Genomic DNA, 62192 nt, shown 5'->3' with positions numbered 1-62192 from the left:
AGGTGAGGGGAGACTGGGGGGAACTGGGAGGGAACTGGGGGGGACTGGGGGATACTGGGATGGACTGGGGGGACTGGGAGGGACTGTGGGGGAACTGGGAAGGGACTGGGAGGGAACTGGGAGAGGCTGGGAGAGACTAGGAGGGAACTGGAGGGCACTGGGGGGGACTGGGAGGGAACTGGGAGGGACTGGGGGGGGACTGGGATGGACTGGGGGGGACTGGGGGGGACTGGGAGGGAATTGGGGAGGGGGACTGGGAAGGAACTGGGAGGGAATTGGGACGGACTGGGATGGAACTGGGGGGCACTGGGAGGGAACTGGGATGGAATTAGGGGGAACTGGGAGGGACTGGGGGGGGGACTGGGGGACACTGGGAGTGACTGGGAGAACTGGGATGGGAGCACTGGGAGCTCCTGGGATCGCTGGTGCTGGTCATACTGGGAGCAATGGGTTATACTGGGAGGGCTGGGACATACTGGGAGCACTGGGTCATACTGGGCTATACTGGGCTATACTGGGTCGTACTGGGTTATACTGGGTTATACTGGGTCATACTGGGCCATACTGGGAGGTTCCGGATCTTTCCCGCCCCATTTTGGGAAGTTTTGGCGTCCCCCCCCCCTCCCCCCACCCCCCCCCCCTTTTGCATTTTGGTCTCTCCCAAGAAGTTCCTCCCCTTCGCCCAAAGGTTTTGGGATCTCCCATTGAAGTTTTGGGGTCCCCCCGTGGGATTTCGGGATCGGGGATTTTTTGGGATCCTCCCTGGAATTTTTGGGATCCCTCTGGAATTTTTTGGGGTCTCTGGGGTGGAAATTTGGGGCTGAATCTGGAATTTTTTGGGGTCTCTGAGGTGGAAATTCGGGCTCCAAGCTGAATTTTTTCTCCCATTCCCAGATTTTTTCGGGCTCCCCCTTGGGAATTTCGGGATCCCGGAATTTTTGGGATCCTCCCTGGAATTTCGGGATCCCTCTGGAATTTTTTGGGGTCTCTGAGGTGGAAATTTGGGGCCAAAGCTGAATTTTTTTCTCCCAATTCCCGGATTTTTTTTGGGGTCCGCCTTCGGGATTTTGGAATCCCAGAATTTTTTGGGATCCTCCCCTGGAATTTTTGGGATCCCTCTGGAATTTTTTGGGGTCTCTGAGGTGGAAATTTGGGGCCAAATCTGCATTTTTTTCTCCCATTCCCGGATTTTTTTTTTGGGGTCCCCCTTTGGACTTTCGGGCTCAGGGATTTTTTTGGGATCCCTCTGGAATTTTTGGGGATCCCTCTGGAATTTTTTGGGGTCTCCGGGGTGGAAATTTGGGGCCGAATCTGGAATTTTCGGGGTCCCTGGGGTGAATTTTGGGCTCCCTGGGGTGCAAATTCGGGCTCCAATCTTCATTTTTTCCCTCTTTCCCGCAGGATTTTCCACCCATTCCCGGATTTTTTCGGGCTCCCCCTTGGGAATTTCGGGACCGGGGATTTTTGGGGATCCCCCCCCTGGAATTTTTGGGGCTCCCTGTGGAATTTTGGCGGGCTCCATGACCGTGCACAACCTGTACATCTTCGACCGCGGCGGCTGCTGCCTCTTCTACAGCGAATGGCACCGGCGGCGCCCGGCGGGCATGGCCCAGCAGGAGGTGCGGGGCAGCGCCGGCAATGCCGGCAATTCCGGGGATTTCGGGAATTTCGGGAATTCTGGGGGTGCTGGGGAATTCCGGGAAGCCGCGAATTTGGGGAATTTCGGGATTTTTGGGGGTTTTTTTGAATTTTTGGGGCTTTTTTTGGCGATTTTTGGGGCTTTTTTGGGAATATTTTGGGAATATTTTGGGGGTCTTTTGGGAACTTCAGGAAATTTTCGGGAATTTTGGGGATTTTTGGGGGATTTTCAGGAATTTTGGGGATTTTTTTGGCGATTTTTGGCGCATTTTTAGGAATTTTTTGGGAATATTTTGGGAATATTTTCAGGGTCTTTTGGGAACTTCAGGAAATTTTCGGGAATTTTGGGGATTTTTTGGGGATTTTCAGGAATTTTGGGGATTTTTTGGCGATTTTTAGGGATTTTTGGGGCTTTTTTAGGAATTTTTGGGGAATATTTTGGAGTTTTGGGGGGTCTCTTGGGAACTTCGGGAGATTTGGGGGATTTTGGGGATTTTCGGGAATTTTGGGTATTTTTGGGGGATTTTTGGGGATTTTTTGGGGATTTTTGGGGCTTTTTTGGGATTTTTCTGGGACTATTTTGGATTTTTGGGGTCTTTTGGGAACTTTGGGAGAATTTTGGGGAATTTTTGGGAATTTTCGGGGAGTTTTTGGGAATTTGTTGGAATTTTTTGGAATTTGTGGGGATCTTTGGGAATTCCAGGGATTTCGAGGATTTCGGGAATTCCGGGGCTCTGGGGGTGCTGGGGAATTCCGGGAAGCCGCGAATTTGGGGAATTTCGGGGATTTTTTGGGGATTTTCAGGGAGTTTTTGGGGGTTTTTTGAATTTTTGGGGCTTTTTTTGGCGATTTTTAGGGCTTTTTTGGGAATATTTTGGGAATATTTTGGGGGACTTTTGGGAACTTCAGGAAATTTTCGGGAATTTTGGGGATTTTTTGGGGAATTTTTTGGAATTTTGGGGGATTTTCAGGAATTTTGGGGATTTTTGGGGAATTTTCAGGGTTTTTTGAGGAATTTTTTGGAATTTGCGGGGATTTTCAGGAATTTTGGGGATTTTTGGGGAATTTTCAGGGATTTTTGAGGAATTTTTTGGAATTTGCGGGGATTTTCAGGAATTTTGGGGATTTTTTGGCGATTTTTAGGGATTTTTGGGGCTTTTTTGGGAATATTTTGGGAATATTTTCAGGGTCTTTTGGGAACTTCAGGAGATTTTCAGGAATTTTGGGGATTTGGGGGAATTTTTGGGGATTTTTTGGGAATTTTTTGGAATTTGGGGGGATTTTCAGGAATTTTGGGGATTTTTTGGCGATTTTTAGGGATTTTTGGGGCTTTTTTAGGAATTTTTTGGGAACATTTTGGAGTTTTGGGGATATTTTGGGAACTTCGGGAGATTTTCGGGAATTTTGGGGATTTGGGGGAATTTTGGGGGATTTTTGGGAATTTTTGGGGATTTTCAGGAATTTTGGGGATTTTTTTGGCGATTTTTGGCACTTTTTAACGAATTTTTTGGGAATATTTTGGGAATATTTTGGGGGTCTTTTGGGAACTTCAGGAAATTTTCGGGAATTTTGGGGATTTGGGGGAATTTTCGGGGATTTTTGAGGGATTTTTGGGGATTTTTTTGAAATTTTTGGGGGATTTTTGGGGTTTTTGGGGAATATTTTGGGAATATTTTGGAGTTTTTGGGGGCTCTTTTGGGAACTTTTGGAGAATTTGGGGGATTTGGGGGGATTTTGGGGAATTTTGGAGAATTTTCAGCAGTTTTCGGGGAGTTTTTGGGAATTTTTTGGAATTTGTGAGGAGTTTGGGAATTTTTGGGAATTCCGGGGATTTCGGGGCTCTGGGGGCGCTGGGGAATTCTGGGAAGCCGCGAATTTGGGCAGTTTTGGGGAATTTTGGGGAATTTCGGGGAATTTTGGGGAGGTTTTGGGTTTTTTTTGAATTTTTGGGGCTTTTTTTGGCGATTTTTGGGGCTTTTTTGGGAATATTTTGGGGCTTTTTTGGGAATATTTTGGGAATATTTCGGGGGGTCTTTTGGGAACTTCAGGAAATTTTCGGGAATTTTGGGGATTTGGGGGAATTTTCGGGGATTTTTGAGGGATTTTTGGGGATTTTTTTGAAATTTTTGGGGGATTTTTGGGGTTTTTGGGGAATATTTTGGGAATATTTTGGAGTTTTTGGGGGGGCTTTTGGGAACTTTGGGAGAATTTGGGGGATTTGGGGGGATTTTCGGGAATTTTGGAGAATTTTCAGCAGTTTTTGGGGAGTTTTTGGGAATTTTTTGGAATTTGTGAGGAGTTTGGGAATTTTTGGGAATTCCGGGGATTTCGGGGCTCTGGGGGTGCTGGGGAATTCCGGGAAGCCGCGAATTTGGGCAGTTTTGGGGAATTTTGGGGAATTTTGGGGAATTTTGGGGAGGTTTTGGGGTTTTTTTTTAATTTTTGGGGCTTTTTTTGGCGATTTTTCGGGATTTTTCGGGCTTTTTTAGGAATTTTTGGGAATATTTTGGAGTTTTTGGGGGGGTCTTTTGGGAACTTTGGGATGTTTTGGGGAATTTTTTGGGCTTTTCGGGGATTTTCAGGGATTTTGGGGATTTGGGGGAATTTTTTGGGAACTTTTTGAGAATTTATTTGGAATTTGTGGGGATTTTCGGGAATTTTTGGGAGTTCCGGGGATTTTGGGGATTTCGGGATCTGGGAGTGCTGGGGAATTCCGGGAAGCCGGGAATTTGGGCAGTTTTGGGGAATTTTGGGGAATTTCGGGAATTTTTGGGAATTTTTTGGTGATTTGGGGGATTTTTGGGGATTTTTTTGAAATTTTTGGGGGATTTTTGGGGTTTTTGAGGAATTTTTTGGGCATATTTTGGAGTTTTTGGGGGTCTTTTGGGAACTTTGGGAGATTTGGGGGAATTTTCGGGGTTTTTCGGGGATTTTTTGGGAATTTTTTTGGAATTTGTGGGGATTTTGGGGAATTTTTGGGAATTTCGGGGGTTTTGGGGAATTTTTGGGGGATTTTCAGGGATTTTTGGGGGGTCTGGGGAGGGATTTGGGGGGGTTTCGAGGGGGATTTTTGGGGGGAATTTGTGAATTTTGGGGGGATTTGGGGGTTGGGATCCTGCAGGGGGAGGTTGGGATTTGGGAATTTTGGGAATTCGGGGATTTTTTGGGGGGGAATTTGGGGGGGTCTGGGAGGGTTCGGGGATCCCTCAGTGGGAGATTTGGGGAAACTGGGGGGGGGTGGGGATTCCTAAAAAATCCCCAAATCCCCCCCAAAATTCCCAAATTTCCCCACATTTCCCCCCAAATCCCCTAAAATTCCCCTAAAATCCCCCTGAAATCCCAAAAAATTCCCCAAAACCCCCCCGAAATTCACAAAAAACCCAAATCCCCCCCAAAATCCCCAAAAATTCCCCAAATCCCCTCCAGCCCCCCCCCGCCCCAATCCCCCCCAAATTCCCGAAAATCTGCCTGAAGTCCCCTAAAATTCCCCAAATCCCCCCAAAATCCCCAAAATGCCCCAAATTCCCCCCAAATCCCCGAAAATTCCCCCAAATTCCCAAATCCCCGCCAGAATTCCCAAAAATCCCCCCAGATCCCTTAAAACTCCCCCCAAATTTCCCCAAAATTGCCTAAAATTCCCCTAAAATCCCCCAAAATCCCCCAAATTTCCCCCAAATTCCCCCAAATCCCCTGAAACCCCCCCCAATTCCCAAATTCCCACCAGAATTCCCTAAAATCCCCCCAAAATCCCCCCAAATCCCCTAAAATTCTCCCCAAATCCCAAAAAACTCCCTCAAATCCCCCCAAATTCCCAAAAATTCCCTCAAATTCCCCCCAAATCCCCCAAAATCCTCTAAAACTCCCCCAAACCCTCCAAAATTGCCTAAAATTTCCCTAAAATCCCCCCAAAATCCCCTAAAATTCCCTAAAATCCCCCCAAATCCCCCCAAAATCCCCTAAAATTCCTCAAAATCCCCCCAAAATTTCCCCAAATTCCCCCAAATCCCCTGAAACCCTCCAAATTCCCAAATTCCCACCAGAATTCCCTAAAATCCCCCCAAATTCCCCCCAAAATCCCCCAGAATTCCCAAAAATTCCCTCAAATCCCCCCCAAATTCCCAAAACTCCCCCCAAATCCCCCAAAATCCCCTAAAATTCCCCCAAATTCCCCCAAAATTGCCTAAAATTCCCCTAAAAATCCCCCAAAATCCTCTAAAATCCCCCCAAATTCCCAAAAATCCCCTGAAATTCCCCCCAAAATCCCCCAGAATTCCCCCGAACCCCCTAAAATTCCCCCCAAATTCCTAAAAATTCCTAAAAGTTCCCCAAATTCCCCTAAAATTCTCCCCAAATCTCCGAAAAATTCCCCCAAATCCCACCCAAAATCCCCAAAAATCCCCCCAAATCCCCAAAAATCCCCCCAAATCCCCTCAAAAATCCCCAAAATCCCCCAAATCCCCCCAAATCCCCCCAAAATTCCCCAAATCCCCCCAAATTCCCGCTTTCCGGCAGGAGTTCAAGCTGATGTTCGCTCCTTCGTGGCCAAGATGAGTCCCACGGACATGTATCCCAAATTCCGGCCGGGAACCCCAAAAATCCCCAAAAAATCCCCAAATTCCGGCCGGGAACCCCAAAAATCCCCCAAAAAATCCCCAAATTCCGGCCGGGAACCCCAAAAATCCCCCAAAAAATCCCAAATTCCGGCCGGGAACCCCAAAAATCCCCAAATTCCCCCAAAAAATCCCCAGATTCCGGCCGGGAACCCCAAAAATCCCCAAAAAATCCCAAATTCCGGCCGGGAACCCCAAAAATCCCCAAATTCCCCCAAAAAATCCCCAAATTCCGGCTGGGAACCCCAAAAATCCCCAAATTCCGGCCGGGAACCCCAAAAAATCCCCAAATTCCCCCAAAAAATCCCCAAATTCCGGCTGGGAACCCCAAAAATCCCCAAATTCCGGCCGGGAACCCCAAAAATCCCCAAATTCCCCCAAAAAATCCCCAAATTCCCCCAAAAAATCCCCAAATTCCGGCCGGGAACCCCAAAAATCCCCAAATTCCCCCCAAAAATCCCCAAATTCCGGCCGGGAACCCCAAAAATCCCCAAATTCCCCCAAAAAATCCCCAAATTCCGGCCGGGAACCCCAAAAATCCCCAAATTCCGGCCGGGAACCCCAAAAATCCCCAAATTCCCCCAAAAAATCCCCAAATTCCCCCAAAAAATCCCCAAATTCCGGCCGGGAACCCCAAAAATCCCCCCAAAAATCCCCAAATTCCGGCCGGGAACCCCAAAAATCCCCAAAAAATCCCCAAATTCCGGCTGGGAACCCCAAAAATCCCCAAATTCCCCCAAAAAATCCCCAAATTCCGGCTGGGAACCCCAAAAATCCCCAAATTCCCCCCAAAAATCCCCAAATTCCGGCCGGGAACCCCAAAAATCCCCCAAAAAATCCCCAAATTCCGGCCGGGAACCCCAAAAATCCCCAAATTCCCCCCAAAAATCCCCAAATTCCAGCCGGGAACCCCAAAAATCCCCAAAAAATCCCAAATTCCGGCCGGGAACCCCAAAAAATCCCCAAATTCCCCCAAAAAATCCCCAAATTCCGGCCGGGAACCCCAAAAATCCCCAAATTCCGGCCGGGAACCCCAAAAATCCCCAAATTCCCCCAAAAAATCCCCAAATTCCCCCAAAAAATCCCCAAATTCCGGCCGGGAACCCCAAAAATCCCCAAATTCCCCCCAAAAATCCCCAAATTCCGGCCGGGAACCCCAAAAATCCCCAAATTCCCCCAAAAAATCCCCAAATTCCGGCCGGGAACCCCAAAAATCCCCCAAAAAATCCCCAAATTCCGGCCGGGAACCCCAAAAATCCCCAAATTCCCCCCAAAAATCCCCAAATTCCGGCCGGGAACCCCAAAAATCCCCAAATTCCCCCAAAAAATCCCCAAATTCCGGCCGGGAACCCCAAAAATCCCCAAATTCCCCCAAAAAATCCCCAAATTCCCCCAAAAAATCCCCAAATTCCGGCCGGGAACCCCAAAAATCCCCAAATTCCCCCCAAAAATCCCCAAATTCCGGCCGGGAACCCCAAAAATCCCCAAATTCCCCCAAAAAATCCCCAAATTCCGGCCGGGAACCCCAAAAATCCCCAAATTCCCCCAAAAAATCCCCAAATTCCGGCCGGGAACCCCAAAAATCCCCAAATTCCGGCCGGGAACCCCAAAAATCCCCAAATTCCCCCAAAAAATCCCCAAATTCCCCCAAAAAATCCCCAAATTCCGGCCGGGAACCCCAAAAATCCCCAAATTCCCCCCAAAAATCCCCAAATTCCGGCTGGGAACCCCAAAAATGCCCAAAAAATCCCCAAATTCCGGCCGGGAACCCCAAAAATCCCCAAATTCCGGCCGGGAACCCCAAAAATCCCCAAATTCCCCCAAAAAATCCCCAAATTCCCCCAAAAAATCCCCAAATTCCGGCCGGGAACCCCAAAAATCCCCAAATTCCCCCCAAAAATCCCCAAATTCCGGCCGGGAACCCCAAAAATCCCCAAATTCCCCCAAAAAATCCCCAAATTCCGGCCGGGAACCCCAAAAATCCCCAAATTCCCCCCAAAAATCCCCAAATTCCAGCCGGGAACCCCAAAAATCCCCAAATTCCCCCCAAAAATCCCCAAATTCCAGCCGGGAACCCCAAAAAATCCCCGGGAATCCCCCAAAAAATCCCCAAATTCCGGCCGGGAATCCCAAAAAATCCCCGGGAATCCCCCCAAAAATCCCCAAATTCCGGCCGGGAACCCCAAAAAATCCCCAAATTCCCCCCAAAAATCCCCAAATTCCGGCTGGGAACCCCAAAAATCCCCGGGAATCCCCCAAAAAATCCCCAGGAATCCCCCCAAAAATCCCCAAATTCCGGCCGGGAACCCCAAAATCCCCGGGAACCCCCAAAAAATCCCCAAATTCCGGCCGGGAACCCCAAAAAATCCCCGGGAATCCCCAAAAAATCCCCAAATTCCGGCCGGGAATCCCCAAAATCCCCGGGAATCCCCAAAAAATCCCCAAATTCCGGCCTGGGAACCCCAAAAATCCCCAAATTCCCCCAAAAATCCCCAAATTCCCCCCCAAAATCCCCAAATTCCGGCTGGGAACCCCAAAAATCCCCGGGAATCCCCAAAAAAATCCCCGAATTCCGGCCGGGAATCCCCAAAAACCACCAGGAATCCCCAAATTCCGCCAGGAATCTAAAAAAATCCGTGGGAATCCCCAAAAAAATCCTGGGAATCCCAAAAAACCACCCAGGAATCCCCAGAAAATCCCTGGGAATCCCCAAATTCCAGCCGGGAATCCCAAAAAATCCCCGGGAATCCCCAAAAAATTGCGGGAATCCCCGAAATTCCCAGGAATCCCCAAATTCCAGCCGGGAATCCCCAAAAAAATCCCTGGGAATCCCCAAAAAATCCCCAGGAATCCCCAAATTCCGTCTGGGAATCCCAAAAAGTCCCCGGGAATCCCCAAAAAATTCCTGGGATTCCCAAAAAAACCCCGGGAATCTCCAAAAAAAATCTCTGGGAACCCCAAAATATCCCTGGGAATCCCCAAAATATCCCTGGGAATCCCCAAATTCCGGCCGGGAATCCCCAAAAAAACCCCGGGAATCCCCAAAACATTCCGGGAGATCCCAAAAATTGGGAGGAGAGGGGACCCTGGGGAAGGATTTTTTGGGGGAATTCGGGGGATTTGGGGCGGGTTTGGGGCAAATCCCGAGGGTTTGGGGACCCCCGGGAATTTGGGAATTTTGGGAATTTGGGATCCTGGAGAACCAAGAGAGACTCGGGGGGGATTTTGGGGGGAATTTGGGCAGATTTGGGATGAATTTTGGGGGGATTTGGGGGAATTTTGGGGGGAATTTTTAGGGAATTTCAGGTCTGGGGGGATCCCGAGGGTTTGGGGACCGCGGGAAATTTGGGAATTTGGGGGAATTCCGGGAATTTGGGATCCTGGAGAACCAAGAGAGACTCGGGGGGCATTTGGGGATGGATTTTGGGGGAATTTTGGGTGGATTTGGGGTTGGGGAGAATCCCGAGGGTTTGGGGACCCCCTGGAAATTTGGGAATTCGGGGAATTTGGGATCCTGGAGAACCAAGAGAGACTCGGGGGGGGGGGTTGGGGGGAATTTGGGCAGATTTGGGATGAATTTTGGGGGAATTTTTAGGGAATTTGGGGTCTGGGAGAATCCCGAGAGTTTGGGGATCCCCTGGAATTTGGGAATTTTGGGAATTTGGGATCCTGGAGAACCAAGAGAGACTCGGAGGTGTTTTGGGGATGAATTTTGGGGGAAATTTGGGCGGATTTGGGGTTGGGGAGAATCCCGAGGGTTTGGGGACCGCGGGAAATTTGGGAAATTCCGGGAATTCGTGATCCTGGAGAGCCCCAAATCATCAAAAGAGATTTAGGGATGGATTTTTGGGGGATTTGGGATGAATTTTGGGGGATTTTGGGTGGAATTTTTAGGGAATTTCAGGTCTGGGAGAATCCCGAGGGTTTGGGGACCCCCTGGAATTTGGGAATTCCGGGAATTTGGGATCCTGGAGAGCCCCAAATCATCGATAGAGAGATTTAGGGATGGATTTTGGGGAGATTTGGATGAATTTGGGGGGGAATTTGGGCGGATTTGGGGTTGGGGAGAATCCCGAGGGTTTGGGGACCCCCTGGAAATTTGGGAATTCGGGGAATTTGGGATCCTGAAGAACCAAGAGAGACTCGGGGCTGTTCTGGGGATGAATTTTGGGGGAAATTTGGGCGGATTTGGGGTTGGGGAGAATCCCGAGCGTTTGGGGACCCCGGGAAATTTGGGAATTCGGGGAATTTGGGATCCTGGAGAACCAAGAGAGACTCGGGGCTGTTCTGGGGATGAATTTTGGGGGAAATTTGGGCGGATTTGGGGTTGGGGAGAATCCCGAGCGTTTGGGGACCCCGGGAAATTTGGGAATTCGGGGAATTTGGGATCCTGGAGAACCAAGAGAGACTCGGGGCTGTTCTGGGGATGAATTTCGGGGCGGATTTGGGAGCGGAATTTCGGGCTCCGGGAGAATCCCGAAGGTTCGGGGCGGCTCCCGCGGGTCCGGGGTGGGGGGGATTTGGGGGATTTGGGGGATTTGGGGGATTTGGGGGATTCCGGGAATGCCGGGAATTGTCCTTAGCGCGCGCGCGCGGGCGGGACGGGTTCGTGGCGTTCCACACCAGCAAGTACCGCCTGCACTACCTGGAGACGCCCTCGGGGCTGCGCCTGGTGCTCAACACCGACCTGGGCGTGCCCAGCGCCCGCGAGGCGCTGCAGCACATCTACAGCAACGTGAGGCACCCCAAAAACCCCCCAAATCCCCGCCCCGAAACCCCCCAAATCCCCGCCCCAAAATCCACAAATCCCAGCCTCAAAATCCACAAATCCCCGCCCCGAAACCCCCAAAATCCCCGCCCCGAAACCCCCCAAAATCCCCGCCTCAAAATCCACAAATCCCAGCCTCAAAACCCCCAAAATCCCAGCCTCAAAATCCACAAATCCCGGCCCCAAATCCCCGCCCCAAAATCCACAAATCCCAGCCTCAAAATCCACAAATCCCCGCCCCGAAACCCCCAAATCCCCGCCCCAAATCCCCGCCCCAAAACCCCCCAAATCCCCGACCCAAAATCCACAAATCCCGGCCCCAAAACCCCCCAAATCCCCGCCCCAAAATCCCCAAATCCCCGCCCCAAAACCCCCCAAATCCCCGCCCCAAAACCCCCCAAATCCCCGCCCCAAAATCCCCAAATCCCCGCCCCAAAATCCACAAATCCCGGCCCCAAAACCCCCCAAATCCCCGCCTCAAAATCCACAAATCCCCGCCCCAAAACCCCCAAATCCCCGCCCCAAAACCCCCCAAATCCCCGCCCCAAAACCCCCCAAATCCCAGCCTCAAAATCCACAAATCCCCGCCCCAAAATCCCCAAATCCCCGCCCCAAAATCCCCAAATCCCCGCCCCAAAATCCACAAATCCCGGCTCCAAATCCCCGCCCCAAACCCCCAAATCCCCGCCCCAAAATCCCCAAATCCCGGCTCCAAATCCCCGCCCCAAAGCCCCAAAATCCCTGCCCCAAAATCCCCAAATCCCCGCCCCAAAATCCCCAAGTCCCCGCCCCAAAACCCCCAAATCCCCGCCCCAAAATCCCCGCCCCAAACCCCAAAAGCTCCCCGGAAAAATCCCCCAAACCCCGGCCCCAAAACCCCCAAATCCCCGCCCCAAAATCCCCAAATCCCCGCCCCAAAATCCCCGCCCCAAACCCCAAAAGCTGCCCGGAAAAATCCCCCAAATCCCGGCCCCAAAACCCCCAAATCCCCGCCCCAAAATCCCCGCCCCAAGGCCCCCAAATCCCCGCCCCAAAGCCCCAAATCCCCGCCCCAAAATCCCCCAAATCCCGGCCCAAAATCCACAAATCCCGGCTCCAAATCCCCGCCCCAAAGCCCCAAATCCCAGCCCCCAAATCCACAAATCCCCGCCCCAAAATCCACAAATCCCGGCCCCAAAACCCCCAAAATCCCCGCCTCAAAATCCACAAATCCCAGCCTCAAAATCCACAAATCCCCGCCCCCAAACCCCCCAAATCCCCGCCCCAAAACCCCCCAAATCCCCGCCCCAAAACCCCCCAAATCCCAGCCTCAAAATCCACAAATCCCAGCCCCAAAATCCCCCAAATCCCCGCCCCAAATCCCCGCCCCAAAACCCCCCAAATCCCCGCCCCAAAACCCCCCAAATCCCCGCCCCAAAACCCCCCAAATCCCAGCCTCAAAATCCACAAATCCCCGCCCCAAAACCCCCCAAATCCCCGCCCCAAAATCCCCCAAATCCCCGCCCCAAAATCCCCCAAATCCCGGCCCAAAATCCCCAAATCCCGGCCCAAATCCCCGCCCCAAAACCCCCCAAATCCCCGCCCCAAAACCCCCCAAATCCCAGCCTCAAAATCCACAAATCCCGGCCCCAAAACCCCCCAAATCCCCGCCTCAAAATCCACAAATCCCCGCCCCGAAACCCCCCAAATCCCCGCCCCAAAATCCACAATTCCCCGCCCCAAAATCCACAAATCCCAGCCTCAAAATCCACAAATCCCAGCCCCGAAACCCCCCAAATCCCCGCCCCAAAATCCACAAATCCCCGCCCCGAAACCCCCCAAATCCCCGCCCCAAAATCCACAAATCCCGGCCCCAAAACCCCCCAAATCCCCGCCCCAAAATCCCCAAATCCCCGCCCCAAAACCCCCCAAATCCCCGCCCCAAAACCCCCCAAATCCCCGCCCCAAAATCCCCAAATCCCCGCCCCAAAATCCACAAATCCCGGCCCCAAAACCCCCCAAATCCCCGCCTCAAAATCCACAAATCCCCGCCCCAAAATCCCCAAATCCCCGCCCCAAAATCCCCAAATCCCCGCCCCAAAATCCACAAATCCCGGCTCCAAATCCCCGCCCCAAACCCCCAAATCCCCGCCCCAAAATCCCCAAATCCCGGCTCCAAATCCCCGCCCCAAAGCCCCAAAATCCCTGCCCCAAAATCCCCAAATCCCCGCCCCAAAACCCCCAAATCCCCGCCCCAAAATCCCCGCCCCAAACCCCAAAAGCTGCCCGGAAAAATCCCCCAAACCCCGGCCCCAAAACCCCCCAAATCCCCGCCCCAAAATCCCCAAATCCCCGCCCCAAAATCCCCGCCCCAAACCCCAAAAGCTGCCCGGAAAAATCCCCCAAATCCCGGCCCCAAAACCCCCAAATCCCCGCCCCAAAATCCCCGCCCCAAGGCCCCCAAATCCCCGCCCCAAAGCCCCAAATCCCCGCCCCAAAATCCCCCAAATCCCGGCCCAAAATCCACAAATCCCGGCTCCAAATCCCCGCCCCAAAGCCCCAAATCCCAGCCCCCAAATCCACAAATCCCCGCCCCAAAATCCACAAATCCCGGCCCCAAAACCCCCAAAATCCCCGCCTCAAAATCCACAAATCCCAGCCTCAAAATCCACAAATCCCCGCCCCCAAACCCCCCAAATCCCCGCCCCAAAACCCCCCAAATCCCCGCCCCAAAACCCCCCAAATCCCAGCCTCAAAATCCACAAATCCCAGCCCCAAAATCCCCCAAATCCCCGCCCCAAATCCCCGCCCCAAAACCCCCCAAATCCCCGCCCCAAAACCCCCCAAATCCCCGCCCCAAAACCCCCCAAATCCCAGCCTCAAAATCCACAAATCCCCGCCCCAAAACCCCCCAAATCCCCGCCCCAAAATCCCCCAAATCCCCGCCCCAAAATCCCCCAAATCCCGGCCCAAATCCCCGCCCCAAAACCCCCCAAATCCCCGCCCCAAAACCCCCCAAATCCCAGCCTCAAAATCCACAAATCCCGGCCCCAAAACCCCCCAAATCCCCGCCTCAAAATCCACAAATCCCCGCCCCGAAACCCCCCAAATCCCCGCCCCAAAATCCACAATTCCCCGCCCCAAAATCCACAAATCCCAGCCTCAAAATCCACAAATCCCAGCCCCGAAACCCCCCAAATCCCCGCCCCAAAATCCACAAATCCCCGCCCCGAAACCCCCCAAATCCCCGCCCCAAAATCCACAAATCCCGGCCCCAAAACCCCCCAAATCCCCGCCCCAAAATCCCCAAATCCCCGCCCCAAAACCCCCCAAATCCCCGCCCCAAAACCCCCCAAATCCCCGCCCCAAAATCCCCAAATCCCCGCCCCAAAATCCACAAATCCCGGCCCCAAAACCCCCCAAATCCCCGCCTCAAAATCCACAAATCCCCGCCCCAAAATCCCCAAATCCCCGCCCCAAAATCCCCAAATCCCCGCCCCAAAATCCACAAATCCCGGCTCCAAATCCCCGCCCCAAACCCCCAAATCCCCGCCCCAAAATCCCCAAATCCCGGCTCCAAATCCCCGCCCCAAAGCCCCAAAATCCCTGCCCCAAAATCCCCAAATCCCCGCCCCAAAACCCCCAAATCCCCGCCCCAAAATCCCCGCCCCAAACCCCAAAAGCTGCCCGGAAAAATCCCCCAAACCCCGGCCCCAAAACCCCCCAAATCCCCGCCCCAAAATCCCCAAATCCCCGCCCCAAAATCCCCGCCCCAAACCCCAAAAGCTGCCCGGAAAAATCCCCCAAATCCCGGCCCCAAAACCCCCAAATCCCCGCCCCAAAATCCCCGCCCCAAGGCCCCCAAATCCCCGCCCCAAAGCCCCAAATCCCCGCCCCAAAATCCCCCAAATCCCGGCCCAAAATCCACAAATCCCGGCTCCAAATCCCCGCCCCAAAGCCCCAAATCCCAGCCCCCAAATCCACAAATCCCCGCCCCAAAATCCACAAATCCCGGCCCCAAAACCCCCAAAATCCCCGCCTCAAAATCCACAAATCCCAGCCTCAAAATCCACAAATCCCCGCCCCCAAACCCCCCAAATCCCGGCCCCAAAACCCCCCAAATCCCCGCCCCAAAACCCCCCAAATCCCAGCCTCAAAACCCCCAAATCCCGGCTCCAAATCCCCGCCCCAAAACCCCCCAAATCCCGGCCCCAAAATCCCCGCCCCAAAATCCCCAAATCCCCGCCCCAAAATCCCCAAATCCCCGCCCCAAAACCCCCCAAATCCCCGCCTCAAAATCCACAAATCCCGGCCCCAAAACCCCCCAAATCCCCGCCCCAAAATCCCCAAATCCCCGCCCCAAAACCCCCAAATCCCGGCTCCAAATCCCCGCCCCAAAGCCCCAAAATCCCCGCCCCAAAGCCCCCAAATCCCCGCCCCAAAATCCCCCAAATCCCGTCCCAAAATCCCCAAATCCCCGCCCCAAAATCCCCAAATCCCCGCCCCAAAATCCCCGCCCCAAACCCCAAAAGCTGCCCGGAAAAATCCCCCAAATCCCGGCCCCAAAACCCCCAAATCCCCGCCCCAAAATCCCCAAATCCCCGCCCCAAAGCCCCCAAATCCCCGCCCCAAAGCCCCAAATCCCCGCCCCAAAATCCCCCAAATCCCGGCCCAAAATCCCCAAATTCCCGCCCCAAAATCCCCGCCCCAAAGCTCCCAAATCCCCGCCCCAAAACCCCCCAAATCCCCGCCCCAAAACCCCCAAATCCCGGCCCCAAAATCCCCGCCCCAAACCCCAAAATCCCCGCCCCAAAACCCCCCAAATCCCCGCCCCAAAATCCACAAATCCCCGCCCCAAAACCCCCCAAATCCCCGCCCCAAAACCCCCCAAATCCCCGCCCCAAAACCCCCCAAATCCCCGCCCCAAAATCCACAAATCCCCGCCCCAAAACCCCCCAAATCCCCGCCTCAAAATCCACAAATCCCCGCCCCAAAACCCCCCAAATCCCCGCCCCAAAACCCCCCAAATCCCCGCCCCAAAATCCACAAATCCCCGCCCCAAAACCCCCCAAATCCCCGCCCCAAAATCCACAAATCCCCGCCCCAAAATCCACAAATCCCGGCCTCAAAATCCACAAATCCCGGCTCCAAATCCCCGCCCCAAAGCCCCAAATCCCCGCCCCCAAATCCACAAATCCCCGCCCCAAAACCCCCAAAATCCCGGCCCCAAAACCCCCCAAATCCCCGCCTCAAAATCCCCCCCAAATCCCCGCCCCAAAATCCACAAATCCCCGCCCCAAAATCCCCAAATCCCCGCCCCAAAATCCCCGCCCCAAAATCCCCAAATCCCCGCCCCAAAATCCCCGCCCCAAACCCCAAAACCTGCCCTGAAAAATCCCCCAAATCCCGGCCCCAAAGCCGCAAATCCCCGCCCCAAAATCCCCAAATCCCGGCCCAAAACCCCCAAATCCCGGCCCAAAATCCCCGCCCCAAAATCCCCAAATCCCCGCCCCAAAATCCCCGCCCCAAACCCCAAAAGCTGCCCGGAAAAATCCCCCAAATCCCGGCCCCAAATCCGCAAATCCCCGCCCCAAAATCCCCGCCCCAAAGCCCCAAATCCCCGCCTCAAAATCCCTGCCCGGAACCCCGAAATCTGCCCTGAAAAATCCCCCAAATCCCGGCCCCAAATCCCCAAATCCTGGCCCCCAAATCCCCGCCCCAAAATCCCCGCCCCAAACCCCAAAACCTGCCCGGAAAAATCCCCCAAATCCCGGCCCCAAAACCCCAAATCCCGGCCCTAAAATCCCCACCCAAAACTGCAAAATCTGCCCGGAAAAATCCCCCAAATCCCCGCCCCAAATCTGCAAATCCCGGCCCAAAAGCCCCAAATCCCGGCCCCCAAATCCCGGCCCAAAATCCCCGCCCAAAACACCAAAATCTGCCCTGAAAAATCCCCCAAATCCCGGCCCCAAAGCTTCCAAATCCCCGCCCCAAAATCCCGGCCCCAAAGCCCCAAATCCCGGCCCAAAATCCCCAGATCCCGGCCCCAAAATCCCGGCCCCAAAGCCCCAAATCCCCGCCCCAAAATCCCGGCCCCAAAGCCCCAAATCCCCGCCCCAAAATCCCCGCCCCAAAGCCCCAAATCCTCGCCCCAAAATCCCCAAATCCCGGCCCAAAATCCCCGCCCAAAACCCCAAAATCTGCCCTGAAAAATCCCCCAAATCCCCGCCCCAAAGCCCCCAAATCCCCGCCCCAAATCCCGGCCCCAAAGCCCCAAATCCCCGCCCCAAAATCCCCGCCCAAAACCTCAAAATCTGCCCTGAAAAAAAACCCGAAATCCCGGCCCTAAATCCCCAAATCCCGGCCCCAAAATCCCCAAATCCCGGCCCCAAAATCCCCAAATCCCGGCCCCCAAATCCCTGCCCCAAAATCCCCGCCCCAAACCCCAAAATCTGCCCTGAAAAATCCCCAAATCCCAGCCCCAAAATCCCCAAATCCCCGCCCCAAAATCCCCAAATCCTGGCCCCAAAATCCCCGCCCGGAACCCCAAAATCCACCCCGAAAAAAAACCCAAAATCCACCCTGAAAAAAAACCCAAAAATCCCGGCCCCAAAATCCCGGCCCCAAAACCCCAAAATCCGCCCCGAAAAAAATCCAAATCCCGGCCCCAAAATCCCCTCCCGGAGCCCCAAAATCTGCCCCTGAAGCCCCCAAATCTCCCCCAAAATTCCCCCAAATTCCCCCAAATCCCCCCAAATTCCCCCAAATTCCCCCCAAATCCCCCAAAATTCCCCCAAATCCCCAAAATTCCCCCAAATCTCCCCCCAAATCCCCCAAAATTCCCCCAAATCCCCAAAATTCCCCCAAATTCCCCCAAAATCCCCCAAATCCCCAAAATTCCCCCAAATCCCTCAAATCCCCAAAATTCCCCCAAATCTCCCCCAAATTCCCCCAAATTCCCCCCAAATCCCCCCAAATTCCCCCAAATTCCCCCCAAATCCCCCAAAATTCCCCCAAATCCCCAAAATTCCCCCAAATTCCCCAAAATTCCCCCAAATTCCCCCAAATCCCCCCAAATTCCCCACAATTCCCCCAAATCCCCCCAAATTCCCCCAAATTCCCCCCAAAATCCCCCAAATTCCCCCAAATCTGCCCCCCCGGGGTTTTTAGGGTCCCTTGGGGGGAGGGGTCGCGGTTTTGGGGTCCCCGGGGGGTGCTGGGGGGGGGGGGTCCGGGGGGGTTTTGGGGTCCTGGGGGGGTCCCTGAGGGTGTCACCCCCAAAAACCGGGATTTTCCCCAAAAACCGGGATTTTCCCCAAAATAACGGGATTTTTCCCCAAAATAATGGGACTTTTTTCCCAAAAAAAAGAGTTTTTCCCCCAAAAAAGGGATTTTTCCCCAAAATAATGGGATTTCCCCCAAAATAAGAGGATTTTCCCCAAAATAATGGAATTTTTTTCCCCAAAATAACGGGATTTTTTCCCCCAAAAAAGAGATTTTTCCCCAAAATAATGCGATTTTTTCCCAAAATAATGGGATTTTCCCCCAAAATAATGGGATCTTTTCCCCCAAAATAATGGGATTTCCCCCAAAATAATGCGATTTTTTCCCTAAATAATGGGATTTTCCCCCAAAATAACAGGATTTCCCCAAAATAATGGAATTTTTTCCCCCAAAATAATGGGATTTTTCCCCCAAAAAGGGATTTTCCCCCAAAATAATGGGAATTTTTTCCCAAAAAAAAGAGTTTTTCCCCCAAAAAAGGGATTTTTCCCCAAAATAATGGGATTTTCTCCCAAAATAATGGGATTTTCTCCCAAAATAACGGGATTTTCTCCCAAAATAATGGGATATTTTCCCTAAATAATGGGATTTCCCCCCAAAAAATGGGATTTCCTCCAAAATAAGAGGATTTTCCCCAAAATAATGGAATTTTTTTCCCCAAAATAATGGGATTTTTTCCCCCAAAAAAGAGATTTTTCCCCAAAATAATGGGATCTTTTCCCCCAAAATAATGGGATTTTCCCCAAAATAATGGGATTTCCCCCAAAATAATGGGATTTTTTCCCTAAATAATGGGATTTTCCCCCAAAATAACAGGATTTCCCCAAAATAATGGAATTTTTCCCCCCAAAATAACGGGACTTTTCCCCCAAAAAGGGATTTTCCCCCAAAATAATGGGAATTTTTTCCCAAAAAAAAGAGTTTTTCCCCCCAAAAAGGGATTTTTCCCCAAAATAATGGGATTTTCTCCCAAAATAATGGGATTTTCTCCCAAAATAACAGGATTTTCCCCAAAATAATGGAATTTTTTCCCCCAAAATAACGGGATTTTTTCCCCCAAAAAAGAGATTTTCCCCCAAAATAATGGGATCTTTTCCCCCAAAATAATGGGATTTTCCCCAAAATAATGGGATTTCCCCCAAAATAATGGGATTTTTTCCCTAAATAATGGGATTTTCCCCCAAAATAACAGGTTTTTCCCCAAAATAATGGGATTTTTTTCCCCAAAATAACGGGATTTTCTCCCAAAATAATGGGATTTTGCCCTAAATAATGTTTTTTTCCCCAAACTAATAGGATTTCCCCCCGAAATAATGGGATTTTTCCCAAAATAACAGATTTTTTCCCCAAATAATAGGTTTCTTTCCCCAAAATCACGGGATTTCACCCCAAACTGTTGGGATTTTGCCCAAACCGGCCGGATTTCACCCCAAACCGGGGCGGGGATTTTTTGCCCAAACCCTCAGGATTTCAACCCAAACTTGGGTGGGGATTTTTTGCCCAAACCCTCAGGATTTCACCCCAAACCGGGGCGGGGATTTTTTGCCCAAACCCTCAGGATTTCACCCCAAACCAGGGTGGGGATTTTTTGCCCAAACCCTCAGGATTTCACCCCAAACCAGGGCAGGGATTTTTTGCCCAAACCGGCCGGATTTCACCCCAAACCGGGGTGGGGATTTTTTGCCCAAACCCTCAGGATTTCACCCCAAACCAGGGTGGGGATTTTTTGCCCAAACCCTCAGGATTTCACCCCAAACCAGGGCAGGGATTTTTTGCCCAAACCCTCAGGATTTCACCCCAAACCAGGGCGGGGATTTTTTGCCCAAACCGGCCGGATTTCACCCCAAACCGGGGCGGGGATTATTTGCCCAAACCCTCAGGATTTCAGCCCAAACCGGGGCGGGGATTTTTTGCCCAAACCGGCCGGATTTCACCCCAAACCGGGGCGGGGATTTTTTGCCCAAACCCTCAGGATTTCAGCCCAAACCAGGGTGGGGATTTTTTGCCCAAACCCTCAGGATTTCAGCCCAAATCATGGTGGGGATTTTTTGCCCAAACCCTCAGGATTTCACCCCAAACCGGGGTGGGGATTTTTTGCCCAAACCCTCAGGATTTCACCCCAAACCGGGGCGGGGATTTTTTGCCCAAACCCTCAGGATTTCACCCCAAACCGGGGTGGGGATTTTTTGCCCAAACCCTCAGGATTTCCCCCCAAATCTGGGCGGGGATTTTTTGCCCAAACCCTCAGGATTTCACCCCAAACCGGGGTGGGGATTTTTTGCCCAAACCCTCAGGATTTCAGCCCAAACCAGGGCAGGGATTTTTTGCCCAAACCCTCAGGATTTCAGCCCAAACCAGGGCGGGGATTTTTTGCCCAAACCGGCCGGATTTCACCCCAAACCGGGGAGGGGATTTTTTGCCCAAACCGGCCGGATTTCCCCCCAAACCGGGGTGGGGATTTTTTGCCCAAACCCTCAGGATTTCAACCCAAACTTGGGTGGGGATTTTTTGCCCAAACCCTCAGGATTTCCCCCCAAACCGGGGTGGGGATTTTTTGCCCAAACCCTCAGGATTTCACCCCAAACCGGGGCGGGGATTTTTTGCCCAAACCCTCAGGATTTCCCCCCAAACCGGGGCGGGGATTTTTTGCCCAAACCGGCCGGATTTCACCCCAAACTGGGGCGGGGATTTTTTGCCCAAACCCTCAGGATTTCACCCCAAACCGGGGCGGGGATTTTTTGCCCAAACCGGCCGGATTTCCCCCCAAACCGGGGCGGGGATTTTTTGCCCAAACCCTCAGGATTTCAGCCCAAACCGGGGCGGGGATTTTTTGCCCAAACCCTCAGGATTTCACCCCAAACCAGGGCGGGGATTTTTTGCCCAAACCGGCCGGATTTCACCCCAAACCGGGGTGGGGATTTTTTGCCCAAACCCTCAGGATTTCCCCCCAAACCAGGGCGGGGATTTTTTGCCCAAACCGGCCGGATTTCCCCCCAAACCGGGGCGGGGATTTTTTGCCCAAACCGGCCGGATTTCAGCCCAAACCCCCCCTCTCTCGGCAGCTCTTCGTGGAGCTGGTGGTGAAGAACCCGCTGTGCCCCCCCCGCGCCCCCGTGCAGAGCCTCCTGTTCCGGCAGCGCCTCGACGCCTTCGTGCGCGGGCTGCCCTACTTCGGGCCCCGCAACCCCAGCTGAGCCCCGAAACCCCAAAGGGACCCCAAAATCCTGATCGACAGCCCCCAAAAACCCCAAGTCCTGACTGACAGCCCCAAATCCTGATCGACAGCCCCAAATCCTGATTGACAGCCCCCAAAAACCCCAAAGGGACCCCAAAATCCTGATTGACAGCCCCAAAAACCCCAAAGGGACCCCAAAATCCTGATTGACAGCCCCCAAAAACCCCCAAGTCCTGACTGACAGCCCCAAATCCTGATCGACAGCCCCAAATCCTGATCGACAGCCCCAAATCCTGATTGACAGCCCCCAAAAACCCCAAAGGGACCCCAAAATCCTGATTGACAGCCCCCAAAAACCCCAAAGGGGCCCCAAAATCCTGATTGACAGCCCCCAAAAACCCCCAAGTCCTGACTGACAGCCCCAAATCCTGATCGACAGCCCCAAATCCTGATCGACAGCCCCAAATCCTGATTGACAGCCCCCAAAAACCCCAAAGGGACCCCAAAATCCTGATTGACAGCCCCCAAAAACCCCAAAGGGGCCCCAAAATCCTGATCGACAGCCCCCAAAACCCCCAAGTCCTGACTGACAGCCCCAAATCCTGATCGACAGCCCCAAATCCTGATCGACAGCCCCCAAAAACCCCAAAGGGACCCCAAAATCCTGATTGACAGCCCCCAAAAACCCCCAAATCCTGATTGACAGCCCCCAAAACCCCAAATCCTGACTGACAGAACCCCAAATCCTGACTGACAGCCCCAAATCCTGATTGACAGCCCCCAAAACCCCAAAGGGACCCCAAAATCCTGATTGACAGCCCCCAAAAACCCCCAAATCCTGATTGACAGCCCCAAATCCCCACTTCGGGCCCTGCAACCCCAGCTGAGCCCCGAAAACCCCAAAAGGGACCCCAAAATCCTGATTGACAGCCCCCAAAAACCCCAAAGGGACCCCAAAATCCTGATTGACAGCCCCCAAAAACCCCAAAGGGACCCCAAAATCCTGATTGACAGCCCCAAATCCTGACTGACAGCCCCAAAAACCCAAAAGGGACCCTAAAATCCTTGACTGGGACCCAAAATCCCGACTGGGACCCCAAAATCCTCACTTTAAACCCCAAAATCCCGACTGAGACCCCAAAAGTGTCCCAAAAACCCCAAAACCCTGCTTGACACCCCCAAATCCCCACTTTGTACCCCAAAATCCCCGACTGAGACCCCAAAATCCTGACTGGGACCCCAAAATCCCCGACTGAGACCCCAAAATCCTGACTGGGACCCCAAAATCCCCACTTTGGACCCCAAAATCCCGACTGGGACCCCAAAATCCCCACTTTGGACCCCAAAATCCCCGCTTTAAACCCCAAAATCCCGGACTGGGACCCCAAAACTGGGACTGAGACCCCCAAACCCCCGGGGGAGCCCCAAAATCGGGGAGGGGTCCCCAAAACCCCTCAAGGACCCCCCCAAAACCTCCCCCCTCCCCATTTTGAGGGGGGGTTGAGGCCCCCTAATTTAAATAAATTTGCATAAAGCCTTTTTTGGTCATTTGGTGTTGGGGGAGGGGCGGGAATGGGGGGGGGGTCCCCAAATTTGTGATTTTTCCACCCAAATTTCCCCTTTTTTCTCCCCAATTTCCCCCTTTCCACCCCAAAATTTCGGATCTTTCACCCCAATTTTTCCCAATTTTTTCCCAAATTTCCACTTTTCCACCCCAAATTTTCCTTTTCCCCCCAAATCCCCTCAAATTCCCCCCAAATTTCCTCTTTTCACCCCAATTTTTTCCCAAATTTCCCCAACTTTCCACTTTTCTCCCCCAAATTTTGAATTTTCTACCCCAAAATTTCCATTTTTCCCCTCAAATTCCCCCCAAATTTCTCCTTTCCCCCCCAAATTTCCCCCAAATTTCCCCTTTCTCCCCCAAATTTCCACTCTTTCCACCAAAATTTTGGATTTTTCCCCCCAAATTCCCCCGAAATTCCCCCCAAATTTCCCCCAAATTCCCTCAAAATCTCCCTTCCCCCCCAAATTTCCCCTTCCCCCCCCAATTTTCCCAAATTTCAACTTGTTGCCCCAATTTTCCCTTTTCCCCCAATTCCCCCCAATAACGTCCCAAAATTCCCCCAAATCGCCCCAAAATCCCCCAAATTCCCCAAATCCCCAAATTTCCCCCCAAAATCCCCAGAATCCCCCAAAAATCCCCCAATTCGCCCCAAAATCCCCCCAAATCCCCGAATTTTCCCCAAAATCCCCCAAAATGCCCCCAAATCCCCCCAGTTTCCCTAAAATCTCCAAAATCCCCCACAATCCCCCCAAACCCCCAAAATTCCCCGAAATTCCTAAAATCCTCAAATTTCCCCCCAAAATCCCCCCAAATCCCCCTAAATCCCCCCAAAATCACTAAGATCCCCAAAATCCCCAAAATTCCCCCCCAAATCTCCCTAAAACCCCTAAAATCCCCCCAAATCCCCCAAATTCCCTCTAAAATCCCCCAAATCCCCCAAATCCCCCAAAATCCCCAAAATTCCCCCAAAATCTCCCCAAAATCCCCCCAAATCCCCCCAAAATCTCCAGAATCCTCCCAAATCCAGATTTTTTCCCCAAATTCCCCCCAAAATACCCCAAAATTCCCCCCAAAATGCCCCAAATCTCCCAAAATCCCCAAAAATGCCTCAATTCCCCCAAAATCCCTAAAATCTTCAAATTTCCCTCAAAAATCTCCCCAAATCCCCCTAAAATCCTCCCAAAATCCTCCAAATTCCTTCTAAAATCCCCCAAAATCTCCCCAAACCCCTCAAAATCCGTACAATTCCCCCAAAATCCCCAAAATTCCCCCCAAAATCTCCCTAAAACCCCTAAAATCCCCCAAAATCCCCCAAATTCCCTCTAAAGTCCCGCCAAAACCCCAAAATCCCCCCCAAAACCCTCAAAATCCGTACAATTCCCCCAAAATCCCCCCAAAACCCCCTCTAAAATCTCCAAAATCCCCAAAATCCCCCCAAAATGCCCCAAAATCCCCCCCAAAATCCCCCCCAAATCCCCTTCCCCCCCAGTTCTCCCCCTTCAGGGCCCCGCCCCCTCATTTGCATGCCCCCATTGACAGCGACAGGCGCTCCGCCCCCTCATTTGCATACAGTCACTGACCAACCGGGGCCCCGCCCCAAGCCCCGCCCCCTCATTTGCATAGCGCCGCACAGCGCAGTGACCGACCCCCCGCGCAGGCCACGCCCCTTCATTTGCATACCCGGCGCTGACAGCGACCGGCGCCCCGCTCTAAGCCCCGCCCCCTCATTTGCATACCAGCTACCGACAGCGATCGGCGCCCCGCTCTAAGCCCCGCCCCCTCATTTGCATACAACACCCATGACATCACCCAAGCCCCGCCCCTCAGTGGGCGTGGCCTTTCCGAGGGCGTGGCCCCGCCCCCTCCCCCCGCTCTCCGCCCGCTCCGGGAACGCCGCGACCCCTCCGCGCCCCTCCCCCACCCCCCGTGGGGGCTCCCCCCGGCCCCTCCCCCCCCCTCGGGACCCCCGGGACCCCCCCGGGACCCCCCCGCAGCCCCTCCCCCCCCCCCCCCAATGCAGGTCTCGATCGCCTGCACCGAGCAGAGCCTGAGGGGCCCCGGCCCGGGGGGGGGAGGGGCGGCCGGAGGGGGGGGAGGGGGAGGGGGAGGGGCGGGGGGGAGGGCAGCGGGTGGGGGAGGGGCGGCCCCGGCCCGGGGGGGGCCGCAGAAAGCGGGGGGCAAAGGCCCGGCGGGGGGAGGGGCGGCGGCCCCCCCGAAACGGGACCCCCCCGGAGCGACCCCCGGGCCCGGCATGAAGTACCGGTATGGGGGGGGAGGGGCGGGGGGAGGGGCCGGGGGGGTTTGGGGGGGTCCGGGGGGCATTTTGGGGTCACTTTTGGGGTCCCCCATTCTCCCCTGAGGGAGGGGGTTGGGGTCCTAGGGGGGGGGGGGGGCTGGGATTCTTTTGAGGGTCCCGGATCTGTTTTGGGGGTCCCTGGGTTTATTTGGGGGAGTCCTTGGGGGGTCCCGGGGTCCCTTTTGGGGGTCCCTGGGTTTATTTGGGGGAGTCCTTGGGGGTCCCGGGGTCCCTTTTGGGGGTCCCTGGGTTTATTTGGGGGGTCCTGAGTCCCTTTTGGGGGTCCCTGGGGTCGTTTTTGGGGTCCCTGGGGTCTCTTTTGGGGGTCCCTGGGTTTATTTGGGGGGGTCCTTGGGGAGTCCCGGGGTCCCTTTTGGGGGTCCCTGGGTTTATTTGGGGGGTCCTGAGTCCCTTTTGGGGGTCCCGGATCTGTTTTGGGGGTCCCTGGGTTTATTTGGGGGGGTCCTTGGGGGGTCCCGGGGTCCCTTTTGGGGGTCCCTGGGCTTATTTGGGGGGTCCTTGGGGGTCCCGGGGTCTCTTTTGGGGTCCCTGGGGTCCTTTGGGGGTCCCTGGGTTTATTTGGGGGGTCATTGGTCCCTTTTGGGGTCCTTTTGGGGTCCCTTTTGGGGGTCTCTGAGTCCCTTTTTGGGGTCCCTGGGGTCCTTTTGGGGGTCCCTGGGTTTATCTCGGGGGTCCCAGGGTCTCTCTGGGGGTCCCTGGGTTTATTTGGGGGTCCCGGGGTCCCTTTTGGGGGTCCCTGGGTTTATCTGGAGGGGTCCTTGGGGGTCCCGGGGTCCCTTTTGGGGGTCCCTGGGTTTATTTGGGGGGTCCTGAGTCCCTTTTGGGGGTCCCTGGGTTTATTTGGGGGTCTCGGGGTCTCTTTTGGGGGGTCCCTGGGTTTATTTGGGGGTCCCTGCGTCCCTTTTTGGGGGTCCCTGGGGTCCTTTGGGGGTCCCTGGGTTTATTTTGGGGGTCCCTGGGGTCCTTTGGGGGTCCCTGGGTTTATTTGGGGGGTCCTTGGGGGGTCCCGGGGTCCCTTTTAGGGGTCCCTGGGTTTATTTGGGGGGTCCCGGGGTCCCTTTTGGGGGTCCCTGGGTTTATTTGGGGGGTCCCGGGGTGTATTGGGGAGTCCTTGGGGGTCCCGCCGTCCCTTTTGGGGTTCCCGATTCTCCGGGGGGAGGAATTGGGGTCATTGGGGGGGGGGGGAGGGGCTGGGTCCTTTATTTAGGGGTCCCTGGGTTTATTTGGGGGGGTCCTGAGTCCCTTTTTGGGGTCCCCGGGTCCCATTTTGGGAGGTCCCTTGGGAGGTCCCTGGGTTTATTTTGGGGTCCCTGGGGTCTCTTTTGGGGGTCCCTGGGTTTATTTGGGGGGGTGCTTGGGGGGTCCCGGGGTCCCTTTTAGGGGTCCCTGAGTCCCTTTTTGGGGTCCCTGGGGTCCTTTTGGGGGTCCCTGGGTTTATTTTTGGGGGTCCCGGGGTCTCTTTTGGGGGTCCCTGGGTTTATTTGGGGGGTCCCTTTTTGGGGTCCCTGGGTTTATTCTGGGGTCCCTTGGGAGTCCTTGGTCCTTTTGGGGGTCCTTTGGTCCCTTTTTGGGGTCCCTGAGTCCCTTTTTGGGGTCCCTTGGTCCCTTTTGGGGGTCCCCGGGTCCGTTTTTGGGGGTCCCTGGCTCCCTTTTTGGGGTCACTTGGTCCCTTTTGGGGGTCCCTTGGTCCCTTTTTGGGGGTCCCGGGTCCCTTTTTGGGGTCCCTTGGTCCCTTTTGGGGGGTCCCTCAGTCCCTTTTTGGGGTCCCTTGGTCCTTTTGGGGTCCCTGAGTCCCTTTTTGGGGTCCCTTGGTCCTTTTGGGGGTCCTGAGTTCCTTTTGGGGGTCCCTTGGTCCCTTTTTGGGGGTCCCTGAGTCCCTTTTTGGGGTCCCCAGGTCCCTTTTTGGGGTCCCTTGGTCCCTTTTTGGGGGTCCCCGGGTCCCTTTTTGGGGGTCCCTTGGTCCTTTTGGGGGTCCCTGAGTCCCTTTTTGGGGTCCCCAGGTCCCTTTTTGGGGTCCCTTGGTCCCTTTTGGGGTCCCTTGGTCCCTTTTTGGGGGTCCCTGAGTCCCTTTTGGGGGTCCCTCAGTCCCTTTTTGGGGTCCCTTGGTCCCTTTTGGGGGTCCCTTGGTCCCTTTTTGGGGTCCTTTGGTCCCTTTTTGGGGGTCCCTTGGTCCCTTTTGGGGTCCCTTGGTCCATTTTTGGGGGTCCCTTGGTCCCTTTTGGGGTCCCTTGGTCCTTTTGGGGTCCCTGAGTCCCTTTTTGGGGTCCCTTGGTCCCTTTTGGGGTCCCTTGGTCCTTTTGGGGTTCCTAAGTCCCTTTTTGGGGTCCCTTGGTCCCTTTTTGGGGGTCCCTTGGTCCCTTTTTGGGGATCCCTTGGTCCTTTTGGGGGTCCTGAGTTCCTTTTGGGGGTCCCTTGGTCCCTTTTTGGGGGTCCCTTGGTCCCTTTTTGGGACCCCCGGGTCCCTTTTTGGGGGTCCCTCAGTGCCTTTTTGGGGTCCCTTGGTCCCTTTTGGGGTCCCTTGGTCCTTTTTGGGGTCCCTTGGTCCCTTTTGGGGTCCCTTGGTCCCTTTTTGGGGATCCCTGAGTCCCTTTTTGGGGTCCCTTGGTCCCTTTTTGGGGGTCCCTTGGTCCCTTTTGGGGTCCCTTGGTCCCTTTTGGGGTTCCTGAGTCCCTTTTTGGGGGTCCTTTGGTCCCTTTTTGGGGTCCTTTGGTCCTTTTGGGGGTCCCTGAGTCCCTTTTGGGGTCCCTTGGTCCCTTTTGGGGGTCCCTGAGTCCCTTTTGGGGTCCCTTGGTCCCTTTTTGGGGTCTCTTGGTCCCTTTTGGGGGTCCTTTGGTCCCTTTTTGGGGGTCCCGGGTCCCTTTTTGGGGGTCCCTGAGTCCCTTTTTGGGGTCCCTTGGTCCCTTTTGGGGGTCCCTCAGTCCCTTTTTGGGGGTCCCTGAGTCCCTTTTTGGGGTCCTTTGGTCCCTTTTTGGGGTCCTTTGGTCCTTTTGGGGGTCCTGAGTCCCTTTTTGGGGTCCCTTGGTCCTTTTGGGGTCCCTCAGTCCCTTTTTGGGGGTCCCTGAGTTCCTTTTTGGGGTCCCTTGGTCCCTTTTTGGGGTCCTTTGGTCCCTTTTTGGGGTCCCTTGGTCCCTTTTGGGGGTCCCCGGGGTCCCTTTTGGGGGTCCCTGAGTCCCTTTTTGGGGTCCTTTGGTCCCTTTTTGGGGGTCCCCGGGGTCCCTTTTTGGGGTCCCCTCTCCCTCGGGGGGTCCCCCCGCTCTGGGGGTCCCTTTTGGGGTGACCCCGCCCCCTCTGTGCCCCCCAGGACCCTCGGGCGCTCGGGGCTGCGGGTCTCGTGCCTGGGGCTGGGTGAGGGGCCGGGGCTGGGGGCGAGCTGGGGGGATTTGGGGGGGATTTGGGAAATTTTGGGGGGATTTGGGAAAATTTGAAGGGAATTTGGGGGGATTTGGGAGAATCTGGGGGGATTTGGGGGGGATTTGGGGAAAATTTGGGGGGATTTGGGGACATTTCGGGGGGATTTGGGGGGGATTTGGGAAAATTTGGGGGGATTTGAGGGGATTTGGGTGGGATTTTGGGGGGACTTGGGAAAATTTGCGGGGATTTGGGGGAATTTGGGGGGGATTTGGGAAAATTTGGGGGGATTTGGGAAGATTTTGGGGGAATTCTGGGGGATTTTGGAGGGATTTGAGGGGAATTTGGGGGGATTTGGGAAGATTTGGGGGGGAGTTGGGAGGTATGTGGGGAGATTTTGGGGCATTTTGGGGGGGTTTGGGAAGATTTGGGGGGATTTTGGGGGGATTTGGGAAGATTTTGGGGGAATTCTGGGGGATTTTGGGGGGATTTGGGAAGATTTGGGGGGGGTTGAGAATATTTGGGGGCATTTTGGGGGAATTTTGGGGGGATTTCGGAAGATTTGGGGGGGATTTGGGAAAATTTTGGGGGATTTGGGGGCATTTGGGAAAATTTGGGGGGATTTGGGAAAATTTGGGGGGATTTGGGGAGATTTGGGGGGGATTTGGGTGGATTTTGGGTGGATTTTGGATTCTTTTGGTGGATTTTGGGTGGATTTGGGTGGATTTTTGGGGGGGATTTGGGAAGATTTTGGGGAGTTTGGAGGGGTTTTAAGGGGAGATTTGGGGAGTTTGAGGGGATTTGGGGGGGCTGGAGGGGATTTTGGGGGGATTTGGGTGGATTTTGGGAGGATTCGGGTGGATTTTGGGGTGGATTTGGGGGAATTTTGGGGGTTTCAGGTGGATTTTGGGGTGGATTTGGGACATTCCAGGAGGTTTCGGGGTCCCTGGGTGGATTTTTGGGAATTTGGGGTGGATTTGGGGGGATTTGGGTGGATTTTGGGTGGGTTCTGGAGGTTTTGGATGGATTTTGGGTGGATTTGGGTGGATTTTTTGAGGTTTTGGGGCATTTGGGTGGATTTTGGGGTGGATTTGGGGTTTTTTTGGGGGGGTCTCTCTCTCCTCATCCCCAATTCCCCCCCCAGGTGCCCGCGGGACCTTCGGGGCCGGGACCTCAGAGGAGGTGAGACCCCCCCCCCAAATTTTGGGGTCCCCCCACCCCATTTTTGGGGTATCCCCCCCATTTTTGGGGTTCCCTTTTGCCTTTTTTTGGGGTTTCCCACCCATTTTTGGGGGGGTTTCCCCCCCGTTTTTTTGGGTGTTTCCCCCGTTTTTGGGACCGCCCCTTTTTGGGGTGCCCCCCCCAGATTTGGGGGTCCCTCTCTGACTCCCCCCCCCCAAATTTTGGGGTCCCCAGGAGGCCGAGCGGGTCCTGAGCGTCGCCTACGAGCTGGGGGTGACCCTGTTTGATGCTGCCGAGGCCTCGGCCAGGTACGGGGGGGGGGGGACCCCAAAAAACCCCGGACCCCAAAAACCGCCCCGGACCCCAAAAGCACCCCCCAAAAAAATCCCAACTCCAAAAACCCCAAAAAACCAAAAAAAACCACACAAAAAATCCCCCCAAAACCCAAAAAATCCCCCAGACCTTCCCAGACCCCAAAAGCACCCCCCAAAAAAATCCCGACCCCAAAAACCCCAAAAAACCAAAAAAAACCACACAAAAAATCCCCCCAAAACCCAAAAAATCCCCCAGACCTTCCCAGACCCCAAAAGCACCCCCCAAAAAAATCCCGACCCCAAAAACCCCAAAAACCCACCAAAAATCCAAAAAAATCCCCCAAAACCCAAAAAAATCCCCCAGACCTTCCCAGACCCCAAAAGCACCCCCCAAAAAAATCCCGATCCCAAAAACCCCAAAAAAACCAAAAAAAACCCACAAAAAATCCCCCCAAAACCCGAAAACCCCACAAAAAATCCAAAAAAATCCCCCCAAAACCTCAAAAAATCAGCCCGGCCCCTAAAACTGTCCCCCAGAAATCCCGACTCCAAAAACCCCAAAAAAATCCCAAAAAACCCCAAAACCCCTCCCAGACCCCAAAAGCACCCCCCAAAAAAATCCCGACTCCAAAAACCCCCAAAAATCCACAAAAAAATCCTGAAAAATCCCCAAAAATTCCCCAAAAACCCCAAAACCCCTCCCAGACCCCAAAAGCACCCCCCAAAAAAATCCCGACCCCAAAAACCCCCAAAATCCCCAAAAAATCCCAAAACATCCAAAAATTCCCCAAAACCTTCCTGGACCCCAGAAGCACCCCCAAAAAAATCCCGACCCCAAAAAACTCCAAAATCCACAAAAAATCCCCAAAAATCCCCCAAAAACCCAAAAAACCCCAAAACCTTCCCAGACCCCAAAAGCACCCCCCAAAAAAATCCCGACCCCAAAAACCCCCAAAATCCATTAAAAAATCCCAAAAAATCCCAAGAAATCCTGAAAAACCCCAAAAAAAACCCCAAAAAATCCCAAACCCCATCCCGGATCCCAAAATCAGCCCTGAAAAAAATCCCGACCTCAAAAAAAAATCAAAAAACCACCAAAAAATCCCAAAAAAAATCCCCCCAAAAATCCCAAAAGCCCTCCCGGACCCCAAAACCGCCCCCAAAAAAATCCCGACCCTAAAAACCCCAAAAAACCCCCAAAAAAGTCCCAAAAAAATCCCCAAAATCCCAAAAAAATCCCCAAACCCTCCCCAGATCCCAAAACCACCCCCCAAAAAAAATCCCAACCTCAAAAAAACCCAAAATCCCACAAAAAATCCCACAAACACCCCCCCCCCAAAAAAATCCCCCAAAAAATCCCAAAAACCCTCCCGGACCCCAAAACCGCCCCCAAAAAAATCCCGACTCCAAAAAGCTCAAAAAATCCCAAAAAAGTCCCCCAAAAATCCCAAAAAATCCCAAAAAACCCCCAAACCCTCCCCAGACCCCAAAATCACCCCCGAAAAAAAATCCCAACCTCAAAAAAAAAACCCCCAAAAATCCCAAAAATCCTCCCGGACCCCAAAACCGCCCCCAAAAAAATCCCGGCTCCAAAAACCCTCTGAGACCCCCCAAAAACCTCCCCAAATCCCCCAAATCCTCCCCAATCCCCCCAAAATCCCCCCAAACTGCCCCAAAATCCCCCAAATTCCTCCCAAAATTGCCCCAAAATCCCCCCCAAATTCTCCCAAACTCCCCCAAAATCCCCCAATCCTCCCCCCAAATCTCCCCAGGACCCCCCCAAATCCCACCCAAAACCCCCAAATCTCCCCAAATTCCCCCAAAATCTCCCCAGCACCCCCCCAACCCCCCCCCCCAAAGTCCCCCAAATTCCCCCAAACTCCCCCCAAATCCCCCAGTCCCCCCCAAAATCCCCCCAAATCCCCCCGAAGTCCCCCAAAATGCCCCCAAAATTGCCCCAAATCCTCCCAAAAATTTCCCCAAAATCCCCCCAAATCCCCCCAAAATCTCCCCAGGACCCGCCCCCCCCCCCCCCCCCCAAAATCCCCCAATTCCCCCAAACTCCCCCAAAATCCCCCAATCCCCACCCAAAATCTCCCCAAATTTCCCCCAAAATCTCCCCAGGACCCCCCCAACCCCCCCCCCCAAAATCCCCCAAATCCCCCCAAACCCCCCCAAAATCGCCCCAAATTCCCCCAAAATCTCCCCAGGACCCCCCCAAACCCACCCCAAAATCCCCCAAATTCCCCCAGACTCCCCCAAAATCCCCCAATCCCCCCCAAAATCTCCCCTGGATCCCCCCAAATCCCCCCCAAATCTCCCCAAATTCCCCCCAAAATTTCCCCAAATCCCCCCAAAATCCCCCCAAATCCCCCCAAAATCTCCCCAAATTCCCCCCAAAATTTCCCCAAATCCCCCAAACTCCCCCAAAATCCCCCAATCCCCCCCAAAATCTCCCCAAATTTCCTGCAAAATCTCCCCAGGACCCCCCCAAATCCCTCCCCAAACCCCCAAATCCCCCCAAATTCCCCCCAAAATCCCCCAAAATCTCCCCAGCATCCCCCCAACCTCCCCCCCCCAAATCCCCCAAATTCCCCCAAAATCTCCCCAGTGCCCCCACCCCCCCCAAATCCCCCAAATTCCCCCAAAATCCCCCCAAATTGCCCCAAAATTTCCCCAAATCCCCCCAAAATCCCCCAAATCCCCCCTGATCCTCCCAATTCCCCCCTAAAATGCCCCAAAATCGCCCAAATTTGCCCCAAAATCCCCCCAGGGTGGAGAAGATGCTCGGGAGGATCCTGAGGAGCAAAGGATGGAGGTGGGGGAGGGGCGGGGAGGGGTTTTGGGGGGTCCCGAGGGGGATTTGGGGTCCCTGGGTGGGATTTTTGGGGTCCCTGGGTGGGATTTTGGGGGGATTTGGGGGAATTTGGGGAAATTTTGGGGTCCCTGGGTTGGATTTTGGGGGTCCCTGGGTGGGATTTTGGGGGGATTTCAGGGGATTTTTGGGTCCCTGGGTGGGATTTTGGGGTCCCACGGGTGAATTTGGGGGGAAATTTTGGGGGATTTTGGGGTCGCAGGTGGAATTTTGGGGTTTCTGGGGCGTCCTGGGCTGGATTTTGGGGTCCCTGGGTGGGATTTAGGGGGGATTTTGGGGTCTCTGGGCTGGTTTGGGGGGGTCCCGAGGGGGATTTGGAGTCCCTGGGTGGGATTTTGGGGTCCTCCGGGTGAATTTGGGGGGATTTTGGGTCCATGGGTGGGATTTTGGGGTCCCTGCGTTGGATTTCGGGGTCCCTGGGTGGGATTTGGGGGTCCCTGGGTGGGATTTTGGGGGGATTTCAGGGGATTTTTGGGTCCCTGGGTGGGATTTTGGGGTCCCACGGGTGAATTTGGGGGGGATTTTGGGGGATTTTGGGGTCTCAGGTGGAATTTTGGGGTTTTTGGGGGGTCCTGGGCTGGATTTTGGGGTCCCTGGGTGGGATTTAGGGGGGATTTTGGGGAATTTTGGGGTGTCTGGGCTGGTTTGGGGGGGGTCCCGAGGGGGATTTGGGGTCCCTGGGTGGGATTTTGGGGTCCCCCGGGTGAATTTGGGGGGATTTTGGGTCCCTGGGTGGGATTTTGGGGTCCCTGAGGGGATTTTGGGGGTCCCTGGGTGGGATTTTGGGGTCCCTGCGTTGGATTTGGGGGTCCCTGAGGGGATTTGGGGGTCCCTGGGTGGGATTTTGGGGGGATTTCAGGGGATTTTTGGGTCCCTGGGTGGGATTTTGGGGTCCCTGGGTGGGAATTTGGGGGGAAATTTTGGGGGATTTTGGGGTCCCAGGTGGAATTTTGGGGTTTTTGGGGGGACCTGGGCTGGATTTTGGGGTCCCTGGGTGGGATTTAGGGAAATTTTGGGGTGTCTGGGCTGGTTTTGGGGGGTCCCGAGGGGGATTTGGGGTCCCTGGGTGGGATTTTGGGGGGATTTTGGGGAATTTTGGGGTCCCTGGGTGGGATTTGGGGGAATTTTGGGGTCTCTGGGTTGGATTTTGGGGGTTCCTGAGGGGATTTTGGGGTTCCTGAGGAGATTTTGGGGTCCCAGGTGGAATTTTGGGGCTTTTTGGGGTCCTCGGGTTGGATTTTGGGGTCTCAGGTGGAATTTGGAGGTTCCCAGGTGGGATTTTGGGGATTTTTGGGGTCCCCGGGTTGGATTTTGGGGGAGTTTTTGGGGTCCCGGGCTGATTTTTGGGGTCCTTAAGGGGATTTTTGGGTTATTTTGGGTTCCCTGAGCTGGATTTTGGGGATCCCGAGGTGAATTTGGGGGAGATTTGGGGAGATTTGGGGGGATTTGGGGGTCCCAGGTGGAATTTTGGGGGTTTTGGGGGGTCCTGGGTTGGATTTTGGGGGACCCGGGTTGGATTTTGAGGGTCCCTGAAAGGATTTTGGGAGTCCCGGGAAGGATTTTGGGGGGATTCTGGGGTCCCAGGTGGAATTTTGGGGGTCCCAGGTGGAATTTTGGGGGGTTTGGGGGTCCCTGGGTTGGATTTGGGGGGTCCCGGGTGGAATTTGGGGGGGATTTTGGGGATCCCGGGGGGTATTTTGGGGGGATTTGGGGGTCCCAGGTGGGATTTTGGGGGTTTTGGGGGTCTCTGGGTTGGATTTTGGGGGTCCTGGGGTGAATTTGGGGGGGTTCCAGGTGGGATTTTGGGGTCCCGGGGAGGATTTTGGGGGTCCCGAGGCGAATTTGGGGGGATTTTGGGGATCCCGGGTGGGATTTTGGGGGAATTTTGGGGTCTCAGGTGGAATTTTGGGGGTCCCAGGTGGAATTTTGGGTTTTTTGGGGTCTCTGGGTTGGATTTTGGGGGTCCCGAGGTGATTTTGGGGGGATTTTGGGGTCTCAGGTGGAATTTTGGGGGTCCCAGGTGGAATTTTGGGTTTTTTGGGGTCCCTGAGTTGGATTTGGGGGGTCCCGAGGTGACTTTGGGGAGGATTTTGGGGGTCCCGGGGGGGATTTTGGGGTTTTTTGGGGTCCCAGGTGGAATTTTGGGGGTTTTTGGGGTCCCAAGGTGACTTTGGGGAGGATTTTGGGGGTCCCGGGGGGGGAATTTTGGGGGTTTTGGGGTCTCTGGGTTGGATTTTGGGGGTCCCGAGGTGATTTTGGGGGAATTTTGGGGGTTTTGGGGTCTCTGGGTTGGATTTTGGGGGTCCCGAGGTGATTTTGGGGGGATTTTGGGGGGTTTTGGGGTCCCTGGGTTGGATTTTGGGGGGTCCTGGATGGATTTGGGGGCGCTGCCCCTCCCCCCACCAGACGCTCCAGTTACGTCATCACCACGCGCGTCCATTGGGGGGGGCCGTGAGTACCCACAATGCACCGCGGGGGGGGGGGAGGGGCGGGAATTTTGGGGTCTTTTTGGGGGGATTTGGGGATTTTTTGGGGGGGGTTGGGGTCTTTTGGGGGAGATTTTGGGGGAATTTTGGGGGTTTTGGGGGGATTTTGGGGTCTCTGGGGGAGATTTGGGGTTTTTTTGGGGGGGTTGGGGTCTTTTGGGGGGATTTTGGGGGAATTTTGGGGTTTTTGGGGGCAGTTCGGGGTCTCTGGGGGGGATTTGGGGTCATTTTGGGGGGGTTGGGGTTTTTTGGGGGAGATTTTGGGGGAATTTTGGGGTTTTTGGGGGCAGTTCGGGGTCTCTGGGGGGGATTTGGGGTCATTTTGGGGGGGTTGGAGTTTTTGGGGGGATTTTGGGGGAATTTTGGGGGTTTTGGGGAGATTTTGGGGTCTCTGGGGGGGATTTGGGTTTTTTTGGGGGGGGTTGGGGTCTTTTGGGGGGATTTTGGGGGAATTTTGGGGTTTTTGGGGGCAGTTCGGGGTCTCTGGGGGGGATTTGGGGTCATTTTGGGGGGGTTGGGGTTTTTTGGGGGAGATTTTGGGGGAATTTTGGGGGTTTTGGGGAGATTTTGGGGTCTATGGGGGGGATTTGGGGTCATTTTGGGGGGGTTGGGTTTTTGGGGGGGATTTTGGGGGAATTTTGGGGTTTTTGGGGGCAGTTCGGGGTCTCGGGGGGGATTTGGGGTCTTTTGGGGGGATTTTAGGGGAATTTTGGGGTTTTTTGGGGTTGATTTTGGAGGTTTTTGGGGTGGATTTGGGGGGTTTTGGGGGAGATTTTGGGGTCGGTTTGGGGGATTTTGGGTCTTTGGGGGGGGTTGGGGTCTTTTGGGGGAGATTTTGGGGGATTTTGGAGGTTTTTGGGGTGGATTTGGGGGGTTTTGGGGGAGATTTTGGGGTCTCTGGGGGGGATTTTGGGATCTTGGGGAAGGATTTGGGCTGTTGGGGGGAGAAATTTGGGGGTTTTGGGGTGAATTTGGGGGGATTTTGGGGTTTGGGGTGAATGTTGGGGTTTTGGGGAGGAATTTTGGGGTTTTTTTGGTGAATTTTGGGGTTTGGGGAGCGGATTTTGAATTCTCCAGGAACTTTGAGGGGTTTGGGGGAGTTTTGGGGATTTTTGGGGTGAATTTGGGTTTTTTGGGAGAATTTTGGGGGGGGTTGGGAAAATTTTGGGGTTTCTGGGGAATTTGGGGTTTTTAGGGCGAACTTCGGGGTTTTTTTGGGTTAATTTTGGGGGTTTTTAGTTGAATTTTGGGGCAAATTTTGAGAGTTTTTGGGGCTGAATTTTGGGGCTTTTTGGTTGAATTTTGGGGTGAATTTTGAGGGGTTTTGGGGCTGAATTTTGGGGGCTTTTGGTTGAGTTTTTGGGGTGAATTTTGGGGTGAATTTTGAGGTTTTTCGGGTGAACTTTGGGGGGTTTTGGTTGAATTTTTGGACGAATTTTGAGGTTTTTTGGGTGAATTTTGGGGGCTTTTGGGGCGAATTTTGGGGCGAATTTTGGGGTGAATTTTGAGGTCTTTTGGGGTGAATTTTTGGGCTTTTTGGTTGAATTTTGGGGCGAATTTTGGGGGCTTTTGGTTGAGTTTGGTTGAATTTTGGGGCGAATTTTGAGGTTTCTCGGGGTGAACTTTGGGGCTTTTTGGTTGAATTTTGGGGCGAATTTTGAGGTTTTTTCGGGTGAACTTTGGGGCTTTTCGGGTGAATTTTGGGGCGAACTTTGAAGTTTTTCGGGGTGAATTTTGGGGCTTTTTTGGGGGGTGGATTTGGGCTCTCTCAGGGGTGGGGGAGGGCTCTGACCCCCCCCCCCTCCCCCTTTGTTTCCCCTCCCCCAGACCCGACCGGGGCCTCTCCCGGAAGCACCTCCTGGAGGGTGAGCGGGGGGCGGGGCCCGGGTGGGCGTGGCCAGCCCGGGGTGGGCGTGGCCCGAGCGCGACCACGCCCCCCATGTTGGGGGGGGTGTGGGGGGCGTGTGGGGGTGGGCGTGGCCTAACCCAGGCCCCGCCCCCTCAGCGCTCCGGGGCTCCCTGCGGCGCCTGCAGCTCGATTACGTCGACGTCGTCTTCGCCGGGCCCCGCCCGGGCCCCGCCCACAACGAGGGTCAGGCCACGCCCCTTCCTCTCAGGCCACGCCCCCTCCCACCGGCCACGCCCCCTCCCACAGGCCACGCCCCTTCTCTGCAGGACACGCCCACTCCGCATAGGCCACGCCCCTTCGCCCAGACCACACCCCCTCTCTCCAAGGCCACGCCCCCATCAGGCCACGCCCCTTCAAAGAGACCACGCCCGCTCTCCAAAAGGCCGCCCCCCTCTCTCCCAGGCCACGCCCCTTCACCGAGGCCACGCCCCCTCTCCGCAGACCACGCCCCCTCCCACAGGCCACGCCCCCTCTCCCATAGCCACGCCCCTTCTCCAAAGACCACTCCCATTCCCTACAGGCCACACCCCCTCTCCCACAGACCACACCCCTCTTCCCAGACCACGCCCCTTCACCAAGACCACGCCCCCTCTCCCACCGGACACGCCCCTTCTTCACAGGCCACACCCCGTATCCCACAGGCCACACCCCCTCAGCGGCCACACCCCCCTCTCAGAGGCCACGCCCCTATCCACAGACACGCCCTTCTCAGGCCACGCCCCCTCTCCCACTGACCACGCCCCATAGACCACGCCCCTTCCCACAGGCCACGCCCCTTCCTCATAGGCCACGCCCCCTCTCCCACAGGCCACGCCCCTTCACCGAGACCACGCCCCCTGTCCCGCAAACCACGCCCCCTCTCCCACAGGCCACACCCCTCTCTCCCAGGCCACGGCCCCTCTCAGAGACCACGCCCCCTCTCCACAGGCCACGCCCCCTCCCACAGGCCACGCCCCCTCTCCCATAGCCACGCCCCTTCTCCAAAGACCACTCCCATTCCCTACAGACTGCACCCCCTCTCCCACTGACCACGCCCTCTCTCCCAGGCCACGCCCCTTCACCAAGACCACGCCCCCCTCCATCAGGCCACGCCCCCTCTCCCACTGGACTCACCCCTTCTTCACAGGCCACGCCCCGCATCCCACAGGCCACGCCCCCTCAGCGGCCACACCCCCCTCTCAGAGGCCACGCCCCTATACACAGACACGCCCTTCCCAGGCCACGCCCCCTCTCCCACTGACCACGCCCCCATAGACCACGCCCCTTCCCACAGGCCACGCCCCTTCCTCATAGGCCACGCCCCCTCTCCCACAGGTCACACCCCCTCCACCGAGACCACGCCCTCTCTCCCACAGGCCACGCCCCCTCACAGGCCACGCCCCCTCACAGACCACGCCCCCTCACAGGCCACACCCTTTCTCAGCGGCTCCCTATCCACAGACACGCCCTTCTCAGGCCACGCCCCCTCTCCCACAGGCCACGCCCCTTCCCCAAAGACCACATCCGTTCTCCACAGGCCACGCCCCCTCTCCCGCAGGCCACGCCCTTTCTCTACAGACCACGCCCCTTCTCCACCAGCCACGCCCCTTCACCGAGACCACACCCCCTCTCCCACAGGCCATGCCCCTCCCCCACAGGCCACACCCCTTCCCCATAGACCACGCCCCCACCCACAGGCCACGCCCACTCTCCATAGGCCACACCCCTTCCCCAAAAGACGACACCCCCCTCCCACCGGCCATGCCCCTTCTCTACAGACCACACCCCCACAGGCCACGCCCATTCTCCGCAGACCACGCCCCCTCTCCCGCAAACCACGCCCCATCTCCCACAGGCCACACCCCTCTCTCCCAGGCCACGCCCCTTCACCGAGGCCACGCCCCCTCCCACAGGCCACGCCCCCTCTCATAGCCACGCCCCTTCTCCAAAGACCACTCTCGTTCTCCACAGGCCACACCCCCTTTCCCCCAGGCCACGCCCCCTCCCACAGGCCACACCCCCCACAGGCCACGCCCCTTCACAGAGACCACGCCCCTCCACAAAGACCACGCCCCCTCTCTCCAAGGCCACGCCCCTTCTCCCACAGGCCACGCCCCCTCTCCACAGGCCACACCCCTTCCCCAAAGACCACACTTCTTCTCTTCAGACCACGCCCCCTCCCCTTAAGGCCACGCCCCTTCTCATAGACCACGCCCCTTCTCCCACAAACCACGCCCCCTCTCCCACAGGCCATGTCCCATCCCCCACAGGCCACACCCCTCTCTCCCAGGCCACGCCCCCTCACACAGGCCACGCCCCCTCCCAGAGGCACCACGCCCCCTCTCCCACATGGCCACACCCCTTCGCTGAGACCACGCCCCCTCTCCCACAGGCCACGCCCCCTCTCCCACAGGCCACGCCCCCTCTCCCACAGGCCACGCCCCCTCTCCCACAGGCCACGCCCCCTCCCACAGGCCACGCCCCTTCTCCAAAGACCACGCTCCCTCTACCACAGGCCACACCCCCTCTCCCACAGCCCACGCCCCCTCTCCCACAGGCCACGCCCCCACAGGCCACGCCCCTTCTGCAGAGACCACGCCCCCCCGAGAGAAAAACCACGCCCGCTTCACGTCCCCACGCCCACAGCGTGTGACGTCACATCCTGCCCTGGCCACGCCCACAATGCGGAGGCCACGCCCCTTTCTGCAGACCACGCCCCTCCCCAAACGCCGTGGCCCCGCCCACTCGGCCCCGCCCCTTCCGGCCCCGCCCCCTCACGTCCCCTCCCCCTTCTCCCCCCCCCCCAGGAATGGACCCGACCCTGCGGCTGCTGCGGCTGGAAGGTACCAAGGGAGGGGTTGGGGGGGGGAGGAAACACTCCGGGGACCCCCCCAGGGACCCCAAAATCGCCTCGAATCACCCCAAACCCGCCTGAATCACCCCAAAACCCCCTGAATCACCCCAAATCCGCCTGAATCACCCCAAAACCCCCTGAATCACCCCAAACCCGCCTGAATCACCCCAAAACCACCTCAAATCACCTCAAAATCTCCTAAATCACCCCAAAATCCCTTTAAATAACTCCAAAATTGCCTTAAAATCACCCCAAAATCCCCTCAAATTGCCCCAAAACCGCCTTAAATTAACCCCCAGCCCCATAAATCCCCCCAAAACCCCCTCAACCCAAAACCCCCTGAATCACCCCAAAACCGCCTTAAATCACCCCAAACCCCCATAAATCCCCCAAAACCCCCTCAAATTGCCCCCAAACCGATATAAATTAACTCAAAACCCCATAAATCACCCCAAAACACCCTAAAATCCCCCCAAAACTGCCTTAAATTAACCCAAAACCCCATAAATGTCTCCAAATCCTCTCAAATCACCCCAAAATCGCCTTAAATCAACCCAAACCCCCATAAATTCCCCCAAAACCGCCTCAAATCACCCCAAAACCGTCTTAAATTAACCCAAAACCCTCAGAAATCACCCCAAAACTGCATTAAATCACCCCAAACCCCCAGAAATCACCTCAAAACCCCCTCAAATTGCCCCAAAAATGCCATATATTAACCCAAAACTCCAGAAATCACCCCAAAACCACCTTAAATCACCCCAAACCCCCATAAATCCCCCAAAACCACCTCAAATTGCCCCAAAACCGTCTTAAATTAACCCAAAACCCCATAAATCACCCGAAAACTGCCTTAAATCAACCCAAAACCCGATAAATGTCCCCAAAACCCTGTCAAATGTCCCCAAAACCCCCTTAAATCAACCCAAAACCCCAGAAATCACCCCAAAACTGCCTTAAATCAACCCAAACCCACCTTAAATTAACACAAAACCCCATAAATCCCCCCAAAACAGCCTCAAATCGCCCCCAAACCCCCTCCAATTAACCCAAAACCCCCAGAAATCACCCCAAAATCCCCTTAATCACCCCAAAAACACCTTAAATCAACCCAAAACCTCAAAAATCTCTCCAAAACCCCCTCAAATCACCCCAAAACCCCATAAATCACCCCAAAACCGCCTTCAATCACCCCAAACCCCCATAAATCTCCCCAAATCCCCTCAAATTGCCCCAAAACCGCCATAAATTAACCCTAAACCCCATAAATCACCCCAAAACCACCTGAAATCAACCCAAAACCCTCTCAAATCGCCCCAAAACTGCTTTAAATGAACCCAAAACGCCCTGAATCACCCCAAAACCCCCATAAATCCCCCTAAAATCCCCACAGATCACCCCAAAAGCCCCTCAAGTCTCCCCAAAACCCCTTAAAATCCCCCAAAATCTTCTTAAAACACCCCAAAACCCCTTCAAATCCCCCCCAAAGCACCCCAAATCACCCCAAAATGCCTTAAAATCCCCCCGAAATCACCCCCCCCCTCCAGACCCCCCAAAAGCCCCCCCAAATCCCCAAATCCCTCCCTCAGATCCCCCCCAGACCCACCCTAAATCCCCCCAGACCCCCCCAAAACCCCCCCGGACCCCCCCCAAAATACCCCCCAACCCCCCCAAATTCCCCCCAGATCCCCCTAAACCCCTCAGACCCCCCCAAATCCCCCCAGACCCCCCCAAAACCCCCTCGGACCCCCCCAAAATACCCCCAGGCCTCCCCAAATGTCCCCCAGACTCCCCTAAATCCCTCTGAACTCCCCAAAATCCCCCCATGCCCCCCCCAAATCCCCCCAGACCCCCCCAAAACCCCCTGGGCCCCCTCCAACTTCCCCCCAGACCCCCCCCAAAATGCCCCCCAACCCCCCAAATTCTCCCCAGACCCCCCCAAAACCCCCTCGGACCCCCCAAAATACCCCCAGGCCTCCCCAAATGTCCCCCAGACTCCCCTAAATCCCTCTGAACTCCCCAAAATCCCCCCATGCCCCCCCAATACCCCCAGACCCCCCCAAAATGCCCCCCAACCCCCCCAAATCACCCCCAGATCCCCCTAAACCCCTCAGACCCCTCCAAAATCCCCCCAGGCCCCCCCAAAACCCCCTCGGACCCCTCCAAATTCCCCCCGGACCCCCCCCAAAATACTCCCGAACCCCCCAAATCACCCCCAGATCCCCCTAAACCCCTCAGATCCCCCCAAATCCGCCCCCAAATCTCCCCCAGACTCCCCAAAATCCCTCGGAGCTGCCCCAAAACCTCCCCAAATCCCCCCCAGACCCCTCCCAAAATACCCCAGGGCCCCCCTAAAATGCCCCTCAACCCCCCCAAATCCCCTCCAAAGCCCCCCGAAATCCCCCAAATCACTCCTGAGCCCCCCCAAACCCCCCCAAATCTCCCCAGTTCCCCCCCCCCGGGGCGCTCGGAATTAACGCGGTCCTTCCCCCCCGCCTTCCCCCCCCGCCTTCCCGCAGAGTTGGTTCGCGCCATGAGTGACGTCATCGAGCAGGGCCTGGCGCTGTACTGGGGCACGGCCGGGGGGGCCCCCGGTGACGTCATGGTGCGGGGGGGGGGACGCGGTGACGTCATTCGGGGGGGCATTCGGGGGGGACACTGGGGGGGACTGGGTGACACTGGGGGGACATTGGGGGGGCACTGGGGGGCACTGGGGGGGCACTGGGGGGCACTGGGGGGACACTGGGGGGGCACTGGGGGGCACTGGGGGATACTGGGGTGACACTGGGGGACACTGGGGGACACTGGGGGGGCACTGGGGGACACTGGGGGACACTGGGGGACACTGGGGGGGCACTGGGGGGCACTGGGGGACACTGGGGAAACTGGGGGGACATTGGGGGACACTGGGGTGACACTGGAGGGACACTGGGGACACTGGGGGGGCACTGGGGGGGCACTGGGGGACACTGGGGGGCACTGGGGGGGCACTGGTGACACTGGGGGACACTGGGTGGACATTGGGGGGGCATGGGGGGACACTGTGGACACTGGGGGACACTGGGGGATACTGGGGGGACACTGGGGACACTGGGGGCCACAGAGGGGACACTGGGGACACTGGGGGACACTGGGGGATACTGGGGGGGTGCGATGGGGACACTTGGGGGTGACACCGGGAGACACGGAGGGGAGGCGGGGTGGGTGACACAGGGGCGTGACAGTGGGTGACACGGGCTGGGTGACACAGGAGGTGACACGGGCTGGGTGACACGGGGTGGGTGGCACAGAGTGGGTGACACGGAGTGGGTGACACAGGAGGTGACACCGGGTGGGTGCCACGGGCTGGGTGTCACAGGAGGTGACACGGGGAGTGGGTGACACAGGGTGGTGACAGTGGGTGACACAGGGTGGGTGACACAGGAGGTGACACGGGGAGTGGGTGACACAGGGTGATGACAGTGGGTGACACAGGGTGGGTGACACAGGAGGTGACAGTGGGGGTGGGTGACACAGGGTGATGACAGTGGGTGACACAGGGTGGGTGACACAGGAGGTGACAGTGGGGGTGGGTGACACGGGTGGGTGACAGCAGGGGGTGACACGGGGGGGGTGACACAGGGGGGGTGACACAGGGTGGGTGACACAGGGGTGGGCAACACGGGCTGGGTGACACGGGGTGGGTGACACAGGGGGGTGACAGGGGCTGGGTGCCACGGGCTGGGTGCCACCGGGTGGGTGCCACAGGGTGGGTGACATGGGGTGCGTGACAGCGGTGGGTGACACAGGGCTGGGTGACACAGGGCTGGGTGACACAGGGTGGGTGCCACAGGGTGGGTGACACCGGGTGGGTGCCACAGGGTGGGTGACACAGGGAGTGGGTGACACAGGGTGGGTGACACCAGTGGGTGACACAGGGTGGGTGACACAGGGTGGGTGACAGCGGTGGGTGACACCGGGTGGGTGACACGGAGTGGGTGTCACAGAGTGGGTGACACGGGCTGGGTGACACAGGGGTGGGTGACACAGGGGGTGGGTGACACAGGGTGGGTGACATGGGCTGGGTGACACAGGGGTGGGTGACATGGGGCTGGGTGCCACCAGTGGGTGACACAGGGTGGGTGACACAGGAGGTGCCACGGGGTGGGTGACACGGAGTGGGTGTCACAGAGTGGGTGACATGGGCTGGGTGACAGCGGTGGGTGACACAGGGTGGGTGACACAGGAGGTGCCACGGGGTGGGTGCCACGGGCTGGGTGACACAGGGAGTGGGTGACACAGGGTGGGTGACACGGGTGGGTGCCACGGGCTGGGTGACACCGGGTGGGTGCCACAGGGTGGGTGACACGGGGTGCGTGACACAGGAGGTGACAGTGGGGGTGGGTGACACGGGTGGGTGCCACGGGCTGGGTGACACCGGGTGGGTGCCACAGGGTGGGTGACACAGGGAGTGGGTGACACAGGGTGGGTGACAGCGGTGGGTGACACCGGGTGGGTGACACGGAGTGGGTGTCACAGAGTGGGTGACACGGGCTGGGTGACATGGGGCTGGGTGACACAGGGTGGGTGACATGGGCTGGGTGACACGGGGGTGGGTGACATGGGGCTGGGTGCCACCAGTGGGTGACACAGGGTGGGTGACACAGGAGGTGACACGGGGTGGGTGACACAGGGTGGGTGACATGGGGCTGGGTGACACCAGTGGGTGACACAGGGTGGGTGACACAGGAGGTGACACGGGGTGGGTGACACAGGGTGGGTGACATGGGCTGGGTGACACCAGTGGGTGACACGGGGTGGGTGACACAGGGTGGGTGACAGCGGTGGGTGACACCAGTGGGTGACACAGGGTGGGTGACACGGAGTGGGTGTCACAGAGTGGGTGACATGGGCTGGGTGACAGCAGTGGGTGACACAGGGTGGGTGACACAGGAGGTGACAGCGGTCGGTGACACAGGGTGGGTGACACCGGTGGGTGCCACGGGCTGGGTGCCACAGGGTGGGTGACACCGGGTGGGTGACACCGGGTGGGTGACACAGGAGGTGACAGTGGGGGTGGGTGACACGGGGTGGGTGACACAGGAGGTGACAGCAGTGGGTGACACAGGGTGGGTGACACAGGGTGGGTGCCACAGGGTGGGTGACACAGGAGGTGACACAGGAGGTGACACAGGGTGGGTGACATGGGCTGGGTGCCACCGGGTGGGTGCCACAGGGTGGGTGACACAGGGTGGGTGACAGCAGTGGGTGACACCGGGTGGGTGCCACAGGGTGGGTGCCACGGGCTGGGTGTCACCGGGGTGTCCCCTGGCCCAGGACACGTTCGCGGTGGCCCGGCAGCTGAACCTGGTGGCCCCCGTGTGTCAGTGGGCGGAGCTTCCGCCCGAGCCCCGCCTCTTCCGCCACCTCGGTAGGGGCGGGGCCACGGGAAAGGGGGCGGGGCCACGGGAAAGGGGGCGGGGCCACCGGAAAGGGGGCGGGGGCCAGTGGAAAGGGGGCGGGGCCAAAATCTACAAATGGGTGGAGCGAGAGGGGGCGTGGCCATGAGGAGGGGGCGTGGCCGGAAGGGACCAACGGGAAGGGGGGGTGGCCAAAAGGGGGCGTGGTCGGGGGTGGGGCTGGACAAAAGGGGCGTGGTCAGAACGGGCGGGGCGGTGGGCGGGGCCACGGGCTGGGTGTGGCCGAAGGGGCGGGGCTATAGGGGGAGGGGCTATAGGGGGAGGGGCTAAAGGGGGAGGGGCAGTGGGGGCGGGGGTCCCAGGTCGCCCCTCCCCCGCTGTCCCCAGGCCTGGGCGCTGTCACCTGGTCCCCGGTGGCCCCTGGGCCCCCCCCGGATGAGGAGACCCCCGGAAACGCCCCGGCCAAGGTAGCCCGGGGCTACCCGGGAGCCCCCCCAATGTCCCCAAGGATGTCCCCAGTGCCACCCAAACGGCCCCCCCCGATGTCCCCAAATGTCCCCCAATGTCCCCAAATGCCCCCCAAATATCCCCAAATGCCCCCCAATGCCCCCCCAATGCCCCAAATGTCCCCCCAATGTCCTCACTGTCCCCCCAAAGTCCCCCAAATGTCCCCAATGCCCCCAATGTCCCCCACGTCCCCCCAAATGTCCCCCAATACCCCCGATGTCCCCCCAATGTCCCCCTCAATGCCCCCCAATGTCCCCCCAATGCCCCCCAATGCCCCCCCAATGCCCCCCAAATGTCCCCAAATGTCCCCCAATACCCCAGATGTCCCCAATGCCCCCCAAATGTCCCCAGTGCCCCCAGATGTCCCCGATGTCCCCAACCCGTCCAATCCCCCCAACACCTCCAATGTCCCCCCAATGTCCCCCCAATGTCCCCCCAATGTCCCCCAATGTCCCCCCAATGTCCCCCCACTGTCCCCAATGTCCCCCCAATGTCCCCCCAATGTCCCCCCACTGTCCCCACTGTCCCCCCAATGTCCCCCCAATGTCCCCCCAATGTCCCCCCACTGTCCCCAATGTCCCCCCAATGTCCCCCCAATGTCCCCCAATGCCCCCCCAATGTCCCCAATGTCCCCCCAATGTCCCCCCAATGTCCCCAATGTCCCCCCAATGTCCCCCAATGCCCCCCCAATGTCCCCAATGTCCCCCCAATGTCCCCCCAATGTCCCCAATGTCCCCGCTGTGTCCCCAGGGCCGGCCCCGCTGCCCGGTGGCTCTGGGGGAGCTGCGGCCACTGGCCCAGAAGTTGGGGTGCTCCGAGAGACAGCTGGGGATCGGTGAGGGGACACGGGGGGACATCGGGGGGACATCAGAGGGTTGAGGGGTTCAGGGACATCGGGGGGGATTGGGGGGTTCAGGGACATCGGGGACAGGAGGATGTGGGGGACACGGGGCACGCGGGGGGTGCGGGGGGGGTGTCAGGATGGCACCAGGGTGACCCCGGGGTGACCCTGAGGTGACACCGAGGGGGTGGGTGACCCCGGGGTGTCCCCATCCCCAGCCTGGTCCCTGCGGCTCGAGGGCGTTGGGGTGACACCGGGGTGACCCTGAGGGGGTGGGTGACACTGGGTGACACTGGGGTGACGCTGAGGTGACACCAGGGTGACCCTGAGGGGGTGGGTGACACTGGGGTGACACTGGGGTGTCCCTGTCCCCAGCCTGGTCCCTGCGGCTCGAGGGCGTTGGGGTGACACCGGGGTCACCCTGAGGGGGTGGGTGACACCAGGGTGACCCTGAGGTGACACTGGGGATGTGGGCAGGGTGGGTGACCCTGAGGGGGTGGGTGACACCGGGGTAACCCTGAGGTGACCCTGAGGGGGTGGGTGACACTGGGGTGACACTGGGTGACCCTGGGTGACACCAGGGTGACACCAAGGGGGTGGGTGGCCCTGGGGTGACCCTGGGTGACCCCGGGGTGTCCCTGTCCCCAGCCTGGTCCCTGCAGCTCGAGGGCGTTGGGGTGACACCGGGGTGACACAGAGGGGGTGGCTGACACTGGGGTGACCCTGGGTGACACCGAGGGGGTGGGTGACCCCGGGGTGTCCCTGTCCCCAGCCTGGTCCCTGCGGCTCGAGGGCGTTGGGGTGACACCGGGGTGACCCTGAGGGGGTGGGTGACCCTGAGGTGACCCTGGGTGACCCTGAGGTGACCCGGGGTGACCCTGAGGGGGTGGGTGACACTGGGTGACCCTGGGTGACACTGGGGTGACACCGGGGTGTCCCCGTCCCTGTCCCCAGCCTGGTCCCTGCAGCTCGAGGGCGTTGGGGTGACACCGGGGTGACACAGAGGGGGTGGCTGACACTGGGGTGACCCTGGGTGACACCAAAGGGGTGGGTGACCCCGGGGTGTCCCTGTCCCCAGCCTGGTCCCTGCGGCTCGAGGGCGTTGGGGTGACACCGGGGTGACCCTGAGGGGGTGGGTGACCCTGAGGTGACCCTGGGTGACCCTGAGGTGACCCGGGGTGACCCTGAGGGGGTGGGTGACACTGGGTGACCCTGGGTGACACTGGGGTGACCCCGGGGTGTCCCCGTCCCTGTCCCCAGCCTGGTCCCTGCGGCTCGAGGGCGTTGGGGTGACACCGGGGTGACCCTGAGGGGGTGGGTGACACTGGGGTGACACTGGGCGATACTGGGGTGACACTGGGGTGACCCTGAGGGGGTGGGTGACCCTGAGGTGACCCGGGGTGACCCTGAGGGGGTGGGTGACACTGGGGTGACACTGGGGTGACCCTGGGCGATACTGGGGTGACCCTGAGGTGACCCTGAGGGGGTGGGTGACACTGGGTGACCCTGGGTGACCCCGGGGTGTCCCCATCCCTGTCCCCAGCCTGGTCCCTGCGGCTCGAGGGCGTCAGCTCCGTCCTGGTGGGGGCCGAGACCCCCCGGGGGCTGCGGGAGCAACTCCAGGCCCTGCAGGTGGGGGAGGGGCGGGAATTTGGGGAGGGTTTGGGGGGTCCTGGGGGGGGTTGGGGAGGTTTGGGGGGATTTGGGGGGGGTCCTGGGGGAGGGTTTGGGGGCTCCTGGAGGGAATTTGGGGGTTCTGGGGGAGGTTTGGAGGTCCTGGGGGGGGGTTGTGGGGAGGGTTTTGGGGGGTCCTGGGGGAAATTTGGGGGGTCCTGGGGGGGGGTTGGGGGAGGGTTTGGGGGGTCCTGGGGGAAATTTGGGGGTCCTGGGGGGAGTTTGGGGGAGGGTTTGGGGGGTCCTGGGGGAAATTTGGGGGGGGTCTCGGGGGGGGTTTGGGGAGGGTTTGGGGGGTCCTGGGGAATTTGGGGGTGCTGGGGGCGGGGGTTTGGGGGAAATTTGGGGAATCCTGGGGGGGGTTGGGGAGGTTTGGGGGGAATTGGGGGGGTCCTGGGGATGTTTGGGGGATCCTGGGGGGAATTTGGGGGGTCCTGGGGGGGTTTGGGGGACCCGAGGGGCATCTGGGAGGGCATGGGGGGGGTTGGGGGTCCAGGGGTGATTTGAGGGGGTCCTGGGGGTTGTTTTGAGGTGATTTGGGGTGATTTGGGGTGATTTTGGTTGATTTTGGGTGATTGGGATGATTTTTGTTGATTTGGGGTGATTTTGGGTTAATTTGGGGTGATTTGGGGTGATTTTGGTTGATTTTTGGTTGATTTGAGGTGATTTGGGTTGATTTGGGTTGATTTTGGTTGATTTTGGGTGATTTTGGGTGATTTTGATTGATTTTGGGGTGATTTGGGGTGATGAGGGGTGATTTGGGTTGATTTTGGGTGATTTGAGGTGATTTGGGGTGATTTGGGTGATTTTGGTTGATTTTGGGTTGATTTTAGTTGATTGAGGTGATTTTGGTTGATTTGGGTTGATTTTGGTTGATTTTGGGTGATTTGAGGTGATTTTGGGTGATTTGGGGTGATTTTGGTTGATTTTGGTTGATTTTGGGGCGATTTTGGTTGATTTGGGGCGATTTTGGGTGATTTGGGTTGATTTGGGGTGATTTGGGGTGATTTGGGTTGATTTTGGATGATTTGAGGTGATTTGGGTTGATTTTGGTTGATTTTGGTTGATTTGGGGCGATTTTGGGTGATTTGGGTTGATTTTGGTTGATTTTGGGTGATTTGGGGTGATTTGGGTTGATTTTGGGTGATTTGAGGTGATTTGGGGTGATTTGGGGTGATTTTGGTTGATTTTGGTTGATTTGGGGTGATTTTGGTTGATTTGAGGTGATTTGAAGTGATTTTAGTTGATTTTGGGTGATTTGGGGTGATTTTGGTTGATTTTGGGTGGTTTGGGGTGATTTGTGTCCATCTCGGAGCGATTTTCAGTTGGTTTCGGGTTAATTTTGGCCGATTTTGGGTTGGTTTCGCTGCTTTTGGCCGCTTTGGGGTTGATTTTCAACGATTTGATTGGATTTTGGGTCATTTCGGTTGATTTCGGTTGATTTCGGTTGATTTTGGTCGCTCTCAGGTGATCTGGGGGTGTTTCAGAAGAATTTTGGGGTGATTCGTGTGGATTTTGGGTTAATTTGGGCTGATTTCGGACTGGGCTTTGCAGATTTTGGGGTGATTTTGTCGGATTTTGGGTTAATCTGTCAGGTTTTGGGGTGATTTTGAGTTAATTTTTGCAGGTTTTGGGTTAATTTTCACAGATTTTGGGCTCCGTTCCTGTGATTTTGGCTTCATCTGAGTTTTGGGTTGATTTTCGCAGATTTTGGGCCGATCTGTTTCCGTTTTGGGGTTTTTTGGTCACATTTTGGGTTAATTGTCACAGATTTTGGATGAATTAGTCCAAATTTGGGTTAATTTTGTCTGATTTTGGGGTGGTTTGGGGTTAATTTGGGGTGATTTGTGCCGATTTTGGGGGGTTTTGGTCAGATTTTGGGTTCATTTTTGCAGATTTTGGAGCTCATCTGTCTGATTTTGAGTTGATTTTCATGAATTTGGGGCTGATTTGTGTCATTTGGGGCTTTTTGGGTTGATTCTCACCGATTTCAGGTCAATTTGTCAAATTTTGGGTCAATTTGTCAGATTTTGGGTGAATTTTCGTAGATTTTGGGTCAATTTGGGGTGAATTTCCATTAATTTTCACAGATTTTGGGTGAATTTTCACAGATTTTGGGTCAATTTGTCAGATTTTGGGTGAATTTTTGCAGATTTTGGGTGAATTTTCACCAATTTCGGGTGAATTTTCACCGATTTTGGGTGAATTTCCGCGGATTTCGGGTGAATTTCCGCAGATTTTCAGTTAATTTTTGCAGATTTTGGGTGAATTGTCACCGATTTCGGGTGAATTTCTGCAGATTCTTGGGTGAATTTTCACCGATTTTGGGTGAATTTCCGCCGATTTCGGGTCAATTTCCGCCGATTTTGGGTGAATTTCCACCGATTTTGGGTCAATTTTCACCAATTTCGGGTGAATTTCCGCCGATTTTGGGTGAATTTCCACGGATTTCGGGTGAATTGTCACCGATTTGGGGTGAATTTCTGCAGATTTCGGGTGAATTTCCGAGGATTTTGGGTGAATTTCCGCCGATTTCGGGTGAATTGTCACCGATTTTGGGTCAATTTTCACCAATTTCGGGTGAATTTCCGCCGATTTGGGGTGAATTTCCGCCGATTTCGGGTGAATTTCTGCCGATTTCGGGTGAATTGTCACCGATTTGGGGTGAATTTCCGCTGATTTGGGGTGAATTTCCGCCAATTTTGGGTGAATTTACGCGGATTTTGGGTGAATTTACGCGGATTTTGGGTGAATTTACGCGGATTTTGGGTGAATTTACGCGGATTTCGGGTGAATTGTCACCCATTTGGGCTGAATTGTCCCCGATTTTGGGTGAATTTCTGCCAATTTCGTGTGAATTGTCACCGATTTTGGGGGAATTTCCGCGGATTTCGGGTGAATTGTCACCGATTTCGGGTGAACTTCCGCAGATTTTTGGGTGAATTGTCACCAATTTTGGGTGAATTTCCGCTGATTTCGGGTGAATTTCCGCCGATTTTGGGCGAATTTACGCGGATTTTGGGTGAATTTACGCGGATTTCGGGTGAATTGTCACCCATTTGGGCTGAATTGTCCCCGATTTTGGGTGAATTTCCGCCGATTTCGGGTGAATTGTCACCCATTTGGGCTGAATTGTCCCCGATTTCGGGTGAATTGACCCCGATTTTGGGTGAATTTCCGCCGATTTCGGTGTTTTTCCCCCCCCAGGTCCTGCCCCGCCTCGGCCCCGCGGCGCTGCGCGAGCTCGAGCCCCTGCTGGGGGGAGGGGCGGCCCCGCCCTGACCCCGCCCCCTCCGCCGCCTCCCATTGGCTGCTCCCGCATGGCCCCGCCCCCTCCCCGCGCCCCGGCCCCGCCCCCTCGTGGGCGGAGCCTCTTGAGTGACAGCAATAACCCCGCCCCCGAAGGGGGAGGGGCCAATCAAAGCACAAAGCCCCGCCCCCAACAGAGCCCTGACCAATCGCAGCGCTTCCAGCGGGGAGGGGGGCGGGGCCCGGCCTGGCCACGCCCCCTCCCGCCCCTCCCCCCCCGCCGTGGGGGGAGGGGAATAAAGTGGCTTTTCCCACGTGGGGGAGGGGCCGAGCCTCGTCTGTGGGGGAGGGGAATGGGGGGGGGGGGGCTGGGGGGAGCTGGGGACCCCCGAGTGACCCCGAGTGACCCCTGAGTGCCCCCTGAGTGACCCCGAGTGACCCCTGAGTGACCCCTGAGTGACCCCTGAGTGACCCCGAGTGACCCTGAGTGACCCCTGAGTGACCCCGAGTGACCCCTGAGTGAGCTCTGAGTGACCCCTGAGTGAGCCCTGAGTGAGCTCTGAGTGAGCTCTGAGTGACCCCTGAGTGACCCCTGAGTGACCCTTAGTGACCCCTGAGTGACCCTGAGTGACCCTGAGTGACCCCCGAGTGACCCCTGAGTGACCCTGAGTGACCCCGAGTGACCCCTGAGTGACCCCGAGTGACCCCTGAGTGACCCCCGAGTGACCCCTGAGTGACCCCTGAGTGACCCTTGAGTGACCCCTGAGTGACCCCTGAGTGACCCCTGAGTGACCCTGAGTGACCCCGAGTGACCCCTGAGTGACCCTGAGTGACCCCGAGTGACCCCGAGTGGCCCCTGAGTGACCCCTGAGTGACCCCTGAGTGACCCTGAGTGACCCCGAGTGACCCCTGAGTGACCCCGAGTGACCCCTGAGTGACCCTGAGTGACCCCGAGTGACCCCTGAGTGACCCCCGAGTGACCCCCGAGTGACCCCTGAGTGACCCTGAGTGACCCTGAGTGACCCCGAGTGGCCCCTAAGTCTCGGAGTCCCCCCAGTGGCCCCTGGGACCCCCAAGTGTCCCCCAAATTGTCCCCCGAGGGTCCCCAGAGCCCCCCCAAGTCTCCGAGACCCCCCCGAGTGACCCCAAATTGTCCCCAGAGCCCCCCCGGAGCCCCCCAAGTCTCTGGGCCCCCCAAGTGTCCCCCAAGTGTCCCCCTGAGACCCCCAAATGTCCCCCAAATGTCCCCCGAGGGTCCCCAGAGCCCCCCAAGTCTCTGAGACCCCCAAGTGTCCCCAAGTGTCCCCTGAGCCCCCCAAGTGTCTGAAGCCCCCAAATGTCCCCCAAGTGTCCCCCTGAACCCCCCGAGTGTCCCCCAAATGCCCCCCGAGGGTCCCCAGAGCCCCCCAAGTGTCCCCCAAGTCTCTGAGACCCCCCAAGTGTCCCTCGAGCCCCCCGAGTGTCCCCAAGAGCCACCTGAGCCCCCCCAGAGACCCCCAAGTACCTGAGACCCCCCAGTGTCCCCAAATTGTCCCCTGAGCCCCCAAATTGTCCCCTGAGCCCCCCCAAGTGTCTGAACCCCCCAAATGTCTCCCAAGTGTCCCCCAAGTGTCCCCCTGAGCCCCCCAAGTGACCCCCAAATGTCCTCCGAGGGTCCCCAGAGCCCCCCGAGTGTCCCCAAGAGCCACCTGAGCCCCCAGATTGTCACCTGAGCCCCCCTAGAGCCCCCCAAGTACCTGAGACCCCCAAGTGTCCCCCAGAGGGTCCCCCAAATGTCCCCCCGTGCCCTCGAGCCCCCCGAGTGTCCCCAAATTGTCCCCTGAGCCCCCCAAATGTCCCCTGAGCCCCCCAAGTGTCCTCTGAGCCCCCCAAATGTCTGAAGCCCCCGAGTATCCCCCAAATGTCCCCCGAGGGTCCCCAGGGCCCCCCAAGTCTCTGAGACCCCCGAGTGTCCCCAAATTGTCCCCTGAGCCCCCCAAGTGTCCCCCAAATTGTCCCCCGAGGGTCCCCAGAGCCCCACAAGTCTCCGAGACCCCCCAAGTGTCCCCAAGTGTCCCCCAGAGCCCCCCAAGTGTCCCTCGAGCCCCCCGAGTGTCCCCAAGCGCCACCTGAGCCCCCAAATTGTCACCTCAGCCCCCCCAGAGCCCCCCAAGTACCTGAGACCCCCAAGTGTCCCCCAGAGCCCCCCAAATGTCCCCCCGTGCCCTCGAGCCCCCCAAGTGTCCCCTGAGCCCCCCAAGTGTCCCCTGAGCCCCCGAGTGTCCCCCAAATGCCCCCCGAGGGTCCCCAGAGCCCCCCAAGTGTCCCCCAAGTCTCTGAGACCCCCCGAGTGTCCCCCAGAGCCCCCCAAATGTCCCCCCGTGCCCTCGAGCCCCCCGAGTGTCCCCAAGTGTCCCCTGAGCCCCCCAAATGTCTGAACCCCCCAAGTGTCCCCCAAGTGTCCCCCGAAGGTCCCCAGAGCCCCCCAAGTGCCCCCCAAGTCTCCGAGACTCCCGAGTGACCCCAAATTGTCCCCTGAGCCCCCCCAAGTGTCTGAACCGCCCAAGTATCCCCCAAATGTTCCCAGAGGGTCCCCAGAGCCCCCCAAGTCTCCGAGACCCCCCAAAGTGTCCCCAAATTGTCACCTGAGCCCCCCCAGAGCCCCCCAAGTCTCTGAGACCCCCGAGTGTCCCCCAAATGTCCCCCGAGTGTCCCCCAGAGCCCCCCAAATGTCCCCCCGTGCCCTCGAGCCCCTCGAGTGTCCCCAAGTGTCCCCCCGTGCCCCCCAAGTGTCCCCTGAGCCCCCTGAGCCCCCCAAATGTCTGAAGCCCCCAAGTGTCCCCCAAATGTCCCCCGAGGGTCCCCAGGGCCCCCCAAGTCTCTGAGACCCCCCAGTGTCCCCAAATTGTCCCCTGAGCCCCCCAAGTGTCCCCCAAATGTCCCCCGAGTGTCCCCGGAGCCCCCCGAGTGTCCCCAAGCGCCACCTGAGCCCCCAAATTGTCCCCTGAGCCCCCCCAGAGCCCCCCAAGTACCTGAGACCCCCAAGTGTCCCCCAGAGCCCCCCAAATGTCCCCCCGTGCCCTCGAGCCCCCCGAGTGTCCCCAAGTGCCACCTGAGCCCCCCAAATTGTCCCCAGAGCCCCCCAAGTCTCTGAGACCCCCAAGTGTCCCCCAAATGTCCCCCGAGGGTCCCCAGAGCCCCCCAAGTGCCCCCCAAGTCTCCGAGACTCCCGAGTGACCCCAAATTGTCCCCTGAGCCCCCCCAGAGCCCCCCAGAACCCCCCGAGTGTCCCCAGAGCCCCCCAAGCCCCCCCCGATCCCCCCAAGTGCCCCCAGAGCCCCCCAAGTGCCCCCAGAGCCCCCCAAGTGTCCCCAGAGACCCCCGAGTGTCCCCTAGAACCCCCCGAGCCCCCCAAGTGTCCCCAGAGCCCCCCAAGTGCCACCTGAGCCCCCCAAGTGTCCCCCAGAGCCCCCCAAGTGCCCCCCGAGCCCCCCGAGTGTCCCCCAGAGCCTCCCAAGTGCCCCCAGAGCCCCCCAAGCCCCCCCCGAGCCCCCCAAGTGCCCCCAGAGCCCCCCAAGTGCCACCTGAGCCCCCCGAGTGTCCCCCAGAGCCTCCCAAGTGCCCCCAGAGCCCCCCAAGCCCCCCCCGAGCCCCCCAAGTGCCCCCAGAGCCCCCCAAGTGCCACCTGAGCCCCCCCCGAGCCCCCCCCGCCCCCCCCGGGCCCCCCCGCGGTTTTTGGGGTCCCTCCCCCCCCATTTCCCCCCCTTCGCCCCTCCCCCCCCCGATTTGCGTCACAGGAAGGGGCCCGGGTGGGGGAGGGGCGGCCCGGACCCCTCGGGTGCCCCCGGGGGGGGGAGGGGCAGGAAGGGGGGAGGGGCGGCTCCGGAAGGGGGGAGGGGCGGCTCCGGACACCTGGTTCCTTCCTGAGGGGGGGAGGGGCGGGGGGGGCACCCCCCAAGGGGCGCCGGTGGCACGCGGCCCCTCCCCCACCCCGGCCACGCCCGGCCGGACAGCGCTGACCAGTGCCGGACACCAGTGACACCAGTGCACACCAGTGACACCAGTGCCGGACACCAGTGACACCAGTGACACCAGTGACACCAGTGCCGGACACCAGTGACACCAGTGACACCAGTGACACCAGTGCCGGACACCAGTGACACCAGTGCACACCAGTGACACCAGTGTTGGACATCGCTGACCAGTGCCGGACACCAGTGACCAGTGCCGGACACCAGTGACACCAGTGCTGGACACCAGTGACACCAGTGCACACCAGTGACTCCAGTGCTGGACATCGCTGACCAGTGACACCAGTAAACACCAGTGACCAGTGACAGCAGTGACCAGTGACAGCAGTGACCAGTGCCGGACACCAGTGACACCAGTGCACACCAGTGACACCCGTGCTGGACATCACTGACCAGTGACACCAGTAAACACCAGTGACCAGTGACAGCAGTGACCAGTGACAGCAGTGACCAGTGCTGGACACCAGTGACACCAGTGACACCAGTGACACCAGTGGCATCCCGGCCGGACATCACTGACCAGTGACACCAGTGACACCAGTGCCGGACACCAGTGACACCAGTGCTGGACATCGCTGACCAGTGCCAGACACCAGTGACCAGTGACACCAGTGACACCAGTGACCAGTGACACCAGTGACATCCCGGCTGGACATCACTGACCAGTGCCGGACACCACTGACACCAGTGTTGGACACCAGTGACACCAGTAAACACCAGTGACATCCTGGCTGGACGGCGCTGACCGGTGACACCAGTGACCGGTGACACCAGTGACACCAGTGACACCAGTGCTGGACATCACTCACCAGTGCTGGCCACCAGTGACACCAGTAAACACCAGTGACATCCTGGCCGGACAGCACTGACCAGTGACACCAGTGACACCAGTGACACCTGGCTGGACACCAGTGACACCAGTGACCAGTGACACCAGTGACACCAGTGACACCAGTGACACCTGGCTGGACACCAGTGACCAGTGACACCAGTGACACCAGTGACACCAGTGACACCTTGGCCAGACACCGATGACCAGTGGTGGACACCAGTGACATTGGTGTCACCAGTGACCAGTGACCAGCACTACCAGTGCCAGCAGTGACCAGTGCTCCCAGTGTCACCAGTGACCATCATCACCAGTTCCACCAGTGACCTGTGCCACCAGTGACCACTGACCAGCACTCCCAGTGTCACCAGTGACCATCACCACCAGTTCCACCAGTGACCTGTGCCACCAGTGACCAGCGTTCCCAGTGACCACTGACCAGCACTCCCAGTTCCACCAGTGACCTGTGCCACCAGTGACCACTGACCAGCACTCCCAGTTCCACCAGTGTCCAGTGCCACCGGTGACCAGTGACCAGCACCACTGGTGACCACTGACCAGCACCACCAGTGACCAGCACCACCAGTGACCAGTGCCACCAGCGCCATCAGTGCCCAGTGACCAGTGCCACCAGTGACCACTGACCAGCACTCCCAACACCACCAGTGACCAGTGACCAGTGCTCCCAGTGCCACCGGTGACCACTGACCAGCACTCCCAGTGCTACCACTGACCAGCACCAGCAGCGACCAGCAACCAGTGCCACCAGTGCCACCAGTGCCACCAGTTCCACCAGTGCCCGCTGACCAGTGCCACCGGCGCCCGCTGACCGGCGCCCGCTGCCCAGTGCCACCAGTGCCCAGTGGCCGCGGATGGCACCGGGGGGGTGGCACTGGGGCCCGGTGGCCGCGCTGGCCGCGGTGGCCCTGGGGGTGACGGGCTGGGGGCTCCTGGTGGCCGCGGTGGCCGAGGGCGTGTGGGGGATGGGCGGGGGCCAGAGCAGCGCGGTCACCCCGGTCATCTTCACCCGCGGGCTCTGGGCCGACTGCGGCACCGATGCCAGCGGGGTCACCTCGTGTGTGCCACTGGTGTCACTGGTCACCCTGCCCGGTACGGGGACTGGGGGGACTGGGGGGACTGGGGGGAACTGGGGGGACTGGGGGGACTGGGGACAGGGGGGACAGGGGGGATTGGGGACACTGGGGGGACATTGGGGTCACCTCGTGTGTGCCCCTGGTGTCACTGGGCACCCTGCCCGGTACGGGGACTGGGGGGACTGGGGGGAACTGGGGGGAACTGGGGACAGGGGGGATTGGGGACAGTGAGGGGACATTGGGGTCACCTCGTGTGTGCCCCTGGTGTCACTGGGCACCCTGCCCGGTACGGGGACTGGGGGGACTGGGGGGAACTGGGGACACTGGGGGGACTGGGGGGACAGGGGGGAACTGGGGGGAACTGGGGGGACTGGGGGGACTGGGGGGAACTGGGGGGACAGGGGGGAACTGGGAACAGGGGGGAACTGGGGGGATTGGGGACAGTGAGGGGACATTGGGGTCACCTCGTGTGTGCCCCTGGTGTCACTGGGCACCCTGCCCGGTACGGGGACTGGGGGGACTGGGGGGAACTGGGGGGACTGGGGACACTGGGGGGACTGGGGGGAACTGGGGGGAACTGGGGGGAACTGGGGACAGGGGGGACAGGGGGGATTGGGGGGACTGGGGGGACTGGGGGGACATTGGGGGGATTGGGGACACTGGGGGGGACTTGGGGTCACCTCGTGTGTGCCCCTGGTGTCACTGGGCACCCTGCCCGGTACGGGGACTGGGGGGGACTGGGGGGAACTGGGGGGAACTGGGGACAGGGGGGATTGGGGACAGTGAGGGGACATTGGGGTCACCTCGTGTGTGCCCCTGGTGTCACTGGGCACCCTGCCCGGTACGGGGACTGGGGGGACTGGGGGGAACTGGGGACACTGGGGGGACTGGGGGGACAGGGGGGAACTGGGGGGAACTGGGGGACTGGGGGGACTGGGGGGAACTGGGGGGACAGGGGGGGAACTGGGAACAGGGGGGGAACTGGGGGGATTGGGGACAGTGAGGGGACATCGGGGTCACCTCGTGTGTGCCCCTGGTGTCACTGGGCACCCTGCCCGGTACGGGGACTGGGGGGGACTGGGGGGAACTGGGGGACTGGGGACACTGGGGGGACTGGGGGGAACTGGGGGGAACTGGGGGGAACTGGGGACAGGGGGGACAGGGGGGATTGGGGGGACTGGGGGGACTGGGGGGACATTGGGGGGATTGGGGACACTGGGGGGACATTGGGGGTCACCTCGTGTGTGCCCCTGGTGTCACTGGGCACCCTGCCCGGTACGGGGACTGGGGGGACTGGGGGAACTGGGGGGACTGGGGGGAACGGGGGGGAACTGGGAACAGGGGGGACAGGGGGGATTGGGGACGGGGGGGACATTGGGGTCACCTCGTGTGTGCCACTGGTGTCACTGGGCACCCGGCCCGGTACGGGACTGGGGACACTGGGAGGACTGGGGGGACTGGGGGGACAGGGGGAACTGGGGGGAACTGGGAACTGGGGGGGACAGGGGGGATTGGGGACTGGGGGGACTGGGGGGAACGGGGGGGAACTGGGAACAGGGGGGACAGGGGGGATTGGGGACTGGGGGGGACATTGGGGTCACCTCGTGTGTGCCCCTGGTGTCACTGGGCACCCTGCCCGGTACGGGGACTGGGGACACTGGGAGGACTGGGGGGGACTGGGGGGAACTGGGGACTGGGGGGACTGGGGGGACTGGGGGGAACTGGGGGGACTGAGGACACTGGGGACATTGAGGGGACATCGGGAGGCTCGGCGGACAGGGATGGATGGACAGGGGGGACATTGGGGACACGTCAGTGAGAGGGTGGGGGGACACTGGGGACAGGGGGGACATTGGGGGGACATTGGGGACAGAGGGGACTGGGGACACTGGGGGGACGGGGGGACATTGGGGACATGGGGGAGGGGGGACAGGAAGGGACAGGGGGACATTGGGGATGGGGGACACTGGGGGGGGATTGGGGACAGGGAGGACGGGGGGGACATTGGGGGGGATTGGGGGGACATTGGGGACATTGGGGGGATGGGGACATTGGGGGGACATTGGGGGGACATTGGGGACAGGGGGGACATTGGGGGGACATTGGGGGACATTGGGGGGACATTGGGGGGATTGGGGACATTGGGGACAGGGAGAGGACGGGGGACATGGGGGAGGGGGGGACAGGAAGGGACAGGGGGACATTGGGGACATTGGGGACAGGAAGGACAGGGGGTGGGGGATGGGGGGGACAGGGGGGACATCAGTGACAGGACAGGGCCGGGAGGGGACAGGAAGGGACAGGGGGACACTGGGGGGACACTGGGGGGGACATTGGGGGGACATTGGGGGGACATTGGGGACGTCACTGGAGGGCCGGGGGGGACACTGGGGCCGGGGGGATGGGGGGGACAGGGATGGGGACAGGGGGGGGGACGGGGGGGACACTGGGGAGACACTGGGGGGACACTGGGGGGACATTGGGGTGGCATTGGGGGGGTGACATCGGGTACACCGGAGGAGGGACATTGAGGACATTGGGGTGACCTTGGGGGTGACACGGGGGAGATGGGGACATCGGGGGAGACCGGGGGGGACATTGGGGACATTGGGGGGACATTGGGTGACCTTGGGGTGGCACCGGGGGGGATTGGGGACATCGGGGGACACCGGAGGGACATTGGGGACATCAGCGGGACATTGGGGTGACCTTGGGGTGCTGGGGAGGGTGACACTGGGGGGAGGGGGGGTGACGCCGCTGTGACACTGAGGTGACCTTGGGGGGACCTTGGGGTGACACCGGGGGGGACATTGGGGACATTGGGGGGACATTGGGGTGACCTTGGGGTGACACAGGGGGGGTGGGGACATTGGGGACACTGGGGGGACATTGGGGACCTTGGGGACATTGGGGACATTGGGGTGACCTTGGGGTGCCGGGGAGGGTGACACTGGGGGGGGTGACATTGGGGACACCGGGGGGACATTCGGGACATTGGGGTGACCTTGGGGTGACACTGGGGTGACACTGGGGGGGTGCTGGTGACACCGGGGACACTGGGGGGACATTGGGGGGACACTGGGGGGACATTGGGGTGACACCGGGGGGCCGGGGGGGACATTGGGGACAGGGAGGGACAGGGGGGAGGGGGGACCTTGGGGGGACATCGGGGTGACCTTGGGGTGACACCGGGGGGGATGGTGACATTGGAGACACCGGAGGGGGGACATTGGGGACCTTGGGGGGACCTTGGAGTGGCACCGGGGGATATTGGGGACATTGGGGGGGACATCGGGGTGACCTTGGGGTGCCGGGGGGGTGACACGGGAGGAGGGGGGGGTGTGACAGTGCTGTGACACTGAGGTGACCTTGGGGTGACCTTGGGGCGACACTGGGGGGGTGCTGGTGACATCGGGGACACCGGGGGGACACCGGGGGGACATTGGGGGGACATTGGGGTGACCTTGGGGACATTGGGGACATTGGGGACATTGGGGACATTGGGGACGTCACTGGGGGGCCGGGGGGGACATTGGGGACAGGGAGGGACAGGGGGGAGGGGGGACATTGGGGGGACATCGGGGTGACCTTGGGGTGACACCGGGGGGGGGATGTTGTGACATTGGAGACACCGGAGGGACATTGGGGGGACACTGGAGGGACATTGGGGGGACATTGGGGGGACACTGGGGTGCTGGGGGGGTGACACGGGGGGTGACACGGGGGGTGACACGGGGGGGGGATGGTGACACTGGGGACACCGGAGGGACATTGGGGTGACCTTGGGGTGACACTGGGGTGACACCGGGGGGGTGACATCGGGGACATTGGGGGGGGACCTTGGGGACATTGGGGGGACATCGGGGTGACCTTGGGGACCAGGGGGGTGACACGGGAGGAGGGGGGGTGTGACAGTGCTGTGACACTGAGGTGACCTTGGGGTGACCTTGGGGCGACACCGGGGGGGGTGCTGGTGGCATTGGGGACACCGGGGGGACATTGGGGGGACACTGGGGGGACATTGGGGTGACATTGGGGACATTGGGGACATTGGGGTGACACCGGGGGGCCGGGGGGGACATTGGGGACAGGGAGGGACAGGGGGGAGGGGGGACCTTGGGGGGACATCGGGGTGACCTTGGGGTGACACCGGGGGGGATGGTGACATTGGAGACACCGGAGGGGGGACATTGGGGACCTTGGGGGGACCTTGGAGTGGCACCGGGGGATATTGGGGACATTGGGGGGACATCGGGGGGACCTTGGGGTGCCGGGGGGGTGACACGGGAGGAGGGGGGGCGATGCCG

General features: G+C 58.2%; 2 protein-coding genes across 5 annotated transcripts; both read left to right on the top strand.

Moving 5' to 3' along the window:
• Nucleotides 1–10674: 10674 nt before the first annotated feature.
• Nucleotides 10675–21524, top strand: LOC138101472 (trafficking protein particle complex subunit 1-like). The gene is made up of 3 exons (XM_068999241.1): nt 10675–10750; nt 10832–10983; nt 21342–21524. Exons 1-3 carry the CDS (start codon nt 10675–10677, stop codon nt 21471–21473), a joined length of 360 nt encoding a protein of 119 aa, XP_068855342.1. The 3' UTR covers nt 21474–21524.
• Nucleotides 21525–25166: 3642 nt separating this feature from the next.
• Nucleotides 25167–52270, top strand: LOC138101470 (voltage-gated potassium channel subunit beta-3-like). Of its 4 annotated transcripts, none has more exons than XM_068999235.1 (15): nt 25167–25280; nt 28637–28680; nt 29828–29865; nt 30100–30173; nt 32953–32997; nt 35461–35505; nt 37368–37405; nt 37546–37632; nt 40236–40271; nt 42802–42887; nt 45599–45692; nt 46069–46148; nt 46939–47023; nt 48573–48661; nt 50352–50522. In XM_068999235.1, the coding sequence occupies exons 1-15, from the start codon at nt 25270–25272 to the stop codon at nt 50487–50489; spliced, it is 990 nt and encodes a 329-aa protein (XP_068855336.1). In that variant the 5' UTR covers nt 25167–25269; the 3' UTR covers nt 50490–50522. The 4 variants fall into 4 exon arrangements, with proteins under 4 accessions (XP_068855336.1, XP_068855337.1, XP_068855339.1 ...); XM_068999236.1 differs by lacking the exon at nt 50352–50522 and adding an exon at nt 51911–52270 and having other exon boundaries at nt 25168–25280; XM_068999238.1 differs by having other exon boundaries at nt 25168–25280; nt 50331–50375.
• Nucleotides 52271–62192: the final 9922 nt, after the last annotated feature.

This window comes from Aphelocoma coerulescens, unplaced genomic scaffold (assembly GCF_041296385.1).
Source record: "Aphelocoma coerulescens isolate FSJ_1873_10779 unplaced genomic scaffold, UR_Acoe_1.0 HiC_scaffold_306, whole genome shotgun sequence".
In the NCBI taxonomy this organism is placed as follows: domain Eukaryota; kingdom Metazoa; phylum Chordata; class Aves; order Passeriformes; family Corvidae; genus Aphelocoma; species Aphelocoma coerulescens.
Note: the sequence above shows the minus strand (reverse complement) of the source record. Positions and strands in the feature narration are given on the sequence as shown.

What these genes read in the sequence shown, in the direction of transcription:
- LOC138101472 (XM_068999241.1), top strand. Translation starts at nt 10,675, where the DNA reads ATGAATTTCGGGGCGGATTTGGGAGCGGAATTTCGGGCTCCGGGAGAA. An exon ending in GTTCGGGGCGGCTCCCGCGG is followed by an intron (nt 10,751 to 10,831) that starts GTCCGGGGTGGG and finishes AATTGTCCTTAG; the next exon opens with CGCGCGCGCGCGGGCGGGAC. An exon ending in TGCAGCACATCTACAGCAAC is followed by an intron (nt 10,984 to 21,341) that starts GTGAGGCACCCC and finishes CTCTCTCGGCAG; the next exon opens with CTCTTCGTGGAGCTGGTGGT.
- LOC138101470 (XM_068999235.1), top strand. An exon ending in CTGAGGAGCAAAGGATGGAG is followed by an intron (nt 32,998 to 35,460) that starts GTGGGGGAGGGG and finishes TCCCCCCACCAG; the next exon opens with ACGCTCCAGTTACGTCATCA. An exon ending in GGGCCCCCGGTGACGTCATG is followed by an intron (nt 42,888 to 45,598) that starts GTGCGGGGGGGG and finishes CCCCTGGCCCAG; the next exon opens with GACACGTTCGCGGTGGCCCG.